This window comes from Ptychodera flava, chromosome 5 (genome assembly GCF_041260155.1).
Source record: "Ptychodera flava strain L36383 chromosome 5, AS_Pfla_20210202, whole genome shotgun sequence".
Taxonomy (NCBI): domain Eukaryota; kingdom Metazoa; phylum Hemichordata; class Enteropneusta; family Ptychoderidae; genus Ptychodera; species Ptychodera flava.
In genome coordinates, this window is record NC_091932.1 from 7,175,892 (window position 1) to 7,247,579 (window position 71,688).

The window sequence follows — 71,688 nt, forward strand, 5'->3', positions numbered from 1 at the left end:
CGCAGAGTAAAAAAAACATGTAATGTGTCGTTCTGCACGCAAATGTTCAACACTATCTCTTATCAGCAGGTTGTAGAGCCATAGTATCTAGGGCAAGTTCTTAAACTGATTCATTTTTAAATGCATCAGTGAACTTTTTGGATTTCTCAGTCTAAGCCCACTTGAGTTTATCCAACTCTGGCCAGTTCAATGACACCAGCTGAAAAGCACACAAAATGACAATCATGAGAGAGTATGAAAATTATGTATTCCTAGCTACATTTAACCAAATTGTGAAAAAATGAGCACAGTGACCTACCAAAATTTTTTTTTCAAAAGTACAAGACATATACAACTTAGATGCCACTTATAAAATGTTTTACAAAATTGACAATACTGGATTTAAGGTTAAAATATTCCATGAAATTAATGTTTTAATCTCAGAAATTTTGGGTGTAATAATGACAAATTTGATAAAAAATAAAAGATTCCATCTAGTCACACATTTTTCCATTTAAATTAGAGTCTTTACTATTCAAAGTTTTACTTTTGTGTTATTGGTACAATGAGATGTGAAAATTTCATTCACTGCATAAACTTGAAATGAATGGTTTTATATATTGATTTTAAGTGATTTTAGAAAAACTGACTTTTCATCGTATATTTGTATAAGATCAATTATGGTGACCCCATCTTTTTTCTCTAATATTTTATTGTTCTCATATGCCAGAATTCAAAAATCCATGGTAACTGTTAGTCCCCTAGTCTTCTATGTGTTGCTCTCTGGCTGGATCTTGTGTACAAGTAGATGTATGTTTCACTGTCAATTGAGTGTCCTATGACCGAAACTCTTTTTAAACTACATCAGAGTCAGAGCTACATGTATCACTGTCACTGCCAGTATGTAGTAGCAGGGCAGTAGTTGTATTAACTTTTTATTTTGACAATACTTTTGTTCAGTTTATACAATTGTGTTCTTGTTCCCTACAGAATGTTGAACTATCCAGTATTCAGCTTGCCAACACAGCCTACGTGTACCGTGCATTTGCATCATTCAATTATCACCAATATTTAGACAAACGGGCTTTGTTGACAAACTGAATATTGTGTTTTTCAGCATGCTGTAGAGAGACACCAAGAAACTGTGTTTGATACATTGCATAGAAATATTGAAAAATTATAAACAGTTGTAGCTCCTGCCCCATTACAAGGCAAACTTGTTCTACGAAAATTTAATGGCATTCATACATTTTTAGACTTTTTCGAGATTAAAGACATAAAATATGACAAAACGGTTCTAGATTTTGTTTAATTATTACTAACATTAGAACCATTGGACGACATCAAAATGTTGGGAGTCACAATATTTTCAGGTCCCCCCCCCCCTATAGGCAGAGCAAAACTTTCAAGTCCCCCCTCGACTACCCCCAAAATTTTCGAATCCCCCCTGAATTCCTCCAGCCCCCCCTCACCACTTTTTTTTGAACGCGGCCTTACCAAAAATTACAAAAATTAAACAATCCTAAGTCACTTTGAGTGAACTGCATATCATATTTTTTAGGAGATGGTTAAATTTGTGATCCAACTAGGTATATGGGAGTGTAGTTCTGGATGTTTTGTGTGAGCACATGGCCAGTTGACAAATCCGCTCATGTGTTTTTTGAGTGATTTTGTTGCACACCTTGTTAGTATTTAGGTTGCAGTGGTGGGCATATCGATTAAAAGATCGATAGATCGAGCCGAAAATTGATCTATTTAGCAGACTACCCAGCTAAGGAGTGCCTGTGGTTTCAGAGGAGAAGGTAATTGTTGATGAATGACAGGGGGAAGAAGACTATTTTATAAGCCTCGCATTGTTGACAGCAGATTATTTGCTGCCCCTCCACACTGAATTGAATTCTGTCCGGTGTGGAGCTGTCAGTGGTGTTTACATTGCCCTGTGCTATTCTTACGGCCCATGGCGCGGCATCCTCGGGCTCCGGCCTGATGGAAGCTGGCCCCTCAATGCGAGGTAGCCTCATTCCCCTCTGCTTCAGCGTAAGTGTTTTTCATACGCAGTATGAAGCTGCCTCTTCATCTTTTTCAGGTTTTTTTCTTTCCCAGGTCAAAGTTCTGTGAACATAAGCCGTGGTCTTCCCACTTTCATCTTTCTCGCTATATTCCAATGATAGTATGTCCTCAGCCTTTTCTTTTGCCTCTTCCGGCCAGTCCACCCGGGGAAAGTCCCAATTGTAGATGCTTTAGTTTCTGTAAATAATAATAAACAGAATAAATCATCCGAATGCTATGTCATTCCATAATCCTCTTACAGATAAAACAAATTTGACCCCATGAATCAAGTCCCTGTCTCATACGGGTATGCCGCATGCCGTCCAAGTCAAAAACATCTACCCATGTATATTCCAAAATATGACACACTGTTAGGGATTTGCTCGACAAATTTGGGGAATTTTCACCTTTTATTCTGTCGCATGTGAAGGTTCTCCTAGAGCATTAGACATTTGCTTTGTTATCGATCCAAGCTTAGGATTTTTCGGCTGAAAAATCGACCCATATGCATGTTTGAGAATTTTTGTCGTGAAAAAGTGACTCGTTCGGGCGGCACACCCCCGGGATTGCAGCTACGTACATACACTGTCAGAGTTTTTATTTGGTTCTAATCGTTTAACTTGCGTCACGAAAACCCATAGGCTTGGCTTCAAGAAATACCATGGTCAAGAACTTCTTCAACTTGCTGGGCTCAGAAATGTTGCATGATGGAACTGAAGGGCCAAAGGCTGTAACTTTTTATGATTTTTGTCACTTTTTTATTTGCATGACAATTGAAAGTACTGTTCCTACTCCCCAAAAGCATGTTGAAACACCAACTATTTAGTTTGTTATCACAGCTTATAGGCCTATACCTTGTAAAGTGAACTGTTATTGTACGTTTGAATTGACTAGAATTCACAAGGCAATCTACACATGCAAAGGCTATATAACAAGCTAAATAGTGTATCTCAACATGCTTACCGGGAGTTGAAGTAGAAACTGCAGTTGGTAAAAATTGAGAAATTCACCAAAAGTGACGGCTGCTGGAACTTTAAATAAGACGGAGTGTATTGCACCATATGAAAGGGTTTACTTTCACGGCCGCACTTAATGATTTTCGCCAAGCATACAGGCATAAACAATTACATCATTGGCAGGTAATCATATTGCCAGTAGATTACGAAGATAATCTGACCATGACCTATCCATCAATTCAATCAATCAATTGATCTATATTTTCCCTATTCGGGCAAGTAACATCGCGACATGTATTAAACTCCAGGCAGCATACAGGTTCAATTTTTCTGAATGTTATTTTTTTTATTTATTTTTTTTGCATTTTATCTGTAGCATGCATTTCACATCATGAAGAAAATGTTAGAAATCATCAGAATTGTGCTCTATTTGATAATCTTGTTAATGTTTGCAGTAAAATTGTATCTAGGGTTTCCGTTAGTGTCTATGTGAGAGCAACTTGTCAACAATACAGAGTAAATTTGTTTGCCTGCATCCAACCTTGAGGTAGATCTGTCTGATATGGCACTAATAAGAGTTCACTGCAGACTACATAATTTGCAATACTTGTTTTGTTTGATATGATAATAATTTATTCTTTACAACTCTTTCAAAAGATAAAACCGACTGTTGTCTGTAATTTTAATGTTGAAACGTGCATTTATTAATAACTGCAAGCGGAAATCGTGCGGGCAGCTACTGAGACATTACAGTGAGCAGTGCCCCGAATCCGACTCTGAAAGTGAATCCAAAAGCATGTCTACCTTGAGCTTCGTCCACGCGTGCGCAGTTCGTAAGACGTTATGTCGTCTGATCGAAACTGATCGAATCTAACACTCATCGCCGTCGGAAACGATACACTGATAATGTGTGACTTTCATTTATGGATGTTGTTTGGATACGTTTTCTGTACATAGTACAACCACATGAGGTCGGAGGTGAGTGAGTGATCGTCGATAATTTGTCAGTATGTAGCCCTACGAATATGGCGAGAGTGTTGGCTTTAATAGTTATACATTCGAGCATAGACTTTAAAAACGGAGTTTTAAAGTCTATGATTCGAGACATACTCGTACAGGGCTAGTCAATATGATCATGATGAGCTGTGTTACCGTGGATCGGAGTGCGTGTGTTTGGCAGAATCTCGAGTTAATAGTGCACCGCAACAAGGTGTGGACGTGTAACTAAACTACTGCTGAATCTGTAGGTTGAACGATTGGTTCAAACATAGTCCCGCTGTAAAGGGACGAACTTCACTTCCATTGCTGTCTCCCTCAGGCCTGACTTTCTGCAAGTACTGAGCTATTCCTATATAGGACTTAGAGGGCTAACCCACAACCCTAGAAAAAACATTGAGCATGATCAGTTCAGTTCAGTTTAGTTAACGGGATTAGTAATCCTTTCAGGATTCAATTTCAGGGCTCGAAATTAACTTTTTACCTTGGTAGTCCACTTGGGCTACCATTTTCTGAAGTTGGTAGCCCAGTAACAATGGCTGGTAGTCCATGAATATTTTAGCTTAGGGATACTGTACTCGTCCGAGTATAAGCCCCGGTTCAGCAACACAAAATAACAGTAAAACTAGGGGCTTCTACTCGAGAAACCCCAAATTATGTGTCAGAACGCTTAATTTATGCTTATTTTTGTACATTTGTAACACTTTCTATCACTTTCTAAATCGGCTTATGAATCCAAAGAAATTGTAACTTTAGTAAAGAAAAACAGAAAAAAATATTCTCATGATATTTATGAACTGGCATGCCTTGTTACACCCGAGTCTCTCTGTACAGAACGTAATACATTGATACTGATCGACAACCATAGATAAAAGACAGCGAAACTCAGCCACGGTTTCCAAGCTTAACTGACACAGTGTTTTGTATTACTATTTCAAATCAAACTGATTACACAATCTCTTGATATAGAAGTGAACGTTTTGTGTAATTTCAGCATCAAAACCCCAAAACTCGACACAAGTACGTCTTGTATGCTGCCGATCAACAGCATAGTGTGAACTGGCATGCAAAGACTGCACACGGGAAAGCAACTCAACATTCTAGTATCAAACGCTCTGCATCTTGTGAAAACAACAACATAGCAGTGAAAATTGTAATAGTCACCAGAAAAAAAACTCTTCACAGATGAAACGATAATTGCTTCAAACAAATAAAACTGCATGTTGACTGCATTTAGCTCGTCCGAAAGTGACGGACATCGCACGCCAAGTATTTCACGTCCCAGGCTTTGGTAGTCCGTGTGGGCTACCATTTCATTGACTTTGGTAGCCCCAGGGAAAAGTTGGTAGTCTGTGGACGCGGTACTACCGCTAATTTCGAGCCCTGAATTTCTGGACACCCCTCTATCCGTTTTTGATAGCATATTATGAGTATGAGTATGGCGTTTTTGAAGGCATATCACTGTTGGTGATGTGACGACCTTGTCTGACCATGGTACATCCATGATCTGGCAGACTGTTCCACTCATTTACAATCCTGCATGAAAAGAAATGTTCCCTGACATCCAGGTTTGCATGAGTTTTGTGTATTTTGTAGACATGTCCTCTCGTTGAAATGTTACAGGGTTCTTTGAATTTCCGTGATCAACATTGGTGATTATCTTGTACATCTGGATCATCACCCTGCTGTCTTCTCAAACTCAAGCCTTCTCAGACTTTCTTCATAAGGAAAATGGTGTAATTCTGGTATTAATTGTGTAGCTCTTCTGTGTACGTTTTCTGTGATGTTAATGACCTTCTGTCACCAGGGTGACCATGCCTGTATGGCATATTCCATCGACCGTCTGACCATGGATGTACATGGTATGGCAAATTGCTTCTACAATCTTACTATGATGTCCTTTGACTTAAAAAAGACCTGTTAATTAATCTAAGGGTCTTTTTTGCCTTCTTTACTGCTTCCCTCTATATGACTTGATTGCTTAAGTGATTTGTAGACTGTAACTCCAATTTCTTTTTCTTGTGTTACTGCATCTTGTTGAGTCTCATTCATAACATACCGGTAGTTGAGTTTCTGGTTTTTTGGACCTATATGCATTACTTTACATTTATCTTTGTTGAATTTCATGGCATATTTTAGTTCAGGGGTATCTTTTTTTGAATGACCACAAAACACAGAGACAAAAAAGACAACAAAAAAGACATAAATGTGAAATAAATACTTGTATGCTTTTTCAACGTGAAACATGTACGTGAAACATTTTCCTATGTGCAAAATACACTAATGAATGTTCTGTCTTAAAAAGTGAAACGCGTAAGTGGAGGTTTATTAATTGATGTGCACTTTCGGTATTTTTTCATGGGCGTGCGGATCGAAGAGATATGTGTGTGTTTGTCAGAAATGGCATCGTAATACGAAATTGATTTTGCATAAGAACTTTCATTTTGAGGGGGGAGGGAGGGGGTTTCAAGTAAAACGAAGGAATTATGTTTCTTACTTTTCTTCTTTTATTATTGATGGCCACTTTGCCACCGACACCATGACTCTGTAGTTTGCAACACAGTCTTACGTGTTGTACTTTGTCGAATGTTTTTGCAAAGTCCAGGTAAATGACATCCACAGGTCACCCTTCATCCATAGCTAGTGTTATGTCCTCCAAGAATTCTAATAAATTTGTCAAACATGATTTGTGTGCCCGGAAGCCATGTTGTGTGTCATTAATCAAACTCTTCTTCTCTAAATGTTCAACTAGAGTGTCTTGCAAACAGGATTCCACAATCTTTCCGGCCACTGAAGTAAGGCTGACTGGATGATAATTTGCTGCATTTGATTTACTTCCTTTTTTAGATATTGGTGTTATGTTCGCTATCCTCCAGTCTATGGGTACTTTTGATGACTGTAGTGATTTGCTGAATAGCACTGCAAGTGGTTTACACATAATTGATGCACATTATTTCAGGATTAATGGATACTGTGGTACATCTTATCAGGGCCAGCAGACTTTGTAGATGGCATACGTGGCGATATACGGCTTCCTCTGTATTATTTACATCTAACAAGTGTTCATCAGGTGTACCTGTAAAGACAGCCATAGGCATGGGTAGTCTTCTGGTATCTTCTTCTGTAAAAACAGATGTGAAGAATTTGTTCAGGACCGTAGCAATGTCCATGTCATTTTCACACACTGCTCCATCCTCCTTCTTTAGTTGACTTGTGATCTCTTTTACCTTCTGTTTTGACCTGATGTAAGCATAGAATGCTAATGGGGTTCTCTTTACTATTCACAGCCAAGCCAAGTATGATAAGAGAACGTGCGGCAATCGACACATCCTTGATGTTGTGTGTTAAGGGTAAAACAACTTCTACTTAACAGTCAAGAAATCTGTATGTGCCAAACACTGAAACCCCAAACTCAAATGACAAGAGCTGTAATACTTTCAATTTTCATCCAATTTTAGACTGCATGCCTCTGTAGATTTTCATCCAATTTAGACTGCATGCCACACATTAGGATATCAAAGTCATTTGGTGTCAGCAGTGTTAATAAAGCAGAATGGATAGGTTGTATTAAACTGGTAGGCATTTTATTCTAATACGATCCACTACTTAGCCAATAGTGCTTGAAAAATGATGATATCTGGTATAACACCAAACTTTGACCGAGAGGGGTTTCATTTTAATAGGATTCACTACTTTACCAACAGTGCTGGAAAAATGATAATATTTGGTATCCCACCAAACTTTGGCAAAGCAAAATTGATCTTAAAGTCATATTCTTGTTAAATCAAAACCATCTGATCCTAGCTTCTAATGTAGTAGAAAGTTGTTTTGTAAGATCATCCAAGGCTGTAATGTCATAGTCTCTTCTCGACTTTGTGTTAATTGATGTAAATGAACTATAATGCATTATCCAAGACCCCTGAAAAATCAAAACTTGTCAATTTTCTAGTCTCATTTACAATACCAAACATTGAAGTTTTGTCATGACTTCTGTACATCAATCAAATCACTTGCAACTCTGTATCATCTGCTTTCATTTCTCAATTGAATTTCCTCAGCTTTTTAAAATTGTCATTCTTTTGAAGAAATGAGTGTAATCAATATTACACTAGAGTCAAGACATATATTTTTATTGACACAATAAACAAAGAAATTTACCATTTTTAATATATTGACATTTTCCTCAGAAATATCAACAGCAAAACTTCATTGCAAAACAAGCCCCTGTCTTATGTTCAAAGGCTAGGTGTTGTTGTACAGGAGCAAACTATGGAACTTGTACATTTACTCATTCATTGTAACTGTCTATATACCAATGTTTAAACTGCTCAAGTGTCCAACAGCTGACTTACAATATGATACATTCAAGTGATTCAGTGTATTTTTCTCAAGCCAACAAGATCATTTTACAAATAGTGTCTCAGAGTACATCATTGTAAATAGAGGGCGCTGTTCAAAATGTAATCAACAGGATAAAATCAGCATTCCTTATGTAATGGTATATTGGATTAACAAGATTAAGGCTGAATATTGCACCGTTCATTAACAGAAAAAGACCAGGACAAGGTTAAGGCTGAATATTGCACCATTCATTAACAGAAAAAGACCAAGATTCCAAGGTTGAAACATTTATTCTATATTTACCAAACATATGCACTTCACATTCATTTACCAGCCAGTTCTGGTATATTTTAAATAACCCTACTACAGTCAAACACATTCCTGACACCCCCTAGCTAAATGTACCACAAAAAATTACTACAGTTTTTAACTGCTATATTTGTTTGCCAGTGAATTCCTTTGGATGGTGCTTTGTTCAAAATTATCCCTGAAATCCATCAAATATATGCTGTTTATTGTCTGATGTACCATTTATTTACACAGAATCATGTCAATGTGACCTAAACTTGGCCTTATCCTTTGCCCCCCTAACTTTGCCTTGATATTTGATTACAGCAAAGTCAAAGGTGTCATGATATTATTCTCTTGACTTCGTCAATCAAAAACTGTTCTGTACCCTTCTTTAGCTCGACCCTGTCTTTGAGGAACTTGTAAAGTAGCGTGAGTGACAGGCTTTCATTGAAGTGACAAGCTACCGGTACTGTCCATTTTTTTGCTCACGTGTTCACACGTGAGCATATGTCGCAGCAATGTCTGTCTGTCTGTCTATGCGCTCAATATCTCAAAAATGGCTTATCAGATAAGAATCATTTGGTACATACGGTAGATTAAGTTTGCAAACGGCAAGAACTGATCAGGTTTTGGTGGGTGTGGCTTGCTTACTTTTTGCTAATTTGCATAATTAATGATTTTAGAAAAAAAACGGCTATACATTGAGAACCACAACACACAATTTGATGAGACTTGCTACAAATGTTGATCACACCATGATATATTAGCACTGGGAACCATTAAGGGGTGACATGAAAGATAGTTGCTAATTTGCATATTTAATGAACTTTCCTAATTAGGGATATATATCTGATTTGACTTGATCAAATTGACCAAACGTGGTATGTATACTGAAGATACTATGATTAAAGATTATTGAAAGTCATTAAGTATTTTAACTTCAGTCAATTCCTTATTTGCATATTTAATGAACTTTGCTAATTAGGGATATATATCTGAATTGACTGGATCAAAGTTGATGAAAACTTGCTACATATATTGAAGCTACTATGATAAACTATTATTGAAAGTCATTAAGCATTTTTACTTCAGCCAATTCTGGATTTGCATATTTAATGAACTTTCTTAATTAGGGATATATATTTGAATTGACTAGACCACAGTTGACGCAACCTGCTATATACATTAACGATACTATGATACATCATTATTGAAAGTAATTAAGAATTTTTTCTTCAGCCAATTCCTAATTTGCATTTTCAATGATCTTTTCTATTTACGGATATATACTGGAATTTACTTGATCAATGTTGGCAAAACATGCTGTGTACATTGATGATTATACCAGGTTAGAACAATATTGAAAGTCATTTCACATTTTCATGTCAGCTAATTTACAATTTGCATATCTAATAAGCTTTCACAGTTTGGTATATATGGCTTGAAGGAGTTGGTCAAAGGTATTAAATTACACTTGCTATATACCGGTAAAGTGGTGATACAATGACAGCAGTCAAAGAAATTTAATATTTATATTTCAGCTAATTACATATTGGTATACTTCATGGCAGGTTTGAATTAATGTGGTGAATATTGTTCATTATGTTGATCATAATACTTTCAATTAAGTTGCAAACATGTGGCAAAGGTTCAAATTCACACAGAACTGCAATATAAAATGAAACACGTGAGCATTTTCAGTTCATATCTGGTCTATGGTATGTGTGATATCTGTCATTGGCAAACCTCATTACTGTTGATTATTATGTTGTGATTGATATAGCTGTCAATCATTACCACAATGAATCCAGCACAACGAGACCCTCATAGAAGTCGGCCCGCAATGCCATATCACATTGGACTTTTCCAAAAGCTGTCTCATATAGCATTCTGTACCAAATGATTAAGTGTAGACCTTTTGTACCTGTGAACAAAACAAACTGGCAATTCAGTTTGACCTATATCTGTTCCTGTACTGTCTCAACAGGAAGCAGGCAGCAAAGCCTTTGAGCTTGGCAAAAAACATTGCTGCTGTATCACTGTATGTTGTAGAATGGTATCACATATGTGAGATAGCTGAACAGACTTTTGCCAATGATCAATATTTTGTAAAGAATGGTAGATTGTAACAATAATATGTGCATCTTGAGACCCTGACTGGTGTGCAAGGGTTCCCTGGTCATGTAATTGTTACTGCCTCCTACCCGTATACATGTACAATGCCGTCCTATTCTTTTCTATCAAATGATGTCATGTATGTATTTTGAATTTCCAGCTGATGGGCAACATGTGCCTTCTGCGTGCAGTACATGTATGTAGTACTACAGTGCTGATGACAATGCCATGCCATGCTTGACATATGTTACGTGTACTAATAATCGATCAAATAGGGAAATTGGAAAGACACCTTTGAGGAATACCAAAGGAAGTTGTACTGATACACAAGAGTGAAAAATCAAGAAAGTTGAGTAGACTTTGACGTGTAAAAAAGGCAACCTATCAGCATCTGGTACCATGTTGATTGCCTGTCACTTGGTAACAACAATGTCGTGGATTGCATGGATTGCATGTCCAGGTCACATGATTGATAGCAAAGAATATGATATATATGGTATGGGACATCCTAAATCTTTTTAAAAGCACTGAACTGAATGTACTGGTATATTTAATATATCTCTGCAGGAGCTTAACAGTAATGGATGGTATTTTACCTTAGGTGATGGCTCACTTTAGAGCATGCAGTGAACTACAGTTTTAGATGATGAAATCTTTTTTCAGAATTTGACAAATTTATTCAATATGTCAATTTTTCTTGATTTTTTGACACATTTCAGTCTCAACAGTTACACACTTGCTATCCAGTGACTCTCATTTACCGTCACCACCACTGAGGCAGGTCTGTAAATACTGTTCAGTAAAACAATGATGCCAAATAAGTCTGCCAACTGTACAAGTTTTCTTTGATGGAATGTGGAAATACCAACAGGTAGTTTGACCTAACTCTAGTTTTCAAATGATCTGTATATTTTACAAACATTTCAAGTACCCAGTTTACCATCATCAAGGTAACACTGGATGGGAGTGGTTTTAGGAAAAGCTCCAGTACAGTGGCAACTGGCATATCCTCATTTTGACTTTTTCTTTGAGAACTTTTAGAATGAATTTGAATTTGAAATGGTTTCTTTTTCAGTCTGTTTGATTTCATGAACCAAACATTTAACTGTACCATTTGGAATGAGGAGTGTATATGTCATCTGATGTCTGTCGTCCATCAAGCATTTTCCACAGTACTTCTCACAGACCACTGTGATCGGATGGCCTTGATTGTCTGTAATATTACCTTCAGTTACAATTATTACTAATTATCTCTTTATTAAGACAAGTTTTTAGTTCCACTGTCAGTGACGCAGAGCTTATCAAATCGATAGTTATGTGACGTCGTCCATTGTCTGACATCTGACATCCATCAACTTTTACATTCAAAGCTCCTTCAAAGCAGCCTGTCAGATTCCTTTAAAATATGGTGTACAGGTCTCAAGGGATGACCTTAATGACAGCAATAATAGATGAACTGTGTTGGCATGATAGTGTGACATGGAAGTGAAATTAGAATCAAAGATCGAAAAGTAGCATTATGCACTACTGTAATTTATTTACGGTGGAGGAGACATAAAGCAACAAAATAAAAACAGAATGGTATAACACAATGTTATAAATTTGAAGTACTGGCTGTGGATATAAAAATTTAAGAGGGGCTGTTTGAACCTTTTCTGTATCATACTAATTACATAAAGAGTCAACCAGTTTTTCATTTGCACGTATACAGTAGGTATGTGTATCAACTCAATGCTCCAAGAAATGTATCTCTTAATCATATTTTGATTTTCTCACAGGTACAACTATGCAATGGTTCACTGGTTTGTAATCAGACAAGAGTCAGCAATTGCAGGCTGCAATTGAAATGCTTCAGCTGTTTGTGATTGGCAATGAAGAAGCCGTAGGAGGATTTCCAGTCAAACAAGGCACTTCAGCTCCGATTACACTCTCACAGGTGGAAGATAATTTTTGATGTACATGATGTATGCTGTTTTTAAATTCTCATACAAACCAATAAGCACCGTCAATACCAGTGTACCAGTTATGGGGCTACTGACAATATACAATCACAGATAAAAGAATGATCATTTCTTTTCACTTTTCCAATATATTAATTACTTTTCATATGAAGTGTATAATAATACGGTAGTGACCGTGTAATGCCCAGTAGTGTGTCATGTCTTGAAAGAGCTTGATTGTGCAAGAATACATTTTATTACATATTGCCTCGATGTGAGTGTAAATCAGTGCATTGATTTGAATAGGAACATCCGGGGAGTTTGTGGGCCGGTGAACAATGTACTGAACAGTTTCCATGGTTACCAGTGCAGTCCAGTGAAGCCCTTTGACATTTTCAACATCAAAGTAGACACTTAAAGCTAAATGTAAAATATCCATGCGAGCACTGCTATTTTGATTTTCGTTCAAATCTGTTTGATGCTATATGGTAAAATTGTTTGAAAATGCCCTGCATGTAACTAAATGTCATAAAGCATGAACTGTGAAGAGGCATGTAACAAAAATATTATTGCCTGAATACATGGGTTTATGTGCCCTCGCAGCAGGAGACAATTTGCCCTCCTGGCGTCAGGCAAATTGTCACCTGCTCTAGGGCACATAAACCCACGTATTTAGGCAATAATATAATATTCACAGATTGGACAATATATTTGTCGCTAATGATATGTCCCTTTGATCAGGTTTGCAAAATAGGAACTTTGTCTTTATATAAGATACAAGAACTCTCTCTTTATATAGATGTATAGGAATCCTTTTCAACAAAACAAAGTCAAGAAAGCAGGACAGTGAATGATCCGAAAAATTCTTTATCAACTGGAAAATCTGTTAATTGACACTCATTTGAATATTAGTTTGTTAGCTTGATGATGAGAAAAAAGTCAAAATTTATCTTGTGAAGAAGTTGTCTTTGTTTCTTGAACTGGTCATGTTAGGGTCATTCAAACTTGCATCCCAGATTTTAACTTCTGTGTTGTGTTTCTCATAGATGAAGCATACAGAGCTCTTGACACATACATGATGAAAGCACTGTCCAGGGTATCTACTGTAGTGGTATAGAAGCTGTACCAGTCTTCCTAGAAACGGTAGGTTCACAAACTGATTCTGACTGCTTTTCAAGTGTGTGCATCTAGCCTACAAAGACATCAGTTGTTGCCAGTGGCAGTGTATATGAAATTCTGCTGAAATAATTTTGCTTTGGCATTGTCTGGTGGATTCCAAAGAAGTAATGAGAGATTTCACTACATGCCTACTTCATTATTAAGTACACAATATACTGGTCCCTTGAGAAATCATTTTTCATTTGGGTGACAATGTTGTGTCTTATCATGTTTTAGTTACATGTTATCTAGTGCATGGATGTAGCAGAGCAGTCATTGACAGTGTTGGAAAGGTTTTCCTGATTACACAGTAAATTAATCTTCTTACCAATTACCTCCGTAGTTGATAAAATTGTATTTGTGAACCTACTATTGCTGTCACAGTATCCTTGAAAACATACTGGATTTTACCTATTATTATCTTGGCAACTTGCCAATGACCAAAGTAGTCAATGTCTAAACAGTAGGATATGAGTATGATGTGATGTTTTCTGCTGTAATTTGTAATTATATGCAACATTATACTTTCATCTTCAGGTTACAATGCAGCTTTGGAGAAAGAGGATGTAAATGTTTTGCTACTAGAGGAAGATGTAGACCTGGCCTCATCATTTATCAGCACATCAATTGCTGTCCTGCATGAAGTCTACAGCGCTTCTGTAAGTATTGTTCTCTTTGAAAGAAGGATCCTGTGCAAATTCTTTTCCTGTCCATCAATGGTTTCTAATGAAGCATGTCAATCAGCCCCACTCATTTCAATAGCACCGCTGCCACCAATATGTCATGTGATGTGGTCGAGTGGTAGTTTAGTCGTGATTGTTAGTCCCCACGGACACCGTCCGGGGGGACTTATAGGTTTGGTCATGTCCGTCCGTCTGTCCGTCCATTCACACAGATATCTCAGAGATGCCTGGAGCAATTTCATCTGTACAAGGATTACTTCATATGTCATACAGATGACATTGATTTGTTTTCTGATACGATCCAATATGGCCACCAGGCGGCCATTTTATTACGATTTTTTCATGTACAGAGCCATAACTCAGGCATGTTTCAACCGATTTTATTTAAAGTTGGTACAAGGACATTGACCAATGTCATAGATATGCATATTGATTTGTTTTGTAATACGATCCAATATGGTCGCCAGGCGGCCATTTTGTTACGATTTTTTCATGTGCAGAGCCATAACTCAGGCATATGTCACCCAATTTTATTCAAAGTTTGTACAAGGACATTGACCAATGTCATAAATATGCACGTCAATTTGTTTGTGATAAGATCCAATATGGCCGCCAGGCGGCCATTTTGTTACGATTTTTTCATGTACAGAGCCATAACTCAGGCATTTCTCAACCGATTTTATTCAAATTTGGTACTAGGACATTGACCTACCGGTATGTCATATATATGCATGTGGATTTGTTTTGTGATACGATCCAAAATGGCCACCAGGCGGCCATTTTATTACGATTTTCATGTACAGCGCCATAACTCAGACATGTTTCAACCGATTTTATTCAAAGTTGGTACAAGGACATTGAACAATGTTTATAGATATGCACGTCAATTTGTTTGTGATATGATCCAATATGGCTGCTGTGAGGCCATTTTGTTACGATTTTTTCGTGTACAGAGCCATAATTCAGGCATATCTCAAATGATTGTATTCAAAGTTGGTACAAGGACATTAACCTATGTCATTTGATTTGTTTTGTGATACAATCCAATATGGCCGCCGTGTGGCAATTTTTTTTTTCAATTTTCCATGTCCTGAACCATAACTCAGACATGTATCAAGCAAATTTATTCAAAGTTGGTACAAGGTCATTGACTTATAGTATACCGGTACATATGTACTTCGATTTGTTTCTCGGTATGGTTCGATATGGCCACATGGTGGCAATTTTGTTATGGTCTTTTTCATGTCGAGAGCCATCACTCTGGCAAGTCTCAACTGATTTTATTCAAAGTTTGTACCTGGACATTGACTTATGTCATACATATACGTGTTGATTTTTTAAACAGTAAGATCAAATATTGCTGCGTGGCGGCGATTTTGTTACGATTTTCTCATATACTGAGCCATAACTCAGACATATTTCCACCAGTATCATTCAAAGCTGGTACAAGGAGATTGACATATTCATACATGCTCGTCAATTTGTTTCCTGTCATGTAGCAGTATCATGTCAATTATTAAAGTTTCATAATTAGGCTGATATGTCAAGAAATACTGCATCAAATTTCATGAAACTTTGTACAGATGTTAAGCTCACATTGCTTTTACAGTGAAAAAGACATTTATCAGTGTCATTTTAATTAATTTGTAATTGCATATGTAATGAACTTTCCTAGTTAGGGTGATATATCCGCAAATACAACGTCGAATTTGATGAAATACAGATGTTGGTCTCATAGTGTTGTAAATACTGCATTAAACTTTATGAAATATGGTACCGGTGATAATCTATTAGTGTTAGGATAGTATGAAAAAATGTTTTGCAACATCCTGTCAACTAATTCCCAGTTGACTCATTTAATGACCTTTAGGATAGTGGCCTAGCTATATTGGTTTTATGTTTTCATCACCATGGAACTCATTCTTGGCCATTGAGTGCCATCTGTATCAAAGTATTTTTATCACAGACCTAATGAAGAGGACTCTATCCTCTCTGAGGATCTGTAATCAAAGTACCCATTAACAAGTGGGGACTGTGTCATCAACGATGACTTGTTTAGTATGTATATAGTTCATGGTTGTCGGTGCTATTCCACCTTACTCGTATAAGGGGCCATGCAGTAATAACGTACATATACAGGCGAGTGGTACACCATGATTCAGTTAGTTTAATCTCTGTACTTCTGCATAATTACAATATCAAGAAAGGTCAGCTGTCTACAAAGACATGGTCCACCACAGTCAAACAGACTGGACAAGAATTCTCACAGAAGTCAATAAGTCTAGGTCTCAGAGCGTCTACATCTCTGTGTCTAGACTGTTGTTGTGTGTTCCCATATCAAAGCCAAACATCTGTATTGCTGATGTTGACTTAATATGTTTGAGGCAATTAATATGCTCCATCAGTCATTATTTCGTTCTGCCAATTAACTCTGATAATTTCAGCATATAGTTTGCAGCAATCATATCTCAGTGCCAAAGCATACCAATACACCCTGCATATTTTCCTTGAAAATTGAAATGTTAGGATAATATTTTCACCATTGGTTGTCAGGGTAAGTGTTTGATTGTATCTGACTGGTGTTTTTTTTCATATCTTGACAGGTGGGACCAGCAGTAGTGAGACACAAGTGCCTTAGAGCAGTTCTGAGGACGATATATTTTTCAAGTCCAGATTCACTGTAAACCGTCTATAAAAGTCCTAATGTTTCCAGGTAAGAGGACACACTCCCTCTGTAGCTAGTCATGGCATGAAGTGATAGCCAAAATAAGATATCACCATATACTTATCCTCTGCTAATTATTTAAGCAATAATGTACCCCCTCCCAGCCCATAATGGACAAAAAACAAACTTTGCACAACATAGTATGAGGTGAAGCCGAGTACATTATGAAGTGCAAAGTTTGCTTGAGTCGATTATGGGCCGGGATGGGGTATATTATTGCTATTATTTTATAGTTTTGGCAATGCCAGTAAATTTGTAGATGTAGAAAATGAATGAAAAAGGAAACGTAAACTGAGTTTGAAGCCAGTGAGCATCTGAGCATCGTCCGACATGATAGGCCCGAATCTGTATACCATATACATTTACACACACTCCACACTGCACTGCACACACCCGTTCAACACACAAAAAATGAGCTGCATATTCATGGGTAAATTTGGACATAAGAAAACAATGTGTTTTCGAAGGCAGTGAAAAGAAATTGCATCCCTACTGTCTATATTGAACTTGAAACATTAACTTTCAATATCATGTCATTCAAAAAGCTGCAACACGTGAAATCCCTACATGAAGAAAACGGAATGTTCGTGGATCAACATCAACACCTGTTGCAGCGAGCTGTATATGGTATCAGCTGATCGATACAATCAGTATACGTCGATAGTAGTATAACATTCAATGGCAATTAATTTCAACAGAGTTTAACAATGTTATTCAAATGTTTAAATTTCATTTAAAATTGTGTCTATAAATTTAAATTTTAGATGGCTTCTTGAGAAGAGCTATTGCATTTTGCAGAATGGGAAACTTGACATAGACAGGTGCTTGAAAGGTTACTGTTGACAAAAACATATACGGTACTGGAGGGTCTTCGTCAGGAACTACAGTTGAAATCAATGATTAAAGTTGTCACTGATTACAGTCGGCAGGTGTATCAGAAATAGGTAGCTGAGATTTAGAGCAATGGAGAGCCCATGGTGGTCGTGATTATTGGTCGTAACTGACCTTTGACCGAGACTTTGAATGGCTCCATAGTCATTTCTGTAGACACTACCAGTTAAGGTTGATGACAGCTGCCGTTGTTGCTGAGCACAAGCCAGACAGAGCAAATGACAAGTGCGTGTGGAAGGACTAAAATTGATAAATCGTACAGTTAGGCAAATTTATTATCGATATTGTGCACCATTATCAAGATTTATCATTTTTATTTGTTACGTGGTTTACCCCATAATTTTCCTCCTTTTTAAATGCCCAGTCCTTTATTCATTTACAAACAAAAATCATGTATTGTTATGCTTAAATTATCAGTAATAATCAGGCGCTCTGACATCACAAAATTCACTGATATTGTCAAAGCTGTAATATAATTGTATATATTTAAGTAATGTTGCACCCCCCTCCTGGCCCATAATGGATTAAGTAAACTTTGCAAGACATGATGTAGAAGCAGCGATGCAGAAAATAGCTGACAGCCGGCAAAAACAACCAAATGTAAGCTAAAATTTGCCAGCTGTGAACATTGAGTTTTAGTAAAAAATCAGGACATTTTGCTCAAACTTTATGTGAACATACTCTACTTGTTACCGCCTGTATACTTTTATTTTTGACACCTGTAACCAACATTTTCTACATCCCTGAGAAGGCAAAACCAGTTACATATGGAGAGCAAAGTTTGCGTGAATCCATTATGGGATGGGAGGTTGTACATTATTGCACTATTATTTTATAGTTTGGCAGTGCCAGTGAATTAGCTGATGTAGGAAACATCTGGGGTAACAATACTGAATGATTGGATACAATATAAGTAATAAACTGGGGGATGGCATCACAAAGTTCACTGGTATCCACAAAGCTGTAATATTATTTGTTGGTGTCTTTTCTGAGAAAGACCATTTTTTAAAGTGTAGCTGAAAACAGAAATAAGTGGTCACAAGAATGTAGTTGCCAGCCTATACCACAGAAAGTCAGTGTTGCAGCCAGGAATTTGAAACCAACCTGGGACACTGTATCCCACTACTTTTTATTTTGGGGGACATGTTGCACATTTTTGGCGACAACATGCATCAGTTATCAGTCAAATTTTGTATTATTTTGTAACAAATTAGTTTCACAGAACAAACTAGTGGGACTGTATCGGTGTGCTTGAATTTCAGGCTATCGTACCAGTACACCTATCTGCCACCAATTAGAGCTCAGTCAGACTACAAGCAAGTTATGATATCAAGTGCAGCATTTTAATTACTTTTAATTATTGCTCCAAAGTACATATTAAGTATAAGCTTCAAAATAATCACACCAAGCAAAGTCATTGCAGTATACTAGAATGCAGGTCAACGGGTGCCGCTTTGGGGAGCCATATGATACCGGGTGACACACTGCTGGTAGTAACTGTGTTTTGCCAACATTTTGGAACATTGGCAATATCTATTGTACCCACATACCGGTATCAGCCTCAAGTCATGCATGTTTCACTACCACCACATAATTGTGGAAGTATATGGTAAGAGTTACTGAGGTACTGTAACAAACAGCTGAGTATGATTTGTCTGTTGTACCGGTACTTGCAGGTGTTATGCATCAAGTGAAACATTGGCAGAGTCTGATTGAGATCAGCTTTCCCCGCAGAAAGACACTGATGTAGCTAAGACATCAATAAAGATCTCTTGTCTCCTACTCTGGATGACTCCATAATACAAGATCCTCTTGGCCACGGCGGGTGAGTTACCAAGGCTTTGTTGCTTCTCTTACAAGGCCAATGTCATTATGACTAGTCCACCATGGATTGTTGAAGATCCAAATTACTGTGCTGAAAGTACAAGGCATAATAATTGTAGCTCAGACCAGGATTCATACACCATCAAGATATTATTATTCAGGAACATAAACACAAACATTGATATGTCTACTTTGACCGTACATTAATGATCAAACATTGATATGTCTACTTTGATTGTACATTAATGATCTAGATCTTAATACTGATTTACTGTTGCCAAAATTCACTGACTCTCAAAAGGTTAATTATATTCCTGACAAATAACTAGAGGAAGTCCACTATACAAAACTAATCAAAAGTAAATTTTATATTTGACCCTACCTCCCCTATTTTCCTCAGCAGAGGTGCTACTTTTCTTTAGAAAACAACAAAGTTATACCTTAGTACCAGGCCAATATGTGGTGGTATAGGGTTTACAGCTGCAGTACAGAATTTAATTTTACATCACACTCTGTCCATTCACATTTCGTCTTCAGTTTAGCAACACCTTTTGATGGTTTGTCTTCAATTCACGAAGGTTAGTATGCACCTCAGGGACATGATATTTGGACTGTCAAACTTTATAAAGTTTTTTACTGTAACAAACAGCTAAGTATGATTTGAACTTTATCTGGCAAACTTTATAACACACTATAATACACTAGAGATGTGACAGCCATTTTTAATTTCAAGAATCAGTAAGTATTTGGTTCTGTTGTACCAACCTTTGCACCGTCGCCCATAACTTTTATTTTTATTGAAAAAGTGAATGAGTTTTTTGAGTACATAAAATTTGAGCAAAAGTTAAGTGTTTCAATTTCAAAGCACATACTATTGTAAGTAAGCCAGTGATAATTTGAGCTAATGTTTGTAATTGCTTTCAATGTAGTCAACTGAGTGATGTTGTCAAGAGGAAAATACCGCCACAGAGAACCAGTGAAAGGAAGAGTGAATACACTGCACCGGATGAACTGGCCACTCCAACTGGTGCCTATGATAGTCCAGACCCATCTTGGAAAATTTCACTACCTTTTGAATCAGGTAGATCCTTTCCTGTGTCTGCAGCGCTGCAACTGAGAGATCAACACCAACAATGAAAGGCAAAGCTGCACCAGGTATGCTTCACATGTACGCACTGCTTATTACCAGCAATCATTGTTATTAGACGCTGTCAGTGCAGTATAGTGGTTAACACAGGTGCTGCCAAAGAAGCTGTTCGTGCAAAAAAGATGATTGATTGTGAGCAGTTTTTCAGCGTGCTGGCAATTCTGAAAAATTAATTAGTGGCAGGGAGAAAAGTCAATATTTACAGTGGGCAGGGAAGAAATTTCAGTTTTTACAGTGAGAGGTAAGAAAATTTCTAGCAGTAGGTACTGGAAAATAGGTTTCAGTCCAAGATCAACATTAGTTTGCTCCTGTCCTTTTTGAAAAAATAAATTATGTAATCTTATAAATAAAAATGGGCGGGAGTTTCAGTATTGATGTAGGGAGTGAGCAGACCATAGATACTAGAGGACAGTGGGCATCAAAATTCAGTGGGAAGGCATATTTCCCACTCACGCCGATGGGAGGGCTGTTACAAACAGCTCTACTTTCTCCTCCAGGTTGCTTACTTTGTAGTTCCGGTCAGTGTGTTACTCATTGTGCTATTGGATATTGTTTTGCATGTGGAATTAAAGGCTGTTTATCATCCAATCAGAGCTCCTGTAATATTTCTGAGATTTCTGATTTCTGCAAAATTGATCCCCGGTGACCCTCAAGTGTGGGATCGATTTTTCCCACACCGTTGATCCCACACTCCCAGTGGCCAGGGAATTTTGAGAATGCACATTCCCATAAAAACATAGAAAAACATCCTAACGTTTAACTGCTTTTCCCTTGATTTCAGGTCCCTGATAACATTTCCACATTCCAGTCAACAGACCTTACAACACCTCCACCATTCCAGCAAATTGTGCAGAAACTTCAGGTATGTGCCAGTCATCTTGAACAATATTCCCTTTCAAAGTTCATGACCTTCCAGGCTGCATAAGTCTCCTATGCAATATCAACAGTAACTGTGATGTACCAATTGCAGCAAAGTTCATGACCTTCAAGGCTGTATAAGTCTCCGATGCAATATCAACAGTAACTGTGATGTACCAACAAGGTCTGGCAGCAAAGTTTCATGACCTTCAAGGCTGTATAGTCTCCTCTGCAATGTCAACAGTAACTGTGATGTACCAAGGTCTGGCAGCAAAGTTCATGACCTTCAAGGCTGTATAAGTCTCCTATGCAATATCAACAGTAACTGTGTTGTACCAAGGTCTGGCAGCAAAATATAACACCCTGTACCACCGTGGTGTGGCCCAACCCTATTGTTTTCAATGGTGAGTGTGATCATGTATACTGTGAATAGTTACTACCGTACACACTGCCGGCAGCACCACTATCAATGAGCATTGACACACAAGAACAATACACATCTATCGTATGATCAATTTTGTCATGAGCAAAAATAGAAAGGAGGATGTAGAAACAAACTTGTCATTAAAAAAGCATTCATATCTATACATCTCTTTGTACCTGTTTAAAATTAAACTAAAAAGCACATTTTATCATACCCTGATTTTTCAATAGCATGATTTTACCCATGGGTTTTGTCCCAGCAAGCAAAAGACAGGGACTTGTGTCTTCCCTTACGAAAAAATATGGCTTCTGGCACATAGTTGTGCATGCTAACCCACAATAGTTGTGGATACCAAGCTGCAACTGTTTGTGGCTTATAAGCAGGTTATTCATATTTTATCATGCAAAGATCTGTTCTGGCACAGTTTTGCGGCATACAGGCCGCTGTGATTGCAGACGATATGCCGCAAAAAAATGGGACGGGGCTTTTAGGGCATGAGAAGCCGCTGTGATTGCAGACAATATGCCACAAAAAATGGTGGGGTAAAAGGTTCATGGTAAAATGCTGCTATGCATGCTTCCTGTGCTACCCCCCCCCCCCCTCCCCAACCATACCTGCATTTGTACCTACCAGTTTTATACTAGCCAGGAGATTACCATACACTTCACATCTTCATTTGTTTTAAGGGACGTAGCTGTAACTTATGATGTTGTTCTTTTAACTTTTGTGCGTTGAGGTAACTTTTCACTTTACTCACTTGGCAAAATAGGCAAAATCAAGACACATAACAGTATAAAAATACTGCATAAAAATTAAGTTACAGCTACTGCCTTTTAAACCGCCGACTCACATATGCAAAAAAAAAAAAAACATTACCACATATCTTCACGATAATACCCCATTGTTTATTTTGATATGTAAAACAATGATGTTGGTACACTAGGCTGGACCACTAAGACATTAAAATAAAATCAAAATTCAATAATCTAATGAGGTTCATGTGAAAAACATAACAGAACACGTCTAAAAGTCTGCATTTGATTTTTCACATTATCCAAAGTTGTTTTCGATGCCATCCTAATGTTTACGATCTTGTTCTGAAACTTCAGATTGAATGTTCCTGTTGATCCATTGGTCTGTTCAGCTTCATGGCCTTTGCCCATACACTGAGAATAAAAATGATAAATAACAGACAAGGATATTATTACATGTGCAAAGTGAAATTGCTTGTATTTTGTCGACTACCCTTATTATATATTAATACAAAAATTCACGGAAAAGAGCATTCATGTGCTTGAAAGAAATTATAATAATTAATATTAAATAATTTACCTAATGATACAAACTCATGACATATCTATACATTATGTTATTGTGATTACCAAATCATTGCTTTTCAGCCTCATTTCACTATTGCTGTTTTTGCAGCTTGTACTCTGAGTCGTGGATATGCCTATTGGTATTCATTGTTACACTAGCAGTTAGCCCACTAAGTTGTATTTTCGTCGTTCTTGCATTCGTAATTTTCAAAGCGTAATCTAACAATGCGGACGATGCTGTGTGTTGGCCGCTACAGCTAACACACAGCATCGTACGCAGGGCTAGCGAGAGTTGCCGACATCGACGGTTATTTATGAGAAGTGAATAAAGGACTGGCATTTTTGGAAGCGATCGAGTAGCTGAGGTAGGTAGGGATACGACTTGGGCACATGAACGCTGAATTTCGGCAGTAATTTGGCTTTTTACATCAAGTCCCAAAATGGATTTGAAGTCACCGACCCTACCTACGCTACGGGTCTGTGCAGGGCTGTGGTGAGCGGGACGATTAACTGTAGCGGAACACACAGCATCGCACGCGTAGGGCTACCAACCTCCATGATAATCATTAACTACGGTATATTATTTTTGCCAATACCGTACGTTCATTTGGCATACTTGAACAGGGTTCGCCAAGAACAACATCAATATAGCACGACCAAAGACAGTGAAAACTGCGAAAATTATAGAGACAACTCGTGGTATTGAAAATTACTTACCGAATTTTTAACGATCTGTAGCTCTTCGATCAAACTATGGGTGTGTCCGTGACCGTTGTTCTTCGGGACGATATCGCGGTCTCAGAATCGGTCATCCAAGGGCCATCAATGCATCGCAAACGCTGTTTGTTGGTTTTAAATTCATAGCTAACCTTTACGTACCCTGAATGATAATGTCCTCGGTAATTTTACGCTAAACTGTACAAAAATCAGAGCGAAAAAAACAGCGACGATATACTCCTCGCTCAAACGTCCTAACGGCCTACCAGTGCATATCAGATTTAATTTGCCGCTCAGGATTTGACCCATGACCTTTTGGCAATCTGACCAATCATAAAGAAATCTTCACATGATCTACAACAATCTGACCAATCATAAAGAAGTCTTCACATGATATATGACATCATCAGGCGTGATTCTAGAGTTCCGGGTTCAAAGTCTGTTCTGACCCACGCATTGTCTCCCTGCTGTTCAGCAAGCAGCTTGATCGAGCTCGAGCTCAGCTGCATGCGAGCTTGCGTTTGAAAACCAAAACGACACAAATACATGGGAATAACCTTTCTAGATCAACACAAAACTCTACAAAAATGGCTCCGACATAGCAGTCTCGTGACTTACAAACTTTGCCCGACGATGACTTTCATCGCGCACGTCCGTATTTTGAAGCCCAGCGTGATCACTATGAAACTATGCGTACATTATTATACGCTGGGAAAGCTTACCGTACGTACCTCCATGCCGTACGTACGCTTTCAAGACCTACTCCGTACTTGCAGTTCATTTAAAACCCGCGTGTGGAAAGGGCGTAAGAAAACACAAAAGAACAAGATATACGTTATTTTTGAGTTGCAGTTCTTTGAAAGACTAGTCTTTTCAAGGGAGATATGCACGTGAAATAAGTTCATTATACGTCGATATTAGCCCTGCGTACGATGCTGTGTGTTCCGCTACAGCTAATCGCCCCGCTCACCACAATTAGCTGTAGCGGAACACACAGCATCGTACGCAGGGCTAACGTCGATATATGGTTCGCCAGAGTTAATATTTTGCAAAGCCTTTTTTTCTGTAGAAACAGTTACGCTGTCAGTGAGAACCAATCATTTGCAAAACGTACATAAAAAGTCAGTGATTGATTTATTGCACCGATCAAAGTCAAATGGTAGTTTTTCACACAATTTGTTGAAAATCAAAGGTTTCCTGCTGTGCCAGCTGTAGTGTCACTGTCAATGGATATCTCATCTAAGAATGCGTGATCAAGTGGAGTGTCAACTCAATGTTGTGGCTTATAGTGAGCAATATCTTGCTCAAACTGTGTTTATTTAAATATTTTAGCATATCTGCCACAAAAGATTTGACTGATTGTCTTTGTGTGCCTGTTAAGTGCCTCTAGTGGCACATATCGGCACATAATGAAAAATAAGTTCTGGCAGCCTTTTTTGTGTGTAGCTTATAAGCCGCAAGACAGTGGGACATATGCCACAAAAAAAAATTTCGTAAGGGTTGTTGTGAATGCCATTAAACATGATAATATTTCCCTACAGTGTCAGTCATGAATGGATACCCTGAATGTACCAATTTATATCAATGGAAAGGTGGACCTGTGAAGATAGACCTTCTGGATTTGGTTGGAGCAATCGGTGAGAATATTGTCATCCATGGATATGGCAGAGTGATGTGAGTATAGCTGTGTCCAGTCAGTTTTTTATATGTCATAGCTAGGGAGTAGACAATTGCTAAGAAAGGTGTTTAACATATTGGCAGTGACTGTGAGATTGTTGATAATTTTTGATCATGTTTATTGAATTATCAATGATCAGTTTGTGTGTTTCAAGTGTAGCACTGTTCTCCAACTTTAGAAATGCAATTCAAAAGCAAGTAACAAGAAGTCTGTAACTAAAAGTTACTCTTTGAAAGCACTGTTTGGTACAGCACAATGTAAGTTTGAATGGTTTATTTTGAGCTAAAAGGTGAAACCTTGCTTCTGTTATGAGAATATTTAAATAATTATCAATGAAATGGCAGTAATGAGAAAATTACAACTTTTTTGACTGAAATGATACAGTAATGTTTCATAGAACAGTAATGTTTCATAGATACTGGAAGATGCAGAATTGACAGAGGTGCTATACATTCACATGTTTTATTTTATTTGCCAGTCTATAGTTTGGAGTACTTGGCAGTGAGACCTTGCAACCTGTGAAGTCATCTTCAGCTAAGTTATCCGGTGTTCAATGGTAAACATAACAGGTAAGTTTTAAATGCTGTATCTAAATGCTGCTGATTGATGTCTGCAAAGTTGGCTTTTATTTTGTCATGGATTAGTATATATGTACAGATCTATGTACACATTAAGTAGCTGTACCAATTAGTAGGGATAAGAATATTTTTTGTGAAAATTTTGATTTTTGTCATGACAGACCATCACATGCCTGAGAGGTCTTTTACTACAAATAACTATAATCTTTCTCACTGTACAGATCCATGATACGTGACAGATCTTACAAATTTAAATAGATTTTCCTTATTGACTCTAGGCTGCAATTTTATTTTTTTCCATTCCTGTTTAAAGATTAAGAGGGAATTTGCATTCTCTGTTGTTTTATTGGTTGTCATGAAAACATGCATGAATATTTGCCATTGATTTTTTATCTTGGAAACATTTTCATAATTGGGATGCAAACAAAAATGTAAATTAAATTAAAATTTTGTTAGACCAAGTTTGTTCTAAACTTGACAGTCTGTACGGGTCACAATTTGAATGTGGAATGGCATTTGACATAGTGTCTTCTGAATTCTTAGAATTAGGAACAGCAGATTAAACCGATTAATTTTTAGATCCTATGTATAATTTATCATAACAACTTACTTTGTGTGCTTGATTTACAGGCAGGTGTGTGTGTGTGGCCCAGATGACCCCGTTGATATTGAAGTTACACGGTATGCACAAAGACCTGTATCTCATTCCTTGAAGACACCTAGAGCCATGATTCACTGTGCATACAGGGTGAGTTTTGCTACATATCCATGATACATTTCCATCGTATTTCCAGATATATTTTATTTATCTGCACTCTTCCCATGTGTTAATTTGTCCATGAACACCATGCAGACAACATTATCAGCTATTCACACCAGTTGTTTATATAATTATCCATTCATGTTTTAATATTCATGGAGGGTGATAAACCCTCCTTGAATTCACCCCTTTTGAATTCTTTTAGTACTGCTGATGAATAACAATTTGCCATCGCTTAGAAGACTTTTTGAACACCCAGAATTGCACAACTGAATTGATTGTTTCTTTCCAACACTAGATGTAGACAAACTGTAAAGTTAGAAGTCTGTCATACAGTCAGAAGTTCAGTATATTTGTTTATTGATACTTTCAGCAATGTATCTGTATCCTTTTGCATTTTGCTAACCAAAAAATATCATCCCTGGGCCAAATAATCATTTAATTCATCTGAATTCATTCCCACAAACAGTATTCCAAACAGTAGACTTCATAATTCTTTTTGTGTTAACTTCTGTATTTTTATCAAGAGTAAATATTTATTGTACTTGGGCCTCAGCCCAAGTACATTTGTTTTCATTCCGTGGGAAAAAACTGTAAGGTATAACCATTTCTGGCTGAGACCAGGGAGGGCAAAATGTCTTGGCTTCATCTTTCTTGGCATAATAAATGGCGTAATGATGTTAACTGAATGGAAGTGCTGCTCTCAGCCAGTCTTGAATAAGTGAGATGTGAATATTAATGCTTCTCTATCTGAGTTTTTGCCACAAAATCTTCTGAATATAATCAAAATGTGCATCGAAATGCAACAATTAATGCACCCTCCGTTTCCTAGGCGATGGCACGACCCTTGCTACACCCACTGGACGAGCCAAAGTGGGAGGGGTAATTTCAGTTTGGTCGAACAAGAGGGCTCGAGACCAGAATTTAACATTTAAACTTGAAACATGTTTAATCGCTGACAAGATGTGGACTAGTGTTAATCAAAGTAAAATTGTGAAAAGGAGAGGTTTTATATCCCGGACACAATGAAAAACATTACGACTGGAAACTGTACCCCCAGTTGAGAATAGTAATGCCCACAGCGATGGAGAACACTTATCCTTTAGCTGAGAAAACCAGACCATCATTTCGAAATAGAGCTGCAGATTCGAGAAGCTCATTCAAAATAGCTAGGTACACCCCATATAGGGGTGGTTTCAAGTTTTGAGGGCAAATTTCGCCTCCTTCATTTAGAAATCGTACGTTTGTTTTTTCAGGAGAACACACCATTTGACACAAAATTTGCATGTAAAGGGGTCGCCAGTAAGCACGTGGTCAAATCTGACATAAGAAACAATATGAAATGTTGGGTAAAGCCAGTCCAAAATAAACTGATTTGAACTTTTGTGTTTTGTAATTTATACCACTGCAGTAACATTACTTTTTTTGACAACATCACACAATGTAATACGTTTTGAAACTGAATACTCCGACGTATTCTGTGTCTCCTTTGCTAAAAAATACGGTATGCCGATTACCATGTAAGGAGATGTGACGTCAAGACAGATTTGTAGTGCGTTTGGTCCTGGATGGTGCACGAAGTTTTGTCAAGGTAGCTTGTGTATTTATTTCCTAAATGGGAGAATTAGGGTCGATCTAAACGAAGGCCGAAGAATGTTATGATACTCTAAGCAAGCTGAACTCTAACGCGAATGGTTGGATAATTTGGATCTCGTCTCATTAAGATTATTTGGCGGTCAGTATTGAATTTCAACTGCGTCACAAGTTTGCGAAATGAGTATTCCGTCGAACGGTCAACGAACGATATTTTAGAAATCTGGAGACATGGCACATCGCATTTTTATTTTAGTATTTTATATTTTACAAAAGATTTAAGAAGCAATGATTTTGTCTAAAATTCTGAAAAAAAAAAGGAAGATTTGATCGCGAACACATTTTCACTTGGGGTCAACTAGCCCTGCGTACGATGCTGTGTGTTCCGCTACAGCTAATCGCCCCGCTCACCACAGCCCTGCAAAGACCCGTACGTACGTAGGGTCGCAGACTTCAAATCCATTTTGGGACTTGACGTAAAAAGCCAAATTACTGCCGAAATTCAGCGTTCTTGGGCCCAAGTCGTATCCCAGCCTACCTCAGCTACTCGATCGCTTCCATAAATGACAGTCTTTTATTCACTTCTCGTAAATAACCGTCGATGTCGGCAACTCTCTCGCTAGGGACCGTGGTTAGCTGTAGCACATAGCATCGTACGCAGGGCTAGGGGTCAACATGGGGTCGCAGCCATGTTGCCTCAAAACTTATTTCTGTCTGCACTCAAAACTCAAAAATGTCGGATATGAACCTAAAAATCGATGTAATTTTGTCAAACTTCGGCAAAATTTCACCCTATAGACAAAATTTCATCTAGGTAAGGTAAATTTACTGAAATTTGATCGACAAATAATCCTGAGCTTGAACGTGACAGCTCGCCTTCTCCGGGAAGTCAAGCATGCAGCTGCCTTGCATGCTGCGAAATCGAGCCCTGCCACTCCTTGACGTGTTCTGCTGGGAGTGGGGCCTACCACTCCAGTGACCAAGCTACCTGAGTGGCAGAGGCTACGGATTCGCAGCAACTAGCTGCCCATACACAATTGCCCATATGGCCAGGTTTATGAGATTGTTTTCAAGCGACGGCGACAGACCGTACGGGGATCTGGATATGAACCTACCGCCGGTGTAGCTGTAATAACTGTTGCGTTGTTTTTAGTGCCCACGGACGAAGTCCTGGGGGAGTTATAGGTTTGGTCATGTCAGTCCGTCCGTCCGTCCGTCCGTTCACGCAGATATCTCAGACATGCCCTGGTCAATTTCTTTCAAACTTTGCACAAGACTAGTACCCAACCCCATACAGATGCACGTCGATTTGTTTCACAATGCGATCGAATTTGGCCGTGTTAGAGGACTTTTTAGTTTAAACCTCCATAGACTCCCATGTATAAGGCAGTTCTCCATAGATTCCCATGTATAAGGCCAAGAAAAATAAAAATTTAGTTTCTCATCGTATTCATATTGCCTAAAGGATGCAGTGACACAGTTTTTGTCCCCACGGATAAAGTCCAGGGGGCTTATAGATTGGGTCATATCCGTCCGTGAGTCCATCAGTGAGTCCATCGGTTCACGCAGATATCTCAGACATTTTGACAAAATATCATGTGACCTTGGTGACCTTTGACCTCAAATATACATTATTGTCCATAACTCAGTAACCACAAGTGCTAAACCTTTCATATTTGGTATGATGGGACACCTTATGACACCACATATTGTACCTCATTAATTATGCACATATCTAATTTTGAGCGAGCCAATAGAGCTAGAGGTCTGATTTTTGGTATATAGGAATAACTTAGCAATACAATTATTTTGACAAAATGTCACGTGACCTCAATGACCTTTGACCTCAAATATATATATTTGTCCACAACTCAGTTACCACAAGTGCTACACCCTTCATATTTGGTATGATGGGACACCTTATGACACCACATATTATACCTCATTAATTATGCGCATATCTAATTCTGAGCAAGCCAATAGAGCTGGATGTCCGATTTTTGGTATATAGGGATAACTATAGGGTAGAAATTTTTTGACAAAATGTCATGTGACCTCGATGACCTTTTACCTTAAATATACGTTTATGCCAATGAATTAGTGACCACAAGTGCTATGTTCTTTATATTTAGTAGGATGGGAGACCTTATGCCAACACACGCTTCACCTCATTAATTATGCACATATCTAATTCTGGGCAAGCGAATAGAGCTAGAAGTCTGATTTTTTGCATATAGGGATTAATTAGCAATACAATGTTTTTTTCAAAATGTCACGTGACCTTGCACTTGGCAAAATGCTTGATATACAACAATATATATACACAAATACTGATTCTGTACATGTGTTAAATACATTAAGTATACAGTACGTATGCTAATAAAATGCAAAACTACAGTGTACACTTAGTGTGCAAAGATCTGCATTACGTATACTCATGATCTTCATAGAAATACGATACGCATATCAACGTATTGGAATGTTCCATATACAAAAATATATACGCTGCATATGCAATTAGTATTGTGTTCCATATACGTCAATATACATAAATATGCTAAACGCATATCAAGCATTTTGTCCAGTGTTGATGACCTTTGACCTTGATTATACATATATATGCATAACTCAGTAACCACAAGTTCTATACCCTTCAATTTTGATAAGATATTAGACCCTAATATGTCACATCTTGTACCTCATTTATTATGCACATATGTATTTCTTGGCTGGCCAATACAGCTGGAGGTCTGATCTTTTTTCCCGATTTAGAACCAGAACTTAGACATGCCTGATGTTTCAAATTGCCCATAGATCTCAACATGTACACTTCAGTGATACTTCTTAATGACCACATTTCCCTGCCCCATCAAGACTAACTCCTATTACAAGTGGGGACTATGTCATTGTCAGTGAATCGTTTTACAACAGCTTGCATGCATGCATGCAATCACTTCAGAATCTGCGTCTAGATACACCAAATTAGTGCTAACTCGGCCATTTTCTTGACAGTATATTAATCGGTAATCCTGCAGTGTTAAACAAAGCAAGTCTACCAATTGTAAAAATGCAGTGTCTGTTGTGGTGACATTTTGCTAATTGTAATAAAAATAACCTTAAAAGCCAATTATGTTGTGTTTTTCAGTTCCTCTCATTGTTCACATAGAATGGCAAATTAACCATGTTTCACTGACAATTTCCATTCAAACAACTATTCAACTTGTATAGATAATGAATATTTTGCAGTTACCTCTCAGGGCCCTCTAACTGGCTCTAATAAAATCCTGTAATGTTGAGTTTGCTTCCCAATGCCAGAACAATTCACTTAGGGACGCACCATTAGACTTCGTGAGGGGGTGGTCACGATCGGATTCTGAAATCTCCACCAAAATATAGTTAAACAAACACCATGTTATTTGTGCACATACTAATATTTATTAGACATCTACCATCGAGAACAAAAGAAATTTGCTGTAATTTGAATATTTAAGGAGTTTAAGCAATTTCCACTATAAATAAAGAACCCCTGCCTCAAACTCCACAAAAGTTGCTAGACATATTTTGCCGTTGTCATGCCATTGCTTCGTTTAATAACCAGTTAATCAAATGCCTAATTGACAGGAGGAAATTCAAGACCATATTTGAATAGTAGTATATATTGTCCTCAAAATTACTCTATCACGGCCCAAGTACTCATTGCCTTCAGCAATACTGCCTTGTTATTATTATAATTATTATTATTATTATTAGACTTTATTTAAACTCGATAGACTGTTGAGCCGAAGGCTCTTCTCACACAGTGTCGAGATGCAAGAAATATATAATACATGTATGTACATTAAAGAATATAAAAAACAGAACAGAGAAAAACAAAACATTAAGACAGCAAGAAACAGACGACAAAATATAAAAAAAAACACCAAAAATGGCTTAAGAATTACATTTTGCCCAAAAGGTGAGACTTACATTTCGTTTTAAAAGAGTGAAGAGTAGAGCAAAATTTGACATATGCTGGTAAACTATTCCATATTTTGACACCGCTATACGTAAAACTCCTCTTAAAAATTTGAGTTCTGTGTCTTGGAATATATAATTCATTTCTGTCTACAGATCTTGTAGTACGACTGTGGACGTTCTGGACACTTCTAAAAACATTCAACTATTTAGGAGCTAAATTATTTTGGACTTCATATTTGAGATTGATTTGGTAATGAAATGTGCTCTTGTATTGGCAACTGGTACTGCACATCTAAAGGTTTCATGTACTTCCAGTTTGCTGAATGTCATGTCAATGAAAATTATGTTTCGTCGTAACACTTGTCAGAGATTTTACTTTTCATACGGTAGATCATAAACCCTGTCAACAATTATAATCAGCCATAAACTGTAGCTGCTGTCATTGTTTGATTTTGAGCTGACAAAAAAAATGTGAAAACTTTAACAGAGTTTTAAAAAAATTGAAATGCTTGCTACTGTTGGTAAACTTAATTTTAAGATGTCTGATGCAAACTTTTTTCTTACAGTAAATATTTTATACAAATCAAACTGTTCTACACCAATGAAATTTGTAAACTTTATTAAGAGTACTGATTTCCTCAAAAATCATGTCAATCAGGACACATACACCAGTATTTGTTAGAAGTTTACAGAGGATTGAAGAAACACACAATATTGTAAATACAGGGCTGGAAATTAACTTTTTTCCGTGGTAGTCCACGTGGGCTACATTTTCTGACGTTGGTAGCCCAGTGACAATGGCTGGTAACCCATGCGTACATGTATTTTAGTTTTTTGATTTTTTTTTCATTAACAAGAGAAGAAAAACCTATTTTTCAAGATTCTGCCCATGAAGTGAATTTGTTAGTCATTTGATGTGAATACTTGCACACCTTTATTACCCAAAGGAAACTGGTATAATTGACGACAGTGACACTAAAAAGTTTGGTGACCTATCATTGTATTGACAATCCGTTCCATTCTCAGAGTTGCATGCCAATTTTGATCGTTGTCATGGCAATGACCACCATCTTCTCAGCAGCGCTAAAACAGACCATGGGCTTTCTGTAGTAGGGAGGAGTTTGTGATTGATGCATTTTGATCAAAATGCGATGAGAATGCGTTTTCATTGGCCATCGTTTTCTGTGCCTGTCATCCAAGTACATCGGTTTAGATATTGAAACTTTGTTGCAAAGTTCCATCGCAAGGCCGTCTTTGTAATTTGCAAACAAAGTCATAGTCTTGCCCTCGAGTTACTGTGTCAAGCTAGGTTTGACTGCATTTAGCTCATCCAAAAGTGAAAGACTGGATATGACATGCGGGACTACTGCTAATTTTGAGCCCTGCAAATTCAGATGTAAAAAATTCCTTGTCTTGTTCCAAAGATAAAATACTGTAGATATATATATTATATAACTCTGTCATACTAATCTTTATGACTTTTTTGTTGATAATTGTTTCCTGCAGTGATATGCTGGGATATACTGTGAAAGTGAGGACCATCCAATTGCTTCAAATCCAAGGGAACACTTGTAAATGAGCAACTTCACTTAGAATATACAGTTTGCTGAAGTCCCTGGAGTTATGTTAGTTGCTGCATGTGGTGTCCTGTCCTCCTGTCCAAGGGGTAATCATGGACCTTCAATGAAGACAACACTAGGATTTTGATTGACACTGAATGAGACACTACTTCAAGTAGGTAAGCGGTGAAAGTTTTTAACAAAGACCATACCGGAATTCTGATCACTATTTAAGTTGTACACTGATTAGGTTAGCAGTACCAGTTCAATGACAACAATCTTTGATTTCACACAAAAGCTATATACATGTACACAATTCAATTGACTGTTGATTTAAAATGTGTCACTGTCTCATGTAATCTTATGTAAAGTAATATATGATACTGATGAGCAGTTTGGTCATAGCAACTCAAGAATCTCCCTTTCTTTTGAGTTCCTTTCAAACTATATTTGTCATTGAAATATTATGATCAGTACATCATTCTCTCCTTGTATGATTGTCAATAATTTTCTAACGTTGATTTTCATCCTACATTTGCGCAAAGTTTCTACACAAGGCAATCCGGTCGCTACATGTATCTACTGAACAGTATTCATATGTGGTATCTCACAGGCTTCTTAACTGCTCTTCCACTTTGGTTTCTAATTATCTGTTTGTTTTCCCTGAGTTTCTGTTATATTGACAGTGATGTTTTCAAGTGGTGTTTTTGCTTCACTGTGAGAATTGACTTAACTCTATGGTGATTGACATAACTTGATATGCTGACTCATTGGTGTCAAACATTGATCGATCTGCGGTTTTGACTTAATTCTGTTTTATCTTGCCTTCACACAAATAATATGTGTCTTTGGTTTCTTCTCAGAGTACCACTTTGTGTTTGCTTTATCAGCTTGTAGTACTCTGCAGCTGGCTGGAGTTTTCCATCCATTTTCTCCATCCAATTTCACTTGGACTTTGTCTCCTGCTAACAACTCTGGTAGGCTTTGAGTTCCATACCTTTTGTTGAATGCCTGCTCATATGGATACCTTTTACCTTTTGATGTGCATGCAGCTCAGAAAAATTCCATGTCAGGTTGCCTTTGCTCTAGTTTTGCTGCTATTGTAGGCAGTGTGGTACAAATTTGGTGTAGGTGCTATCATCAGTTGACATGGACTCATGCCCGTTGCTGCTATTTGAGTTGCTTGGTAGCTCATTAATGCAAGAAACATACATGTATCATCTTGCTTTGGGCTTTTCTTAGTGATGTGTACTCCTTTTTCTGCCTCTGTGTTGGATTGCAGGTATAAATGTGTAGATCAAAATCCATACTTTCTGCTTTAACTCTTTGAAATCTTCTGATGTAACCATGGACTATTTATTGTCAGAACATTTCTTCTGGGATTCCCCATCTGCTGAACAGAATTTGCAGTATCCCAATTACTTGTTCACTGGTAGTACTCACAATTGCTTGCAGCATTGCTTGGATTGTCGATCAAGGGCCTAGAGTGTGTGGCCAAAGGCAAACCTCAGTAGTAGTGTATCATAGTGTGTAACCAAAGGCTGAACCTCGGTAGTAGTGTATAAAGCATTGAAGATTTGACACAACGACTCGGCAAGAAGTCCAAAACCAACACAATAAAACATCTGCCCTCAAAAAAGTTACATTTGACATGCAGTTGAAAATATCTTCAAAAGTTCAAATCTTTACTCTGGTGTGGTTGAGTGATACATGCCAAATCTAGGCGAATATTCACTATCAGGCTATTCTACACATTCATGGCTGTCCAACATGGGTATCAGGGGTCAAGCACATGTACAAAGGATTATGGGAGTGAAAGTACATGTACAACATTGTACTCATGTACATAGTGCTCATTAAATTTCTTCAGGGCTTTCCCATAGCCATCTGCATCTGCACCTGCATCCAATTTGTAACGTGAGGATATTTTCTCTACTTCTGCTCCCATATGATAGATAAGAGAATTTACCTGGATTTCTCCGTCTTCTTTGTTGAGCTTTGTTACAAGCAGGTATCTTGCAAAATGGTGCTTCCATTCTTGCCACTCGGGGGGCTTGAAGCTGAAGACTTGATATTTGTTTGTGCTGCCACCTTGGTCTTTCTTTGCTCTTGGTACTCAGTAGCTCACCGCTACCACCATGTCATGAAATACGACAAGGCCGTACATGGTTCTCTGTGTGTTTATTGCAAGCTCTATGAAAGCTATTTACACAACTTAATTGACCATTAATTAATTACTGACATGTCTGCCACTGTCTCTGTTATCTTATGTACGGTAACATCTGATACTGATTAGCAGTGTAGCCATAGAAACTCTAAGCAACTCAAGACAATAATATTAATAATAATGGTAATATTTGTTTGACTATATATAGTCAATATTCTACAAAGACAACCATACCATTCTTACCACTGATGAATTTTAAACTGATACTACCATAAATAATAGCAAAGCTAGTGTTTGTTGGAAACAATTGCAGAATAATGACTATGAGTTCAGGTGTTGGCATATCCCAAGCTGTGAAACTGAAACTAAACCTTATCATATTCAAAAAAGCAAATTATGTTCATAAAAGCAAATCATGCACAATATTGCCACATGTTACATGTACTTTGCCCTATGCATAATTCAACTCTGTACAGATGTCCTTATAGAAACTTCACTAGCTATCATAATATAAGTTGAACCAAGTTGAGGGACTATAGTTGAACCAAAGAACTGTCAATCCAAGTGTACTCTGCCCAGCATGCCCCAGCCAGATTGCCACTCGCAGCATACACTAGTTTCCAGTGTGCTTAACCACAGATATGAGAAATATATAATAGTTGCAGAAAAAAAATGAAGATGTTCTTTTCCCTAACTTGCAATGGCCATAAATCATATTAATGGCCTTTTATAATAGAATACAGAGGTGCCAAAACCTCTTCTGGTCATGGTAGAAGTTTAGTTACTTTGTAATTCAAATCCCAGTTATCATCTGAACATCAAATATTAAAATATTGGTTCATCCTAACAACACCTTATGGTTGTGCATGAGCCAACACCCAAGACTATTTAATACCAATTTGCATGCTGAATCAACACCTAAATAGCTAGGGTTCATTGGGTAAAATGTATCAGGCAGCTTTCACCATGTATAGTCATCATAATTGGCATGCACATGGCAATCAATTGCTACAGTGTTGGAATACATATTTGCACTTCTTTGTATGCAAAAATTATTTTTGAGGATGACACATGTATATCCAATATTCCAGGTAATTTACAACTTGGTTCCTCAAAGGTTTTTGTAACTGCACTTGGCACTAGTATAGATACTGTAGATTATCATAACATGATCAGCTGAAAGATGCACTGTTATTGGTCAATGAAACAGGCATTACTTCCCAATATGTATGTATGTACCACCCAATGGGGTGGGTTTTTCAGAACTTTGTCTAAAATGGTATTAATTCCACTGTAAACCAGGGCTAAAAATGGGGTTGATTTGTGAGAGCCAATTTGTAAAATACAAGATAGAATCTCAACCATTCATGTCTGTCTTGACGGTGATATGAGCTGCACTCAATGATCAGTATCTTTCTCTATATGGAAGGAGTACCTTGAAGACCCCTGCAGCCAAAGTAAATGTTGATTTGATTTTAAAACACCATTACTGCACTGATTGGTCAGAATGCCATATCAGGAATACCTTTGGCCAATAGAAAACATCCAAACAAAGTGGCTGTACTACTAGTATTGATCATGGCAGCTTGCCACTGCCATATATGATCTTATTCTGCTTTAATGACAAACAGCTTGACTTCTAATGGTTCAGAATTTAAAAAACACCAGTCAGACTGTAACTGGTGATACCTGATATTTTTCAGAAGCTGTGCCAAATTTATTTGCGTGACAGACACGTTCTTTCACCCAAATTTTTAGTATTTCCACAAATGTTTTAAACAAATCATGACTTGGCCATCAACATCATGTCATAAATGCAGTAGGCTTTGCCGGCGTCCCAGTCTTGCAAATGCTTGGTTTTCAGACCATAATGTTCTGCAAATTTTGATGCCATGACTTTTGACCTGGGTCGTAGAGGTCATAGAGGTCCAAAATGGGGTCCTAAAGTAATGAGATTTAGATATTAGGTCTAAAATGGGCCTGTTTTTTTGTGTGCGGCCACACAAGCCTACCACTTCTCAAAACAAGTACTGCCCTCAAGAGGTCAGGTCATGCACAGTTATGCACATAGTGCCTTCCGAGGTCATGGGATTTTGTTATTATAGCTTGCATTGCATTCATCAAACCGTGTTTTACATCATACTCAGAGCTGGGACTTGTGTTTAACATTTTTTCAAAAACATTTTTTTTAATATTTAATGAAGGACAACTGCAAGGTGCCATTTCTAAGATAATTATCAACCATCACATCGGGCCATGAGAAGTCTTACAGTACCTGAAATGCTGAGGAAGACAGAGTGAATATCAGCAACAAACATCCTTTAAATTACATCCAAGTGAGTCGTCTTTTCTCCAATTTTATTCCTATTTCTACTTTGCATCATGAAATCAAGTGATCTCAGCTGCTTTGATTAGATTATTGATAGTTTCTCTTATCATGAGGTGTCCATTAGCATTTACCTCGCATGCATGACATTCAAGAACTTAGGTCAGGAAAAATTTTAAGATGATAAAATTTCATAAACATTATGAAACTTACACATTTGAAAAGTTTCTGGTTGAAAAACAGTCTGTGTTTGTTTTTGTCTGACTGCAGTAATATAGCATTCATCATTGTACTTGTAAAATTAATGAGCGTATTTTTCTGACTGGTACAACAAGACAACTCGCTGTTCCTTTTCCTTATCAGCCCAAATATTGTAGGTAGAACATTTTTATCTGTGATCTAACAACATGTTGTTGACAATGTCTGTATTTTCAGAATAAAAATGTTGATTGGCCATGTAGTTCACCAAGACAAAGTCAGACATGACTCAAACTTGACATGATCAAGAGAATGGTAGACATTATGGATGAAGATCAACACAACACCATTTGAAGAAAAAACCTACAGTTGGTGAGCGCCTGTTTTGAAGTGACTGATTCAAGTATGTTATGGCCAAGGGTGAACAGAAACTCTGACTGTGTGCTGTGTGCACACACATGTGTGCTCTTTCACTTCAGGGTCAACACATCCTCCAAAAAGAGAACTACCGATACGTCAGTGTGTTCTGTTTTTTGTTGATAGTTGAAGATTCCAGTAAGTTATTGACATTAATGTAAATATTAAAGATCATAAATCAGTACAGAAAAAAAAGAAATGGAAAAGGGAACAAATAAGAGGTGGCCAAGTTGATTGGAGGGGGGGGGGCTGGAGGATATGAGTATGGCAACAATTTTTTCACCCACCCTAGCAGCACTTTTTTCACAGAGGTTTCTTCAAAGCAATTTTTTCAAAATCCAAAATTACTCAATTCACAATCTTGTGAGATCAAGCTGTTTTCAACATTTAATTATGTGGAAATATCCAATCTTCACACATGTACATCACTGGACATATATCCAACTTATGTAACCTTTCCAATGTTACTGTCTGATGTCTATTTTTCATTAATTTTTTTGTCATTTTCTTTAGTTTTGTTTTAAAACAATCTCTGCAGCCGCTTGCCTGGTTGCTTTGAAAATTGGTTTAGAAGTAGACAGCAATCTTCTCTTTCAGTTTTGTTTAAATCATTGCAAAATTAGTCATCTTGGTCAAAATAAAAAATTCTCAGAATCTGCTCATGCTCTTTCATTAAAATCATGTTTTATTGGGGTTTTATGAAGTTTTAAAATTATAGTCAAATGATCAGTATCATACATTTTCAGCAATTTTTATCATTTTAGTCAACATTTTATTCTTAGACACCACTGTTTTAATTTATATCTAACGGGTAGACATCACTGGACTGTTAGAAAAGTGTTTCACAGAGATATACATTCTTATTTAATAGTAGTTAAAAATTTTCAGATAAAACATTTGTAAAATTGTTGAGTGTAACACAGTTACTTGTTCATTTATTCTTTGATACTTTTTTATGAATGATTTATTTAAATACAACAATATATATTATTTGTTTTGATTCTATCAGGAAGTTTACAAATTACATTTCCAGTCAATGTTTAAAGTACACCATTGAGGCAATGTCAACAAATGTGACTGAAGACGCGAATTAAAATCAATTACACAACCAATAAATATCACAAATCATACATATTTACTGAGATATGAATGACAGATTCTTTTCTTCATCATGAAATATCTGATCAGATGGCATACAACATGACATTGACATTCACCTGTTGTTTTGTTTTCTAGTAAAATTTGAGACAAAATGTTAAACTTTAATAGAAAACCGTCGTGAACAGACGTGTTCACACACAGCTCCTGCAGTCTGTGACTTTGTGGATAGTTTTGACAATACTACATTGTAATCATCATATGCGGCACTGCGAAGATTGTGGGAGTACCCAATTCAAGGGGTTACCATATGCAACGCTGACTTAGATTTGTATCCTGCTTGCAACAAAAAACAATTTCATGTTGATCAATGTTTGGATGCGGAGGTGTCACCAAACAATGGCAGCGACAAAACGTGTGCTGCCTTTGTTATAGAGTGGCTTGGACAGACATTGTGTGTTGTGGAGTTCCACTTATCAATATGCTACTAACGAGAAAAATTACAAGATGCTATTGCCAACATCCAGGCTATCACTGCCAGTCCTGGTTCAAGACTTTCTTTCATCCGAACACTTTATGTGTGCCAGCAGTAAAGTTTCCACTTTGCTCAGTATGTGCTTCATTTGTTCATATGTAGTTTGCCCCGCAAAATTTTGAACACTATTCTAGATCGTATCACCAAAGATAAAAATGGTGACATTATTGACAAAAATAACTATCATCCTATTGCTCTTTGTACTGTTGCTTCCAAAATTCTCAAGTTAGTAATATTGTGTCATATTGAATCATATCGGGGGACGACAGATCACCAGTTTGGTTTCAAATCAGGTCACTCCACTGATATGTGTGTTTTTATTTTGAAGGAAATCATTCATTATTAGTCCCCATGGACACCTTCCGGGGGGACTTATAGGTTTGGTCATGTCCGTCCATCCGTCCGTCCGTCCGTCCGTCCGTTCACGCAGATATCTCAGACATGCCTGGAGCGATTTCATTAAAACTTGGTACAAGGATTACTTCATATGTCATACAGATGCACGTCAATTTGTTTTGTGATACGATCCAATATGGCCGCCAGACGGCCATTTTGTTACGATTTTTTCATGTACAGAGCCATAACTCAGGCATGTTTCAACCCATTTTATTCAAAGTTGGTACAAGGACATTGACCAATGCCATACATATGCACATTGATTTGTTTTGTGATACAATCCAATATGGCTGCCGGCGGCCATTTTGTCACAATTTTTTCATGTACAGAGCCATAACTCAGGCATATCTCAACCGATTTTATTCAAAGTTGGTACAAGGATATTGACCAATGTCACACATATGCACATTGATTTGTTTTGTGATACAATCCAATATGGCTGCCAGACGGCCATTTTGTTACGATTTTTTCATGTACAGCGCCATAACTCAGACATGTTTCAACTGATTTTATTCAAAGTTGGTACAAGAACATTGACCAATGTCATAGATATGCATGTCAATTTGTTTTGTGATATAATCCAATATGGCTGCTGTGCGGCCATTTTGTTACGATTTTTTCGTGTACAGAGCCATAATTCAGGAATATCTCAACTGATTTTATTCAAAGTTGGTACAAGGACATTGACCAATGTCATACATATGCACATTGATTTGTTTTGTGATATGATCTAATATGGCCGCATGTGGCCATTTCTTACGATTTTCCATGTCCTGAACCATAACTCAGACATGTATCAAGCAAATTTATTCAAAGTTGGTACAAGGACATTGACTTATACGTACTTTGATTTGTTTCTCGATATGGTTCGATATGGCCACATGGTTGTAATTTTGTTATTGTTTTTTTCGTGTCGAGAGCCATAACTCTGGCAAGTCTCAACTGATTTTATTCAAAGTTTGTACCTGGACATTGACTTATGTCATACATATACGTATTGATTTTTTAGACAGTAAGATCAAATATCGCTGCGTGGCGGCAATTTTGTTACGATTTTCTCATGTACTGAGCCATAACTCAGACATATTTCCACCAGTATCATTCAAAGTTGGTACAAGGACATTGGCCTATTTCATACATATACTCGTCAATTTGTTTCACGTCATGTAGCAGTATCATGTCAATTATTGAAGTTTCATAATTAGGCTGATATGTCAAGAAATACTGCATCAAATTTCATGAAACTCTGTACAGATGTTAACCTCACATTGCTTTAACAGTGAAAAAAAGACATTTATCAGTGTCATTTTAATTAATTTGTAATTGCATATGTAATGAACTTTCCTAATTAGAGTGATATATCCACAAATACAACGTCAAATTTGATGAAACTTGATACAGATGTTGATCTCATAGTGTTGTAAATACTGCATTTAACTTTATGAAATATGGTACCGGTGATAATCTATTAGTGTTAGGATAGTATGAAAAAATGTTTTGCAACATCCTGTCAACTAATTCCCAGTTGACTCATTTAATGACCTTTAGGATAGTGGCCTATGTTGGTTTTATGTTTTCATCACCATGGAACTCATTCTTGGCCATTGAGTGCCATCTGTATCAAAGTATTTTTATCACAGACCTAATGAAGAGGTCTCTATCCTCTCTGAGGACCTGTAATCAAAGTACCCATTAACAAGTGGGGACTGTGTCATCAACGATGACTTGTTACAGATGTTATGGCAGTAATGTATTTATTACCTTTATGGATGCCTCTAAGGCTTTTGATAGAGTTAACCATTGGACACTTTTCTAAAAGTTAATTCAAATTCATAGTTAGATTCCTTGTATGTTGGTCTATAACTCAATTCATTGCTATTTGTTGGGGTGCTCGCACATCCAATAGTTTTGCTGTAACAAATGGTGTCAAGCAAGGTTGTATTCTGTCACCCAAGGTTTTGTAATATTTATATGGACGACTTGAGTGTACTCTTAACAAATTTGAATACAGGCTGCAATGTCAGTGGTGTTTTTGTAAGTCTCGATATCTGCTTAATTAGTCCTTCTGCAAAAGGTACACAGAAATTGATAGATGTTTGCACTTGCTATGGTGGTATACATGATATCATTTTTAATAGCAAAAAGACTAACTGCATATGTATTTTTTTCAAATCATGGTAGGATTTGTAAAATCTCTTCTGTGTATCTCAGCGGTGTTAAATAAGATGTTGTTTCTAAGAAAAAATACCTTGTCATTTGTCTTATCTGATCACTTTAGAGATGATGATGACATCGAGCGATGTCAGATGAGATATTTTTACAACTCAGCAAATATGTTGATGTGAAATTTCTGTAAGTGTACGTGTTCTATTTAAAGCCCATTGTTACCAGCTATATGGAGGACCACTGGAGTAATTACTCAGTGGCTGTTATGCGTAAATTGAAAGTTGCATACAACAATGTTGCACGACTCTTATTGGGGTATGAAAAACAGAGTAGTGCGTGTTCAATGTTAGTATCAATAACTTTGACGCTCTAATGCATGAGCAGATTTATGGTTTGATTCAGCAACTTTTGAACAGTAGTAATACAATACAATTGTACATATATGTGACTTACTATACTTTAAATCTGATATAGTTTCTTTTTGTTTGACTGATTGTCTTTCTCTTCAACCAATATGTAAGAGAACAATTAATTCTTCAAAGAGTCTGTAACAACCTTTCACAACATTTATATGGACTTTTAAGTCCGAAATAAAGTTCATAATAATAAGAATACTTATATTAATAAAATGTTACCAATTTGTAATGTGATTTATTTGTTTATTGATTTCAATCCCTTTTGTAGACTTGACAAACATTCTCACATTTATTCTAACACTTCATCACATTTATAACAGTGCAGTTGGGGAGTGCAGTAGCGGAATACAAGTATTCATCTATGTATGGTCACTCTGTATGCACAGTCACTCCACACAGGGTGACCGTGATTCATCCTACTGAGAAGAGGTTTCTGCTTCTATAGATATGCCACCCTAGGCGGCAGCTCCAAAGACAATATAATTCTTGTTCATAAATGCCACCATAGGTGACTGCTCCGGAGACCACTGAATGCTGGTCTACCACCCAAGACTGCATCATGGTAATTTTTTTTGCAATTTTATTCCTTCCATTCTGCAGAGACAATTGTTTCCAGCATTTGGCCGGCAACAATTATTTTTGAAACTCCTCCAGCCCCCCCCTCAAAAATCAAGTATACCACCCCTAAGCATACATACATACATTTTGTACATACATACATAAATACATACATACATTTTGTACATACATAAATACATACATACATACATACATACATACATACATACACACACACATACATACATACACACACACACACATACATACATACACACATACACACACAGACAAACTGTTCCTTGGCTTAAAGTATAGCTTTTACTACCATATACATACTCTTTGGTTCCAATTGTTGTAATATGACTTTTATGTTTCAGACAACTGTGGTACGCAACATAGTTTATTACAATGGACAGAAATAGAACTTGATACTGATTTCCTAATATAATCCTCTTTTTACCAGGCTCTATAAATCATGTAAAAAATACAATTGACATAAAGAGGATTGATATCTTAAATCACAGAATGTTAGTTTGTAGCTGTATTTAATTTGTTTACCATTCGTCCGAAATGCTTTTAAAAACTTACATCTTCTGTTTCTGACTTGTACGAAGCTGTCTGACCAATGCTCACCATTCTCTTTTCTGATTCCGTGTACACTCCGCCATAATACTCTAGATTTTGAATATTGTCTCCTACGGCCCTTTAATAAAATAAAAGACCCTTCTTAAATTTTACATTAACAATGGTGTGATGATTTTAAAAAATAATGGCTTCTGAAATCAAGTTGCAAGTTTGTCCTGCTTGTGAATTACACGTTTGTTCAGTTGTAATTATACAAAACTGTGACCTGATCAAGTATATCACTATTTTCATTACATTTCATTGTTGTCCAATTACTCTTGAAATGTTGCTTGTTAGGTACACATCATCATTACGTTTAAGAATTGAATATGTACTTTCTATAATCTATCACATAATGTGGGGGAGGTGTGTGTACACCTTATAGTTCTCTCGCTTTCCCCAAGAAGCGGGTTCACAGGGAAACTTAGACACGCAGAGACAGACTTTTCATACACTCAAAGTCGTGTGTTTTATTCGTATAACTAACGTACATGCGCCGCCTAATCATGTGACAGCAAACTGGCGGGAAACTCAGTTACCATGGAAACGCACACCAAATGGTTACAGTGTTGCAATTTCTCTATAATGGGTTTGCTTTCCGACATCCTCCGGGGCGCCAAATGAACTATTGAATGTTCAACTGTGAAAACTACTAAATCCGATAGCAGTAACAACTGATATAGAAACAACGAACACTTCAATCACGTGTCACTTGTGAAACGAATCTCGCGATACTTTGTAACATTTTGGAAGTATCAAAGTTCGAAAGTCAACGATTTGTAAGTCTCGAATCTGAACACGAAATCCAACAAACAAGTCAAATTTTTAAACTTTCAACAAACTCCAATAAACATTATTAACACTAGAGTGATACTTTCACTGTGTCTTTACTCATGATCAGACAGACTCTGTGTCCATTGCTTAATGTTTTCGCGAGCCTTAACTGCGGATTTCCGCGTAGAGCGTCCTTTCGCATTGGGTACATCAGTGTCCTGCAAGTCCGTTCTGGTATTGTCCTCCACAACATCGGCTGATGTTCTGTCTGATTTGTAGCTTAACTCCAGTGGGTATAGCTTAGATATAGGGCGTGTTGTGTTACCTTGCTTCGTTCTGATTGTCGCGGAACGTACGAGTCCATCATGTCCGTATTTCAGCTCTTCCACCACAGCAAGGTTCCAGTTCAGTCTGTGTTTGTCATCGCTATGTACAATCACCACGTCGCCAGTCTTTATGGCGTTTCCGGCTTTCCCTTTCACATAGTGACGTTCATGGAGGGCAGGTAAGTACTCCGTATACCATCGACGCCAAAAGTGGTTCTTCAGTTTTGCAAGATGTCTTGCGCGGTTTTCCAGATCGCTTCGATACTCTCTGGTACTCACTGTGAATGTAGGGTCGGTGATTTCACTGTCATCGGTCAGCTCAAGTGGAAGCGTGTTTATGTTACGACCGTAGAGTAACAGTGATGGAGTCAGTGATACATCATCTCCGACGTAAGTCAGTGGGCGCTCGTTGAGCATGGTTTCCACCTCAGCAACCACAGTAGTAAGTTCATCTAGGGTTATCCGTGCGCGTCCTAGAACTTTCTTTATGGCTGTTTTGTAAGTCCGATTAACCTCTCCCAGAACCCACCAAACCATGGGGCTCTCTTTGGATGAACAGCCATTCTACTCGATTGTTGATCATGTGACGTTGTACCTGTCTGGATTCTACTATCTTGCGTATTTCATCAGCCGCTGACATATACGTGGATGCATTGTCTGAGACGATCTTGCTCGGTAATGAATGACGGGCTGAGAAACGTCTGAACGCATTCAGAAATGTTTTCGTAGACAGATCAGTCACAACTTCCAAATGTACGGCACGTGTTGAGGCACATGTGAATAGGCAGATGTACACTTTATCTTCAGAATTTCTTGCGTCAGAATTTCTTGTAGGAGAAATGACATGTAGCGCTCCTGTGAAATCTATGCCAGTCACTGTGAAGGGCGGAGCGTCGCTAACTCGGTACGACTGGAGAGGTGGTGTTATCGGCATTCTGTATGGCTTCCCTGCTATTTTACGGCACTTGACGCATTTCCGAAGTACAGCTTTCACACTTTCACGTATGCGGGGAATCCAGTAACGTTGTCGAATATTTGTCACGGTCGCCTGCATTCCTGAGTGAAGTACTCTGATGTGAGCCTGTTGTATGACAAGTCTTGTGAATGCGTGGTTTCTGGGTAGTAGTATGGGAAATTTCGTCTCCTCGCTGATCGGTGCGTTATGGAGCCTTCCACCCAGACGAAGTATACCATCTCTGTCTATGAACAACCGTAACTGTCTCACCAGGGGTTCTCTCATGGTCCTGGTTTTCCTTAAGGCAGCGATTTCATTGACGTACATTTCGGCTTGAATTCCTGTGATCCATAGGGCTTCTGCATCTCTGATATCTTGCACTGAAATGTTAGAGTTCCCCATGGGAGTCTTGCTTCCTCTCAATTTTGAAGTAAACTTCAGTACGTATGCGGTGACATGAAGCAGTTTTCGCAGGGAGCTGTAGCGGTTGGCATCAATCAGTTTGTGGATACCAAATTCCACGGTCTTGTCAGCTGGGCTTGTGGTTGACATACTGGGCTTGTCTGGTTGATTGATTGCTTCATGTTGCAGTAGCACTTTGCTATCGAAGATGTCGCAGATCGGCCAATCGCCATCACTTAACCAATGTGGTCCCTTCCACCATAGGTCTGAGTTTTTCAGTTCACTGGCTGTGATTCCTCTCGTGAGTAAGTCGGCCGGGTTATCCTTTGTGGGGCAGTATTTTACTTCGAAATCATGCTTTTTGATTTCATTGACTCTATTTTGTACGAAGACTGGTAGCTTCTTGTTTCCCACAATCCAATGGATAACTGCTTGGTTGTCGATCCATACTGTTGTCTTTGTGAGGGAAAGTGTACCATGCAGAGCATTTGTCACATGGTTTGCGAGTCTGGTTGCTATGACAGCACCCATCAGTTCTAAGCATGGCAGTGAGATATCCTTCAGGGGCTTTACACGACTCTTGGCCATAACAAGCGACGTTAGTTTACCATGCTTTATGTACACTGCAGCACCATAAGCACTCTGACTGGCATCGGAAAACACATGAAGTTCACATTCCTTTTCTTGTGTTAACTCTTTGATGTACTGGCGGTTGATCTGTATGTCTAGGGCGTCTTTGAGGTTGCTCCGAATTTTGTGCCATTCCAGCTCTAAATGTTCAGGTATTTCTTCGTCCCATCCTCGTTTTTGTTGCCACAGTTCTTGGATGAGCTTCTTTGCACTCACATGGACTGGCGAAAGGTATCCGAATGGGTCAAAGATACTTGATGTGGTGCGTACTATCTCTCGTTTTGTGGTAGGGCTGTCCTCATCGAAGTTTTTTCTCCACATATGTTAACTTATCAGACTGTGTTATCCATTTCATACCAAGAGTACTGACTTCACCCTTCGATTCTGCTATTTCGTCATTCTTTGCAACTTCATTCAGTTTCTCGTCATTTGATACCCATGATCGTAGTCGAAAGCCACCACTGGACATGACAGAGTTTGCTTCTTCGTAGTATGTCATTGTGTCCTTTGTATCAACAGCACCGCTAACGATATTGTCCACGTACACGTTCTTTGCGATATCTGATGTGACGTGCGATGGGTTTTCTTCAAGGTGTGTTTTCACAACAGAGTTCAAGATGAATGGTGAACACACTGCACCAAACAGCACCACATTGAAACGGTATGTTTCAAACTGACTCTCTGGATTGTCAGGATCTGAAATCCACAGGAACTTGGTATAGTCACGATCTTTGTCGGCCAGCTGCACATGAAGAAATGCCTTCTCGATATCACTCGTAAATCCTACGTTGTGTGCTCGGAAACGTAACAGTATAGCGCTCAGATCATTCAACAAGTGCGGACCTGTCTCTAAACAATCGTTGAGGCTTGGTTGTTCTGATGATTTCTGGCAGCTACAATCATACACAATACGGATAGGTGTAGTTTCAGAATCCTTCCTGACTGCATGGTGTGGCAAGTAATGGCCCTTTGACTGGTCTGCATTATCCATCTTGCTGATAAATCCCTTGGCTACTTGATCCATGATGATGTCATCATATTTATGTCTGAGTTCTGGTTCTAGTCTGCGTATCATTGATCGGGTTCTCAAATTGGCAATCTCGAAATTAGTGGGTAGTGGTGGATGGTCTTCACGCCATGGCAAACTTGCGATGTATTGACCTTCTGATGACCTTTCCAAATGTGTTTCACGATATTTTTCAAACCAAACGTTGTTGGTGATATCCGTGTTGTAGTTCTCCTTGATGCCTAAAGTCTCTAAGTCCCAGTATTGCGACATTATCTCTTGGTCTGCCTTACTGTCAGTCATGACATGCAGTATTGTTGTTGATGAGCTTGTACCCACAGTACTCTCTATGTTGGTTGGTCCTGAAAGCAGATATCCAAATTTGGACGACATGGCTGTTGGTCCAGGACCTCTACGGATATCATCTCCCACTACTGTCCAATAGTAGTCTGCCCCAATGAGAATGTCAATTTCTGCCGCTTCACTACCAAGACGTTGAGCAATGTTGAGTTCCTTTAAATGTGGAAGATCCAGCACCGATCTTGTTAAATGAGTTCTCATGGGAGTTGAAATTCTTGGTATTATGAGCACTTTAACTGATATGTTAGGTCCGGTGACCGTTTCAAGATGAACAGTTGTGTTGTTCATGGCACGAATACCATTCGAAGTTGAGCCAAAGGGCGCCAAGTTGATTTTCTCAGTCCCTTGCATCTGTAGTTTGAGTAGATTAGTGCAGTCATCGGTAATGAACGATCGCTGTGAACCTTCGTCGAGTAAGACATTGACCTTGATGCGATTATTTCCATTCACAGCAGTAGTGACAGCAGTCTTCAACAAGACTGGTCCACACGGATGTTTCTGGTCTCCAAGTGCAAGTTTACTGTGTACCGTAACAGTTTCACTTTCTGGTTTCTTTGTAATGTGATCTGCGCCATTACAGAGGGCAGTATGGTGTTTTCGGCTGCACTTCCTACATCTGAACTTGGATTTACAGGCTGCCGCTTTGTGTGTTCCAAAACAGTTGAAACATAACAAATCTCTTTTGACAATTTCCATTCGTTTGACAGGGTCAGTTACAACCGCGCAAACTGTAGGCGAGTGTGATGCTTTGCAGAATACACAGGGGCGACTCTTTAAGCTTATGGCCTTTTGCTGCGAAGGCGAACGATGATTGTTTTTTACGAGAAAGGCCGCCGTTGGCTGGGGGTCTGTGACGTCAGTTGTTTGTCCCGATGAGGTACCAGCTTCGGCTGCGTGAATTTCCTTCAAAATAGCAGTACGTAGATCCTGAAGACGCCACTCTTTATCACCATGCTCCCGTGTAATCAGTGTTCGAATTCTCCCTGGAATTTTGTCGATAATTACAGGCACTAGCAAATCTCCGTATGAGTCCTGTACTTTGCCGAGTGACTCTAAGCCCCGTATGTAGCTTTCTAAAGTGTCGTAAAACTGCCTCAGGTCTTCTACTTTATCCCTCGGTTGTCGAATTTCCCAGAGGGCACGCATATATGCACTGACCAACTTGTGTGTTTGCCCGAAACGTGCACGGAGTAAGTCCATGGCCTTCTCATAATTGTCATTGGTCAAAGCTAAGCCTTCAATCACACGACTCGCTTCATCATCGAGTTGTCCCCTCAAATACTGAAATTCTGCACGTTTGAGAGAGACGAGTCTTGATTGACAGCCGAATCAAATGAATCGTGGAAAGTTTTCCATTGCAGCAAATCGCCAGCAAATCGAGGTAGGGAAAGTTTGGGCAAGTGAACAGTTCTTTTACTCACGTTGTCGGTATGAGGCGGACTGGTGTTTGCCTGAGTAGGCACTACGCTAACTTCGTTTTCTTGACGAGTAAAATATCGCCGTACCTTTTCGATGCGTAGAATGAAGCCAGTGGTTACTTCATCCTGTTCGATGAGTTCATCATTGTACCCGTCGTCGGTGGTGTCCTGTAATATAGTCCGTGGGCTGGAGGGCCCACCGTGCACCCCCCCCCCCCACATCCCTACTTCTTGGGTATTTTTTTGTTCTTTAGGACCTGCTGAACAAGAAAAAAGATGTTAACATTTGATATTTTGGGATGCACTACCTATCTGGGCGTTTTTGATTTGCATGTACCGCAAAAAATGGCGAAAAATGGGTAGGGGTAAGGGGTACTATATCCTCCCCTACATTGAGTAAACTAGCATGAAATAGCACAAACTATACATTTTTGGAAAGCTGAGATTCTGCTCTTTATGAGAAACACCAACTTTAGCAAAATTAATTTGTGTACATAGAATAGGACGACTTTAAATGAATTTTTTTGACAATTTTGAAATTTTTTACCCAAAATACCATGTAACAATTGTGATTTACTTGTTATTAAGCAAAATTTTGACAGCTTTTTGTGTTTGAATTATTTATTCCCACATATTAAACAAGAAAAAAGTGTTAACATTAGATATTTAACTATACACTACTTCTCTTGAGTCAATTTTGAATTGCGTGTATCTGTATGGGGTGTGCAAAAGCTAGGGGTAGGGGTACAACATTCTTTCCTTGATGAAGTAAACTGGCTTGAAATGCCATATACCTTATAGTTTTAGAAAGCTTAGATACTGGTCTTTCTAAAATGCATAAAGTTTTAGTGAAAAAATATGACGTCATAGAATTGGATAACTTTAAATCGATTTTTTCTGGTAATTCAGTATTTTTAACTGGAAGAAAATACGATAACTATTGTTTCCTCCTTATGAAGCAAATCAAACAGATTTATGGATGTCATTTACTAATTGCAATGTGTTGAAGAAATAAAATAAATGTCAAAACTGGGTATTTACCATGCATTATTGTCTCTAGTCACTAAAATGCAAGTTTTGCTACATTGGTATATCGTGAATGGGCATTTTATTGTTATGCAATGAACTAATGCACAGCCTTAAAAAGAAGACTCGAAAACGTGCACACATAGTCACATTGCCATTTTCTCCTTCAAGTAAATAGATTATTGACGACGACTGTCTATTGTTATAATTTAATTTTTAAATATTTTTCTATAAAATAATTTTGTTTAAGGCGTATTTGGAAAATTGTCTATGCCTCCTTGTCTTACTTTATATACAGCAAGCATTACTAACAATCTGTTAGGCCGAGGCTAGAGGGGGCGTCTACGTGCACCTCCCCCCTCACCCCACAGGATAACAAACCTGTAATTTTCAGAAGCCTTGGGATCCCTAGAATAAGAAATGGGATTTTAACAGACAAAATATAGGGACTCAATAGCTGTTACGGTCATGTTTTGAAGGGTACCACAAAATCACGATTTTGTGACCCACGTGGATTTTTGTCGAACCTGTCTTCTTGTACGTGATCTGCTGAGCTTTCTGTTTAACATGACCTAGGTTATGGGGTATCATTAGAAAGATGATTTATTCTTCTTGAAAATGGTATATAGCAATATGCAATATCTTCTATAGTTTTTATGAAATAGGGCCATAATTTACCCCATACCCCAAAGTTTTATGTCACAAATTACTGTCAAAACTAATCTAAATTCCACCAATTATTTACCTATACATAATACAAAAGGCAATACTGTGTATTAACTTTGTGTTATTTGCTACAGGTACATGTTAGAAACTTGGAATAAACTTTTAACAGAAAAAATATTGGGATCCTGTAGCTGCAATAGTCATATTTTGAAGGGTACCGAAAAATCACAGTATTACTGACTCGCATTCGTTTTTGTTAAACCTGTCTTCTTGTAAGTCTTCTGCTGAGCTTATTTTGAACATAACGAGCCAATGGGGTACCATTAGAAAGTTAATTTACTCTTCTTTAAAATGATATGTTGCAATATGCAATATCTTCTATAGTTTTCATGTTATAAGATCAAAACTTACCCCATACTCCAACGTTTTATGTCGCAAATTACCATCAAAACTAATCTCAAATTCTACCAATTATTTTCGTAGACACATTACAAAATGCAGTTCTTTGTATAAAATATATTTTATTTGGTACAGGGACATGTCAAAAATATGAGTTAGACTTTTAAGAGTCAAAATATTGGTATTGAATGACTGTTACTGGCATGTTTTGAAGGGTACCGTAAAGTCAGAATATTACCGACTCGCACATGTTTTTGTTAAATGTGTCGTCTTGTAAGTTTTCTGCTGAGCTTACTTTTTACCATAGTCTAGATTATGGGCTGCCATTGGAAAGACAATTTATTTGGCTTTAAAATGACATATTGTAATATGCAATATCTTCTATAGTTTTCATGAAATAGGACCAAACCTTACCCCATACCCCAAAGTTTTATGTTGTATATTACTGTCAAAACTAGCATTTAATTTCGATAAATTTTATAAAAAAGACAAATTTTGTATGAAACCTATTTTATTTGTTACAGAGACATTTCCAACAATGAAAGATACCATTAACAGGATAATTATTGTGATTTAATAGCTGTTAGCATCATAGTTTGAAGGATAGCAGGATATATGTTGCTGAAACCCGTGAAATTTTATTAAACAAGTTTCCATGAAATTTATCTGCCAACCTTTATTTTAACCGTAACGCAGATTATAGGGTATCATTACAAAGCTTTTATCACTCTTTATTTTAGCATATGATAAAGTGCATTATCATCTGAAGTTGTAATGAAATGGCAAAAAACTTACCCCAGCCCTTGGTTTTATTTGCAAACTACATCTGTTCGAAAACTTTGAAGTTTGCGAATTTGGGATATGGGGTAAGTCTGGTCCTATTTCATGAAAACTATTAAAGATATTTCATATTACAATATGTCACTTTAAGGCAAAATGAATTTTCTTTCCAACGAGAGCCTATAAGATAGGTTAGAGTACAAAGTAAGCTCAGCAGATGACTTACAAGATGACACATTTAACAAAAACACATACGAGGTGGGCAAGAATGAGACTTTACAGTACCCTTCAAAACATGACAGCAACAACCATTCATTCCCAATGTTTTGTCTGTTAAAAGTCTATCTAATATTTGTAACATGTCTCTGTAGCAAATAAAACAGATATCATACAAATCATTGCCTTTTGTAGTATGTCTAGGTAAAAGTTTGTAGAATTTGAGATTAGTAGTGATAGTAATTTGCAATATAAAAGGGGTGTTGGGTAAGTTTTGGTCTTATTTCCTGAATACTTAAGAAGATATTATATATTACAATATGTCATATCAAAGAAGAAAAAATTACCTTTCTAACGATACCTCAATGGCCGGGTTATGTTGAAAAATAGGCTCAGCAGATGACTTATAATAAGACAGCTTTAACCAAACGTATGCGAGTTGGCAATACTGTGAGTTTGTGGTAGCCTTCAAATATGACTGTTACAGCTACAGCATCACAATATTTTTTCTGTTAAAAGTTCGTTTCAAGTTTCTAACATGAACCTAAAGCAAATATACTAAATTTAATACAAATCATTGCCCTTTATATTATGTCCCGGTCAATTGTTGTCAGAATTTGAGATTAGTTTTGACGGTAATTTGGAATATAAAACTTTGGGGTATGGGGTAAGTTGTGGTCCTATTTCATGATAACTATAAAAGATATGCATATTGCAATATATTATTTTAAAGAAGAGTAAATTACCTTTCTAATGATGCCCAACTTATTATATTATGTTAAAAAGTAAGCTCAGTAGAAGACTTACAAGAAGACAGGTTTAACAAAAATGTATGCGAGTTGGCAGTACTGTGATTTTGCAGTACCATTCAAAATATGACTGTTACAGCTAGAGCATCTGGATATTATTCTGTTAAAAGTTTATTTCAAGTTACTAACATTTACCTGTATCAAATAAAACAAATTTGATACAAAGCATTGCCCTTTGTATAATGTCTAGGTAAACAATTGGTAGAATTTAAGATTAGTTTTGACAGTAATTTGTGACATAAACTTTGGGGTATGGGGTAAGGTTTGGTCCTATTTCATAAAAACTATAGAAGATATTGCATATTACAATATGTCATTTTAAAGCCAAATAAATTGTCTTTCCAATGGCAGCCCATAATCTAGACTATGGTAAAAAGTGAGCTCAGCAGAAAACTTACAAGACGACACATTTAACAAAAACATATGCGAGTCGGTAATACTCTGACTTCACGGTACCCTTCAAAACATGCCAGTAACAGTCATTCAATACCAATATTTTGTCTCTTAAAAGTCTAACTCATATTTTTTTACATGTCCCTGTACCAAATAAAATATATTTTATACAAAGAACTGCATATGGTAATGTGTCTACGAAAACAATTGGTAGAATTTGAGATTAGTTTTGATGGTAATTTGCGACATAAAACGTTGGAGTATGGGGTAAGTTTTGATCTTATAACATGAAAACTATAGAAGATATTGCATATTGCAACATATCATTTTAAAGAAGAGTAAATTAACTTTCTAATGGTACCCCATTGGTCTCGTTATGTTCAAAATAAGCTCAGCAGAAGACTTACAGAAGACAGGTTTAACAAAAACGAATGCGAGTCAGTAATACTGTGATTTTTCGGTACCCTTCAAAATATGACTATTGCAGCTACAGGATCCCAATATTTTTTCTGTTAAAAGTTTATTCCAAGTTTCTAACATGTACCTGTATCAAATAAAACAAATTTGATACACAGTATTGCCTTTGTATTATGTATAGGTAAATAATTGGTGGAATTTAGATTAGTTTTGACAGTAATTTGTGACATAAAACTTTGGGGTATGGGGTAAATTATGGCCCTATTTCATGAAAACTATAGAAGATATTGCATATTGCTATATACCATTTTCAAGAAGAATAAATCATCTTTCTAATGATACCCCATAACCTAGGTCATGTTAAACAGAAAGCTCAGCAGATCACGTACAAGAAGACAGGTTCGACAAAAATCCACGTGGGTCACAAAATCGTGATTTTGTGGTACCCTTCAAAACATGACCGTAACAGCTATTGAGTCCCTATATTTTGTCTGTTAAAATCCCATTTCTTATTCTAGGGATCCCAAGGCTTCTGAAAATTACAGGTTTGTTATCCTGTGGGGTGAGGGGGGAGGTGCACGTAGACGCCCCCTCTAGCCTCGGCCTAACAGATTGTTAGTAATGCTTGCTGTATATAAAGTAAGACAAGGAGGCATAGACAATTTTCCAAATATGCCTTAAACAAAATTATTTTATAGAAAAATATTTAAAAATTAATTATAACAATAGACAGTCGTCAATAATCTATTTACTTGAAGGAGAAAATGGCAATGTGACTATGTGTGCACGTTTTCGAGTCTTCTTTTTAAGGCTGTGCATTAGTTCATTGCATAACAATAAAATGCCCATTCACGATATACCAATGTAGCAAAACTTGCTATTTTAGTGACTAGAGACAATAATGCATGGTTAATACCCAATTTTGACATTTATTTTCTTCTTCAGCACATTGCAATTAGTAAATAACATCCATAAATGTGTTTGATTTGCTTCATAAGGAGGAAACAATAGTTATCGTATTTTCTTCCAGTTAAAAATACTGAATTACCAGAAAAAATCGATTTAAAGTTATCCAATTCTATGACGTCATATTTTTTCACTAAAACTTTATGCATTTTAGAAAGACCAGTATCTAAGCTTTCTAAAACTATAAGGTATATGGCATTTCAAGCCAGTTTACTTCATCAAGGAAAGAATGTTGTACCCCTACCCCTAGCTTTTGCACACCCCATACAGATACACGCAATTCAAAATTGACTCAAGAGAAGTAGTGTATAGTTAAATATCTAATGTTAACACTTTTTTTCTTGTTTAATATGTGGGAATAAATAATTCAAACACAAAAAGCTGTCAAAATTTTGCTTAATAACAAGTAAATCACAATTGTTACATGGTATTTTGGGTAAAAAATTTCAAAATTGTCAAAAAAATTCATTTTAAAGTCGTCCTATTCTATGTACACAAATTAATTTTGCTAAAGTTGGTGTTTCTCATAAAGAGCAGAATCTCAGCTTTCCAAAAATGTATAGTTTGTGCTATTTCATGCTAGTTTACTCAATGTAGGGGAGGATATAGTACCCCTTACCCCTACCCATTTTTCGCCATTTTTGCGGTACATGCAAATCAAAAACCAGCCCAGATAGGTAGTGCATCCCAAAATATCCAATGTTAACATCTTTTTTCTTGTTCAGCAGGTCCTAAAGAACAAAAAATACCCAAGAAGTAGGGATGTGGGGGGGGGGTGCACGGTGGCCCCTCCAGCCCACGGACTAATATAGTCTCGTCTAGCAGCCGTATGGTCTTGATTTTCTCTTCCATGGTTTTGATAAGCCCACTCAGAGTATCAAGGCGTTCTGTGTTCACCGGTTGCTCCATAAGCTCCTCGGCTTGTTGAAGGAGGCGTTCCATCCTTGTCCGGTGTCCCGCTCTTGACCGTTTCGGTCGCGGTTGGGCGCCATTGTTCGGGCCACTTGCTTCGGGTGTCTCTGCTGAGTTTTCTGTCATGGTCTCGGTTTCCGGATGTATCCTGGTCTCGGCACCAATGTGGGGGAGGTGTGTGTACACCTTATAGTTCTCTCGCTTTCCCCAAGAAGCGGGTTCACAGGGAAACTTAGACACGCAGAGACAGACTTTTCATACACTCAAAGTCGTGTGTTTTATTCGTATAACTAACGTACATGCGCCGCCTAATCATGTGACAGCAAACTGGCGGGAAACTCAGTTACCATGGAAACGCACACCAAATGGTTACAGTGTTGCAATTTCTCTATAATGGGTTTGCTTTCCGACACATAATATTGTGAAGGAGACCAATTACATGTGTGGATTGAGCTTCATTAACAACTTCTGATAATATGAGTGTTTGATTAGACAACCCACTGACCCACCTGCACATATACATAAAGGATTGACAGGTCATTTTCCGAACTCCTGAAAAATTTCATGATCTTGCATGGCTACAAAGCTTTGCGATGGGATAAACACTTATGTCAAATTTCAAATTGCTATGGTCTATAACCAAGTCTCACAAGACTGATGCACGAGATGAACAAATCATCGTTGATGACACAGTACCAACTTGTTTAATTTGTACTTTTATTACTAGTCCTTGGAGAGGATATAGTCATGTTCCTTAATTGGGTCTGTGACAATCACCTATTTATCCCCCAGCTGCCGAAATGGCAGTCTTGCCTGGAGGACTGTCTCAGGGCAAAATAGGACAGGACAAGCCCACACGGTGACCTCTTGACCCCCGCCACAGGTGGCGCTGTATGAACGTTTGCAGGAGATAAAATTCCTTACTTTTGTAACTTCTTATAGTCCGTAAGTGAATGATAATAGTGGCACAAATTTATCGTTGGTCATTCAAGATATCGATAAACTTTGTATTTGCATCTTAATGACGGGCTTCTATCATTAATGTTTTTAGCATCTTTTTTTCAGAATATGGAAACCAAAGCCAGCATCCAGAAATCATCCCCTTTTTGTTTTTGTATAATTTTCAGGAGGGGTTAGCTTGTTGTTGTTTTTCAACCGATCATTATTTGTTGTTGAATGCCTATCAAAAGACAAACGGCGGATCCAGAGAATTGATTGGTAGAGGCATTTTGCTGACTATCGACCTGTCTTAGAAGAGGTACGTTTTGCTCATTTCCTCAAATTTGAAGTATGTAAGTATGTAGAGTGATCACATTCAAGAGAAAATGTCGGAAAAAGACGTCGGTTCACTGCGTTGTATAACCAGGGTCCGATCAGAACGTCTGAAAACGAAATTCCTGCCATACGAGAGCACCTTATATGATTGTGTAGAATTAATCCTTCCGAGATTTACGTTTGAAGTTAGCGTGTTACTCTTATCTGGCAATGACAAGTCTTTTCTTGCCAAAGGCGAGTCTCTTTGAACCGCACCCAGAAAGAGCAAAGGCATTTCTCCATCATTTGCCTTCTACAAGTAAAGATGTTTCTGTTGACGTCACGGTTACTTATGCAGTTTTGCAATAAAGCAACAGATCCCACCATCACCAGCCCTGTATCAGGCGAGCAATTTCTTATTGAATCCATCGTTGGCCTAATAAGTTGCAGATACGTGTTTGTGTTGCGCAGCTCACATGAGATCGGTGTCTGGAATGTACACGTGAATGTTAGTAAATGAATAGAGTATACAATAACACAACTAAAGTACGTTCAGAAGCGTTATTTGAATTCGTATATCGATCCATCGGACAGATTTCGCAGATTACCACAAATTTAGGGGCCATCGATGATGAAATCTACGCACAACTTACTTTTTTTTTTGGGGGGGGGGGGGGAGTTAATTTCGTTTCCTGAATGTCAAAAGGGATGTTGCATAGTTTTCAATATCCAGGCCATGTGATAACATTGAGAGAAATGCAGAACCGCTTGGTCGAACAGTGATTAAAATGAATCCTAAAGAAAATAATTACTAGAAAGCAATAAATGTCTTTTGATTACAATTAATAATGTATGTTATCTTATAATGTTCAAATCGTGTCAATTCTAATCAACTGAATTCTAAAATTTTCGCTAGAGACTTACGGAAGGATAACCCTTATGCAGTGATAACCCAGGTGTCCTAAAATTTACCCGAGAGACTGATTGTTACAATGTGCAATTTCAAGTGTAAATTGAGATGAAAGAAATATAAAAACCTGACCGCTTTTAATGAAAGTCAAGTGCATTTTAACATATTTATTTATTTACACTTTTTATGAGCGACCGATTTACTCTAATGAGTAATATTCATCGGGGCTCACGCCAATAAATACAGCAAACATAAGTTGATAAGTTGATAGGATACAAGAAAAAACAAAACAAAAAAGCAAAACAATTCTTTTACAACGAAATGCGACTCATAATAAAGTATTTCAATAACCTTTTAACTGATTTTCATTACATGCGAGTTCTACGTCAACTGGTAGGCAATTCCACGCTTCTGTCGCTCTATAATGGAATGTTCAGTCTTTTGCCAGCATTTGAAAAACAACGTGGACCGTAGAAATTTAACTGTGAAGCTGACCGTGTAGAATACAAATTTACGTGACTTTGAGGAATAAATACATTACAGAGATAATGTGGAGCAGTATTTGATATACATTTGCACACTGTGAGGGCGAGGAAGTAAACAATACGCTGCCTTACTGACATCACATCAAACGTAGAAAAGAGGTCAGCAGATGGATAATCATAGGGTAAATTAAACAAGACACGCAATGCTCTCTTTTGCAAAATGAAAACCTTATCCAAATTATATTCTGTAGTGTTACCCAAAACAATGATACAGTAATCAATCGAACTTTGGATTAAACCATAATAGAACACGATTCGATTATTAAGTGGGATATATGGGCGAAGTCTGCGATCAAATGTTCAGCTTCTTGATAAATCAGTCCTCTTGTTAATATTTCAATAAATACTCTCTCTGTCTAGTGTACTTTATGTCTCCATTCGAACATATATTGTGCGCAAGTATATGACCATGAGCACCTAATAGGCATATTTGCGTCCTACCACGCTAAAACACAAAGACATCATTTGAGCAAATAGTTCATAATACTAGACGTTTTTGGAGACTTTAGATATTCCAACAAGTGTCATAATACGCAGATTTTAAATGATATTTACCGAAGCGCTCATTGATATGTCTAGTAGAATAATGCCAGAAATTCATCTTTTGATATAATTAGGATCTGGTAAGAATGGGTATTTATCCCTCCATGATTTTTTAAAAGAATAAAGGGTTCAACATGAACGCAGTCTTTGTTCTGACGCGGAATTTTCACACGGAAACTACACTCTGAAAAGTGAAGATGGTGTCATTGTAAGCATTATCTAAATATTAGCGTTTCTCAAAATGATATCTGCAAAGTATGACAAGTGACTTCGTCACTCAGTCGGTCTTCCAACACTTGTCTTGTAAGGAGCAACCAAAAAATGTCATCGGAATTTACTACCATACATGTACTTGATATTACAGAGTTACTCTGTAATGTCGAGTCTCCGACCGTTAAGAAGGACGTGTGAAAGCACAACGAGGCCATATTGATAATTTGGACGTTCCTTTGCTTCAAGTCCGTATTTCATTAATGTTCTACTACGTTCACATTATAAAATCATAACGTATTAATTGTGAAAAATGCCAACTTTATAAGAATCCACAAAGCCTAGGACTGACAACTTTTGTTGGTTTGAGTCACTGCACTCTCTGTAAGTGAATACACTAACAAACTCTAGGTGTTGACTTTTATCATACGTAGACGTTCAATCGGCGATGCGTCCTAATATTCATCGAAACCAATCGAGTACAGAATATTAAATTTGTTCGATTTTGTCGATTTTGCCTGGGTGTGTAATTGTGCGTTGTACGTCTAACTGCACTTCTAACACTGCTAGAAATACTGACGCTTCCTTGTCTTGTGGAACATTTTAAAACAGTTTTCTAGGATAGGTGTCACTCCATTGTTAAAAAATAACGGCTTTAATACGTTGTCAGTAGAGTTTTAAATAGTTTCTAATTCGGGAATCGAATGGAAAACGAGGGAAGCCATGTCAGATATGTAAACTAAGTGTCCACGGTCGCACGTTTGGAAGGTCCCTTGCGGGCGTACCTGTATATCTATGTTTATTTCATTACATAGAACTGACTTTGAACTGACTGACTTTGAACTGATCTTGGCTCGTCCACTTTTAATACTGACGTCGACGGACGCTTTGGAGATGTGCAACTATTGCTTCCTTTAAATTAAACCAATGGCAATGACAACAAGATTACGCGGAAACAAAAAAATGTAGAAATACTTTCCAATCGGCAAGTTAAGGTGAAACACAACTTTCAAAACCGATTGTCACAGTAGCCTGTCGAATAAGACATTATACAAATTTCATGGTCAAGTCTACCTCCGCGAGTTGAGAGAGAGAGAGAGAGAGAGAGAGAGAGAGAGAGAGAGAGAGAGAGAGAGAGAGAGAGAGAGAGAGAGAGAGAGAGAGAGAGGAGAGAGAGAGAGAGAGAGAGGGGGGGGGAGGGGGGACGGCGAGGGAAGGGAAGAGATAGATCTCAAAATTCACTCCGTCTAGTCGCAATTGTTGTCGGTAAATACAGAGTTTTATATTCAATCATTTGTTTGTGTAATTACACTTGGCATGAATGAGCTTGTTTTTCCTGTGAAATTTAAATTGTTACCATCCATGTTTGAAGGCTTAACTTTCTCTGCACATTCAGCAACGGCATGTACGCTTCCGACATTTGTGATGATGAGTTGTCCCTTATTTCAGGATGGGCAGGATGGCGCCCCCAGCGACAGAAAATGTTATTGAAAATTTTGAAAATTTCGACTCAAATTTCCTTATTTCTGGGCCAAATGAGACTAGACATGGTTCCATCATGGTCCTAGAGGCGACAAAATTGAAAAGAAAGCTAACTTTCTGGTGTGCGCCTTTTACCTGCTTCAAGTTGGACGTAAAAGAATCAAAATGTACCGGTACATCTTACCCATTTTCCGCGTAACGGTCAAAATCGGCAAAAATCGGGCTGGTAAAAGGGGTTTAGGCACCAAGTTTGAAGTGGGCAATTTTAAGGGGTCGTCCATGCATTTTGACCGGGATGGTGGGATTCTTGAAACCCCAGGGCAATATTCTTTCTCTCGGAGACAGAGAATAAACCGAATGCAGTATTGTCTTTATTGACTCGAGCATTCGAAAATCTCTATCCGTGTAAATATCAAGTCTACTGTTGCGAATCAAATAAAATGTTTTTATTTCAATATTCAAATCAATTTCAGAGAATTGTTTCTGAATCACATGTTCTTGTATCATGGTGTAAATAGATGTTTGCAAGGTACTTTTTGAAATTCTCATTATTTTCAACTTTGACAGTGTCATAGCAACCTTCCAATTGCGTCATCTTGATTTGAATATTTATACATTCAAATCTTGTAAAATTGTATTGACTGAACTTTATTTTTCCCCCAAGGAAATCCAAGTTAGTGCGATGATAATCTTGAATTTAAAAGAGTTATTTAAAGGAGCGAGCCTACAATATCAAGTGTAAATGGAGATGAAAAAATAATAAAACGTAGTCGTTCTTTCACTGAAAAGTGAAGTGTAGTCTCGAATATCGGTCACGTGATTAGTTTCATGGATCAATCACTGGTGTCTTTGACTCTCCATCTGTCTCTCACTTTTCGTCTCATTCGAACGTATTTTGTGCGCAAATCAAATTGTCACTGGCAGGCTAATAGGCTTGTTGCCAAGCGGTCTATCGTGTTAACACGGGGACCAGGAATTTGAGCAGAGAAATTAGACTCTACCGAACTGCTCGTTTAAATCTCCAATAGGGCAATACCGTAAAGTTACCGTTCGACATTTTGAGAATATTGTAAGAATGTGTACTTTTTACCTCGACATTTGATGTTATTTTGTTGTTCAGAAGATGAGAGAGATGACCTAGTTTTTCAGAAGTAATTGAGTGTAGATGTATAATAGACTATGATTTTCTAGTTTGTGTTGGCACTGTTACCGGACTTTGCGAAAGGGGTTTGTCCTAAACGTATGCCATGTTTTGACGCGAAATCCTTCAAGTACCCAAAGAATGTTGACATAAACTCGGCACGTTGTGCAACAGCGATCTAAATTAACGTCGGACGTGCGGTCATCCCGCAAATAGTCCCCGTGTCCGACCAAATATATATCCTGGATTATTTAGTTGATCCAGTATTCTGAGAATCGTTTTGCTCCGGGATAAATATCTGTGATTGCCAAACACAACAATTCTCTGAGATATTTTCCTGTAAAAGCGCGGAAAACAATCGATCGTCAGAAACATTTGACCAGATCAGATCAGGTCAGAGATGGTGAACTGTTAGTGATGGCGAATGCAACAGGTTTTTTGAACACTAATAAGTAATCGGGTCATATCACATGTCATTCATTTTTAAGCAAACTTGAAATCATTCTTGATATGGGCCTGTGGATGTTACAATAGGCGGCTCCCTCGTGAATTCGGCGCCAGTTGTCAAAAATCTTGGTGTTCTTCTCGATAGTCAATTGACGATGGAGCGGCATGTGACAACCACATGCAGGAGTGCATACTTCCATTTACGGAATATAGCTCGCATCTGTAAATTTCTCCCACGTTTGTCACTTGAAAGGCTCATTCATGCTTTCATTTTTTCTAAGTTGGACTATTGCAATGTATTGTTTCTTGGGCTTCCTTTATGTTTACTACGGAAACTGCAGCTATTGCCTGGCTGCCACAAGCACGATCACATATCTCCTGTTTTAAGATCACTTCACTGCAATGGCTTCAAATCGATCATAGAATTGAATTCAAAGTCTTATTACTGGTTTTAAGGCACTTCATGGTCTTGCGCCTATCTATATCATTGACCTTTTAACACCCAAGAGTAATACGCGCCGTCTACGTTCTTCAGATTCGGGCTTGCTTGAGGTTCCGTTTACGAGGTCTTCATTCATATACAAACGGGCCTTCAGCCATGTCGCTCCGCGTTTATGGAACGATTTACCGGGCTGATATTAGAATGTGCAATACCATCGATTGTTTTAAGAAACGTCTAAAAACGCATCTTTTCCGCAAAGCTTTTAATTAATTGTCTTTTAAGATTTTATACATTTTCCTGTGTCTGCATGTTTTTTAGTGTCAAAGGTTTGTTTATATTTTTACATTTGTGAACCGTTTAGAGCATTTTATGGATTTACGGTATAGAAAAATAAAAATTATTATTATTATTATTATATCAGCATTTTAAGGTTTTGTCAACCCGTTGCAATTGTTTCACTTTCAGTCAGAATTTGACAACAAAATGGAATCGAAATCGTATCCGCCTTCTTGGCAAGAGAAAATCCAAGTTGTTGAACTGTTATGGACAGGTACTGTAAACCATCAAATTCTGTTGACAAGAAATTTTCGAGATTTTGAGAGGTTTGATCATTTCTCCACTATTTATTTATGTTTTCCCTTTTACTGTAAACGTGAGTCGTAATTGACCTTCTTTAAAATTTACGCACACGATGAGGTGCTATGAATTCAAGATTCCCTGCACCGATCTTGTACAAGGGTGTTTCAATGTAACTACGAGTAAATACAACAAATATATGACTCTGACTGCTATGATTACGTTACTTTCAGCCAATGAAATATTTTCCTCATGCAGTCACAGCTCATGGCCAATATTTCCATGGTTACACACTGCGTAGTGCAGTACGCCAGTATTTTACCCAATATCGCGACGGTTTTCCAGCAGTACCTCAAAATGGCTGTGACGACAAGCCTCGTTGCATAAACCTCAACGAACAACTGATTGTATTTCTCAGTCGCAAAGACGTCCCCAATTCGTTACGAATTTCTAATGGCATATTACACAACCTTACACACAAATGCGACATTTTCGAGATAACCCGAAGAGCAATCGAGTGGATGACCTCGTCCCAGCGATCGCTATCACTGTGATATTGTGATACAGGAATTCTCTAAAATATATTTCACCCTGGCAAACTATGTATTTAGAAATAGTTTGTACAGAAAAAGTGAGATAAAAATTTTGCTTCGAGTTTTTGCCACGACATCACTTTCAAATGAACAATGTTGATTGCCTTTTAATGGTGATGTGATCAAATTTAATGTCCCCCTCGTGAAGCTTTCTTTGTCATTTCTGTTTATAATCTGTCTGTACGCATGTCACCTCTCTCCAATAGTTATATGAACTATTTTTTGTGGTAACAAGGACTGCCTATGCAAAATCCGAGTGTCATAAACTGGCCAGTAATCATATAAGGAATCATATTGATCTAAACAAGCGAATCTGAAATGGTATTACGTATCAATACCGACAAAATGCTTAGTCATTTCCTCCGAATTGAGTGTATAGTGTTTCACCAAATGCTCCTTGCAGGATTTCATCCTGTTATTGTCCCTAACTGTTCAACTGTTCTCCAAATATGTTTCGGTGTTAGGTACATTAGCAAAATGAGAAATAACGCACACTACAGGTCATCTTTGCGATCATTGTGATTAAGATGAAACAAAATGCGATGTAAAGCGAGAAATTCATCTTCATCATTGGTGATGACCCAACAGATATTTCTGTCGCCGAGAATTGTGTTTTACATTGCAATGTAATCAACGACAGATCACCTTGCCATGTATTATTCAATTACTTGAATGTCTTACATCTCTTTATTCTGTTTGCATAATAAAAATTAAAATAAACATCAATTTATCCATTCTTTTCCTTTAGATCAAGAAATCAGTCAAGGCGTTTACCAGCACTGATGAAAATATGCCTCTGAAAGGATTGGACTCAAGTTTAAATCCATTGTCCTGCACTTAGTCTAAAAGATCAACATTTTTCACGAAGTACGTGGAGTTTGTCAGTACTCTAGTTCCTTCTGACCCGCAGCTTTTTTCTTCTTCATTTGAATACTGGTCTGCAAAGAGGCAACGTGAAGATGGTGTAATTTTGAACATTATCTAAAGTAAGTAGTATTTCTGTTCGAATAAACGTAACTGCAATATGCGACACACTCTGCCCCCGTCGCTAAAGGACCCTCCAAAAGTGGCATTATAAATAGTGACCAATATGTTGAAACATCGTGGAAATTTGACATTGCATGTATTTGACTTTACAAACTGAGTGACTTATGTAAAAAGAACAAATGTTTAATTTCAATCACACAACTGTGTTTACTTTGGGTCTTCGATGGTTACGAAGAAAGTCTGGCAGAATTTTTGAGACGAGGCGTTACAGGCCATTAGTACTGAAATAAATTTGAATTGAATTGAAATAATCGATCCCCTGCATCAATTCCATGTTTCATTGTTGCTATACTACATTCGTACATTCGTTTACAGAGATCCTATCATTTCTTGACTGAGAAAATACCACCTTCAAAAGAATAAAAAATACATTTGGGATCGAAAATGTTGATTTCGGCTATTTTGCACTAAAAGTGAGAACACCGAGTAGACTCGATGCTGTGTAGATTGTACATCTATCGCTTCCTGTCAAATAAACCAATAGGAATGACAACAAGATTTTGCTGAAAAAAGTTACAGGCCACAAGTATATAAATTGAACACTAAAATGTAGGGAGCATGGCTAGAAGAGGGCAAGTGTAACTCCGGCATTTGAGAATGAAAGGTCACTGCGAGTGACCGTAATTGCTTTTCATAATGAGAATGTTAACGATCATTTTGTATTCCTATGTGTAAAAGTAAACACGACATGGATGAATTTTTGTATTTAAAATTGAACGAGGAATCAATGAAGTCTATAACCTCATATGTGTAAATTAAATACTAGCGATCCAAGTATAAAATATTTTATTTCCTTTGCACGTTTCTCTAAGGTCTATGTACATGTAGGAATGCACTCAGCGTTGTGTGTGACTGATACTCGAAGTCCGTCACGGTAATAATGTCAACAGTATTTTTCTTTCAAATTGAGCATTCCTGTACTCCATGCGTAGATAATTTTTCAAGGACTTCAAATTAAGAAACTGAGAATTCAAATTCAGTATCATTGCTTTCCTTCCGTTCATATTAGTAAAGGTTTATCAAAGAGGTGGCACTTTCTGTCAACTACTGAAACTCAAAAGATCCAGAGAATAGCAGTTATGTCTCAATAGAAGGGACAACAAAAAGAAATTTACTTTCCACATCCCTTTCAACGCACACGAACGTCTACGTTCACATTTACCGGTTGTTACTTCATTTGATTGCCAAAGTGTAAATCATTCATTGTCACTTTTCTCTCCAGTTACAATCGAGTTGGTGTCAAAGCTCATTAACACCATGCCAACAAAGACTTCTATGATGGATCCAATTCCTGCCACATTCTTAAAGCAGTGTTGTGACCAGGTGGCACCAGCTGTTTGTCAAATTGTAAACAAGTCTTTACTCTCTGGTGAATTTCCAGGTTCCTGTAAACATGCTATTGTTCGTCCATTACTCAAAAAGGCAAATCTGGACCCAAATATTCTCAGTAATTATCGCCCTGTGTCAAATTTAACCTTTCTGTCAAAACTAATTGAGCGCGTCGTTTCCACTCAATTGAACGCATACCTACATAACAACAATTTGTTCGCCAAGTGTCAGTCTGCCTATAGGGCGGGTTACAGCACAGAAACTGCCCTCATTAGAGTGCAGAATGACATACTACGCTCTTTAGATAACGTAAAGATGTAATTTTGATTTTACTCGACCTTTCTCTGCTTTCGATACGATTGACCATGCCATTCTGTTACACAGGCTGCGTCATCGGTTTGGCATCACAGGTGTTGTTTTTGACTGGTTCAATTCTTACATTACGGGGCGTACACAGTCTGTTTGCGTCAAGTCAATCCTGTCGGAAGAACAGTCGTTGTTTTGTGGTGTTCCTCAGGGTTCTGTCCTTGGACCAATTCTCTTTAGTCTCTATGTGGCACCCCTGGAGGACATTATTAACAAATATGATTTAGATTACATGATGTATGCTGACGACACCCAATCCTATATTACATGCGATGGTAACCAGGTTCCCATTGCCACGATCGAGTTGTGTTTAGACGAGATTCGGGGATGGATGAGGGCCAATATGCTTGCACTCAATGACGGTAAGACAGAGGTTGTACATTTTTCCTCGAAATTTGGGATTGTGGGAACTGTCCCTCGTTGTAATTTTCGGATTGGTGATGTCAGTGTATATCCATCTGAATCAGTTCGCAATCTAGGTGTTACAATGGACTCTGCCTGCACCATGTCAGACCATGTTACAAATATTTGTAGATCAGCATCACATGCGATTTGGAGGTTAGGAAAGATTCGTGATCTTCTCGACCAACGTACCACGGAGAAACTTGTTCATGCCTTCATTACATCACGTTTGGATTACTGCAACAGTCTTCTTTTTGGTCTTCCGAATTTTGAAATACGTAAACTCCAGGCTATTCAAAATTCAGCCGCCCCGACTTGTTAGCAGAAAGAAGAAAAGGGACCACATAACACCAGTACTATACAAATTTACATTGGCTTCCAGTCCAGAAACGACTTGATTTTAAATTCTTTGTTTCACTTACAAAATTCTAACAGGCCAAGCCCCCGACTATCTAGCAGAAATGCTTACAGTACGTCATACTGGTCGTACACTTAGGTCCCAGTCTAGTGGTGCGATCATTTTGCATCAGCCTGTTTGCAACACGGCTTTCTATGGCAATAGAGCCTTTTCTGTATGTGCTCCCCATTTGTGGAATGCTTTACCATTTGAGATAAGGCTTGCTAATTCTTATAACAATGTTAGAAGTCAGTTAAAAACTTATCTTTTTAGATCATTTTATTCCTAGACACTTTTTAAAATTTTACCTCTTGCATTTTATTGGTGTTTTCTCGTAATTTTTATTTATAATTTACCTCTTTTTAGTGTTGTGTAAAGCGCATTGAGATTTTTAAAATGTAATGCGCTCTATAAGAAATAAATATTATTATTATTATTATTATTATTATTATTACTTACGACTCGATGAGAGCGAGTGTTGTTGATAATCTCCAGGGTGTTTACAGTGGTGTTATCAATCTCAATGATGTTCCCACTCATAGATATTTGTCTTTCCACTCATTGAATGGCGTTCAATTGTACAGCAGACATTTGCTTGATGAATCCTAAATAACACACCAGTCAATATATATGGACCTTCCCTTAAAATTAGCCACTTCATACTTCTGCCAAAAATCTCTTTCACCATTCTGATTTTGGCCGATTTTTACCATTACGCGAAAATTGGGTAACATGTAGATTTTGCCCTTTTGTGTCCGACTCAGATCGGGTAAAACGGCACACACGCTGAAGTCAGCTTTATTTTCATTATCGTTACCCTTCGGATCATCTTCAAACCATATCCAGTCTCATTTGGCCCAGAAATAAACGAAATATGGTCAAAATTTTCAAATTTTACTCTACAACGTTCGGTCGTTGGTGGCGCAAGCATCTCACAATAACGAATGTTTTTTCTCGAAATGGCGAGGAACCCGAAACACACATTTATACACGTGTTTTTTCAACTGTTAAGATGCATCTGTGTCCGTGCTTACTTCAGCGATCCAAATAAAATATGTTTTTATTTACTAATTATGGAATAAATAGCTTTGCGTTCAAGCATGATGTAACTGTGAAAATTGATACCCTTCTGAAAGCCTCGTTCCAACTTCGGCATTGTCAGCATGACCATCCAATTGATATTTTTGTCAAAATTTTGATCAAAATTGCGGAGAAAACCACTCAATATACGGTAGCTAGGTAATTTATTGTTTACATGTCTAATTTCCAAGCGACTAGGCGTTAATTAAAGCCCCCATAGCTTCAAATGTGTAATTAACCAATATCAAAATATCCTGAATTTTCCAAAGAGTTTGCTTTGAATTAGACCCATGAAAGACTGTAAAAGTGCACAACACTGTTATAAGTGTCGAAAGTGGCATGTAAATTGAAACGTTTTAACATCATTTTAGATTTCCCGCACTTTTGAAAAACTAATAATGTGACAGAAAATAAAGAATTAAAGCAACAAAATGTTGGCCATGGTGTGTTGTTCATTCAAGTAAATGGCATCATGCTTGTCTCTGTCTGGTATGATGGTGATGTGAATGTGCAGGAAATACTTTGTCTTTGTACTTTTCCGTGAGGGCGCTATTTTATGAGTGTGGCACCCGTTTAGGCATGGCCAAATCAGTGAGCAGAGATACTTCTCTATACGACCTTGAGTGAGAACATTTACAGCTACTGGGGCTTTAACTTTAGTCATTTAATGTCATTTTATCAAATTAGCATGTTAAAAGGTTTTAGAAGTCTGTATTTAGCAGATTTCCAGATCAATACTGCAGATGATAGACTGATGATTTCTGTACATTCTTCAGAAGTGTGCCTAAAACATACAAACAGCAGGCATGCCCTGACTAGATGGCTACATTGAACTGAACGTATTGTGTGTCAATGATTCATATTTATAATAAACAATCCCAACCAAAACCTGGAAGCATACATCTGCCACTCATGTCACAAAAGATGACAGCATAATTTATAAAATTGCACACACAGATACCTAACAATAAATCAAGTACACAATACATTACACTTTAGGCTGAACCATTCGGTTGTTTAATACTGC

General features: G+C 37.6%; 2 protein-coding genes and 3 long non-coding RNA genes across 8 annotated transcripts; 2 read left to right on the forward strand and 3 right to left on the reverse strand.

The window, feature by feature from the left end:
- The first annotated feature begins 3,819 nt into the window (after nt 1–3,819).
- Nucleotides 3,820–20,154, forward strand: LOC139132882 (uncharacterized). 3 transcript variants are annotated; one of them, XR_011552470.1, is made up of 7 exons: nt 3,820–3,962; nt 11,447–11,598; nt 12,506–12,634; nt 13,714–13,810; nt 14,363–14,484; nt 17,112–17,221; nt 19,801–20,154. It is a non-coding gene; the product is annotated as an uncharacterized lncRNA (long non-coding RNA). The 3 variants fall into 3 exon arrangements; XR_011552469.1 differs by lacking the exon at nt 11,447–11,598 and having other exon boundaries at nt 12,506–12,663; XR_011552468.1 differs by lacking the exon at nt 11,447–11,598.
- An 11-nt stretch (nt 20,155–20,165) lies between these two features.
- On the forward strand, nt 20,166–44,423 carry LOC139132883 (uncharacterized). 2 transcript variants are annotated; one of them, XR_011552473.1, is made up of 8 exons: nt 20,166–21,103; nt 21,877–22,357; nt 25,955–26,087; nt 26,570–26,660; nt 27,300–27,417; nt 34,486–34,717; nt 38,910–39,041; nt 39,467–44,423. It is a non-coding gene; the product is annotated as an uncharacterized lncRNA (long non-coding RNA). The 2 variants fall into 2 exon arrangements; XR_011552474.1 differs by lacking the exon at nt 27,300–27,417.
- Nucleotides 23,262–24,587, reverse strand: LOC139132461 (uncharacterized). Its single transcript, XR_011552306.1, has 2 exons — nt 24,414–24,587; nt 23,262–23,543 (listed from the first exon to the last, which is right to left on the reverse strand). It is a non-coding gene; the product is annotated as an uncharacterized lncRNA (long non-coding RNA).
- A 1,906-nt stretch (nt 44,424–46,329) lies between the features above and the next one.
- LOC139132673 (uncharacterized) lies at nt 46,330–46,959 on the reverse strand. The gene has a single exon (XM_070698941.1). It carries the CDS (start codon nt 46,957–46,959, stop codon nt 46,330–46,332), a length of 630 nt encoding a protein of 209 aa, XP_070555042.1.
- Nucleotides 46,960–47,050: 91 nt separating this feature from the next.
- On the reverse strand, nt 47,051–58,023 carry LOC139132674 (uncharacterized). Its single transcript, XM_070698942.1, has 3 exons — nt 57,786–58,023; nt 48,887–51,184; nt 47,051–48,750 (listed from the first exon to the last, which is right to left on the reverse strand). Exons 1-3 carry the CDS (start codon nt 58,021–58,023, stop codon nt 47,051–47,053), a joined length of 4,236 nt encoding a protein of 1,411 aa, XP_070555043.1.
- Between the last annotated feature and the right edge of the window lie 13,665 nt (nt 58,024–71,688).

Excerpts from the sequence above, each read along its gene's own strand:
- LOC139132673 (XM_070698941.1), bottom strand. The coding sequence starts at position 46,959 with ATGCTCAACGAGCGCCCACTGACTTACGTCGGAGATGATGTATCACTG.
- LOC139132674 (XM_070698942.1), bottom strand. The coding sequence starts at position 58,023 with ATGACAGAAAACTCAGCAGAGACACCCGAAGCAAGTGGCCCGAACAAT. Across the intron at positions 51,185-57,785 it reads AGACGAGACTATATTAGTCC|AATTTCAGTATTTGAGGGGA; the intron begins GTGGGCTGGAGG and ends TCAAACGTGCAG. Across the intron at positions 48,751-48,886 it reads GGGTGAAGTCAGTACTCTTG|TCCATGTGAGTGCAAAGAAG; the intron begins GTATGAAATGGA and ends ACCTTTCGCCAG.